Here is a 60455-nt window from a genome sequence, read left to right on the forward strand (position 1 = left end):
ATGAAATAAATCAAAGATGACATAAAGAGATGGAGAGATATTCCATGTTCCTGGGTAGGAAGAATCAATATTGTGAAATTGACTATACTACCAAATGTAATCTACAGATTCAATATGATCCCTAACAAATTACCAATGGCATTTGTCACAGAACTAGAACAAAAATTTCACAATTTGTAGGGAAGCACAAAAGACCCAGAATAGCCAAAGCAGTCTTGAGAATGAAGAATGGAGCTGAAGGAATCAACATTCCTGACTTCAGATTATACTACAAAGCTGCAGCCATCAAGACAGTATGGTACTGGCACAAAAACAGAAATATAGACCAAGGGAACAAGATAGAAAGCCCAGAAATAAACCCATGCACCTATGGGTACCTTATTTTTGACAAAGGAGGCAAGAATATACAATGGGGCAAGGACAGCCTCTTCAATAAATGGTTCTGGGAAGACTGGACAGCTACGTGTAAAAGCATGAAATTAGAACACTTCCTAACACAACATACAAAGATAAACTCAAAAAGGATTAAAGATCTAAATGTAAGACCAGAAGCTATTAAACTCTTAGAGGGAAACATATTTCACTGAGAACACTCAGTGAAATAAATTAGAGCAAGATCCTCTAGACCCACCTCCTAGAGTAACAGAAATAAAAACAAATGTAAACAAGTGGGAACTGATTAAACTTAAAAGCTTTTGCACAGCAAAGGAAACTATCAGTTCAGTTCAGTTCAGTCACTCAGTTGTGTCTGACTCTTTGCGACCCCATGAAGCGCAGCATGCCAAGCCTCCCTGTCCATCACCAACTCCCCGAGTTTACCCAAACTCATGTCCATTGAGCCGGTGATGCCATCTAGCATGCTCATCCTCTGTTGTCTTCTTCTCCTCCTGCCTTCAATCTTTCCCAACATCAGGGTCTTTTCAAATGATTCAGCTCTTTGCATCATTTTCTTATAGGAAAGTATAAGCAAGGTGAAAAGACAACCCTAAGAATGGGAGAAAATAATAGCAAATGAAACAACTGACAAAGGATTAATTTCCAAAATATACAAGCACCTTATACAACTCAATGCAAACAACCCAATCAAAAAGTGGGAAAAATATCTAAAGAGACGTTTCTCCAAAGAAGACATATAGATAGATAACAAACACATGAAAAGATGCTCAACATTGCTCATTATTAGAAAAATGCAAATCAAAACTGCAATGAGATATCACTTGACACTGGTCAGAATGATCATCATCAAAAAGTCTACAAACAATAAATGCTGGAGAGGGTGGAGAAAAGGGAACGCTCTTGCACTGTTGGTGGTAATGTAAATCGATACAGCCACTATGCAAGATAATATGGAGATTACTTTAAAACACTGGGAATAAAACCACATGATCCATCAACCCCACTCCTAAGCATATAACCTGAGGAAACCAAAATTGAAAAAGACACATATGTCCCGCTGTTCATTGCAGCACTATTTACAATAGCTAGAACATGGAAGCAACCTAGATGTCTATTAACAGATGAATGGATAAAGTTGTGGTACATATACACAATGGAATATTACTCAGGCACAAAAAGGAACACATTTGAGTCAGTTCTAATGAGGTGGATGAACCTAGAACCTATTATACACAGTGATATGAGTCAGAAAGAGAAAGATAAATATCATATTCTAACATATGTATGGTTTCAGTGTGTCTGCCCTCTGATGCCCTCTTGCAACACCTACCATCTTACTTGGGTTTCTCTTATCTTAGGTGTGAGGTATCTCTTCACGGCTGCTACAGCAAAGTGCAGCTGCTGTTCCTTACCTTGGACGAGGGGTATTTCCTCACCACCACCCTTCCTGATCTTCAACGTGGGATAGCTCCTCTAGGCCCTCCTGTGCCGGTGCAGCCATGGCTCCTTGGATGTGGGGTTGGTCCTCCAGGCCATCGCCCCTGACCTCGGACTTGGGTAGCTCTTCTCGGCCATTCCTGCGCTGTCACAGCCTGGCACTCTCGGCCGCTGCCCCTGACTTCGGATATGGGGTAACTCCTCTTGGCTGCCGCCATTTGGGCACGGGGTCCTCCCTGCTGCTGTCCCTGACCTCGGACGTGGGGTAGCTCCTCCCGGCCGCCACCACTGACCTCAGACTTGGGTAGCTCTTCTCGGCCGTTCCTGTGCCGTCGCAGCCTGGCACTCTCGGCCGCTGCCCCTGACTTCGGACATGGGGTAACTCCTCTTGGCTGCCGCCCTTCAGGCATGGGGTCCTCCCTGCTGCTGACCCTGACCTCGGACGTGGGGTAGCTCCTCTCAGCTGGGCTTAGTGCACTGGTCGCAACCACCGCCATGCTTAGTGTGCTGGTCGTAGCCGCTGCCACGCTTAGTATGCCAGTCACAGCCACCGCCGCGCTTAGTGCGCCAGACGCAGGCGCCGCCACGCTTAGACCCAAGACGGGCGAGTCATGGTGGAGAGATCTGACAGAATATGGTCTACTGGAGAAGAGAATGGCAAACCACTTCAGTATTCTTGCCTTGAGAACCCCATGAACAGTATAAAAGGCAAAATGATAGGATACTGAAAGAGGAATGCCCCAGGTCAGTAGGGGCCCAATATACTACCGGAGATCAGTGGAGAAATAACTCCAGAAAGAATGAAGGGATGGAGCCAAAGCAAAAAGAATACCCACCTGTGGATATGACTCGTGATAGAAGCAAGGTCCAATGCTGTAAAGAGCAATATTGCATAGGATCCTGGAATGTCAGGTCCACGAATCAAGGCAAATTGGAAGTGGTCAAACAAGAGATGGCAAGAGTGAATGTCAACATTCGAGGAATCAGCGAACTCAAATGGACTGGAATGGGTGAATTTAACTCAGATGTCCATTATGTCTACTACTGTGGGCAGGAATCCCTCAAAAGAAATGGAGTAGCCATTATGGTCAACAAAAGAATCCGAAATGCGGTACTTGGATGCACTCTCAAAAACGACAGAATGATCTCTGTTTGTTTCCAAGGCAAACCATTCAATATCACAGTAATCCAAGTCTATGGCCCAACCAGTAAAGCTGAAGAAGCTGAAGTTGAACGGTTCTATGAAGGCCTACAAGACCTTTTAGAACTAACACCCAAAAAAGATGTCCTTTTCATTATAGGGGACTGGAATGCCGAAGTAGGAAGTCAAGAAACACCTGGAGTAACAGGCAAATTTGGCCTTGGAATACGGAATGAAGCAGGCAAAGGAGGAGCTAAGATGGCGGAGGAATAGGATGGGGAGTCCACTTTTTCTCCCACAAATTCATCAAAAGAACATTTAAACGCCAAGTAAATTCCACAAAACAACTTCTGAATGTCAGCAGAGGACATCAGGCACCCAGAAAAGCAACCCATTGTCTTCGAAAGGAGGTAGGAAAAAATATAAAAGACAAAAAAAAGAGACAAAAGAGGGAGGGACAGAGCTCCATCCTGGGAAGGGAGTCTTAAAAAGAGAGAAGTTTCTAAACACCAGGAAACACTCTCACTGCCGAGTCTGTGCCGAGCCTTGGAAGCACAGAAGGCAACATAACAGGGAGGAAAAATAAATAAACAATTAAAACCCACAGATTACGAGCCCAATGGTAACTCCCCCAGCAGAGAAGCAGCGCAGACGCCTGCACCTGCCACTAGCAAGTGGGGGCTGGGCAAGGAGGAGTGGGCTGCATCACTTAGAGTAAGGATCTGGCCTGACTCCCCCGAGTGCTATCTGAGCGAAGTAATTAGGGCTAGCAAGCCAGACTGTGGGATAGCTACCACGTGGAAAGCCAGCCCTAACCTAAGACACAGCCAGGCCTGCGAACAGAACAAAGGACTGAACAGAGATAGCCGGCGGCAGACCATCCCCCTCCAGTGACAAGCAGCCAGAGCCAGAAGAGGGCAATCGCAGCCCCAGAGAGACATTATCTACAAAACCGTAAGCAGGCTTCTTTGCTAACTAAGACTTCTTGGGGTTCTAGACGGTCAACATCCGCCTGAGGAAGTGCACCGGTTGTACACCCAGAAAACCGAGCGGCAGGGAGGCAATAAGTTGCAGCGACCTCACTCGCCAAACACCTCATCACCTGAGCTGCTCAGACCTGGGAAGGGCACAAAACGCAGGCCCAACAGAGTCTGCGCCTCTGAGGACGACCCAAGTGCCTGAACCTGAGCGGCTTAGACCTGGGAGGTGCAAGCAGCCCAGGGCCAGCCTCGGATGGTTCCCTGTGGAGCAACCTAGAACCTGAGCAGTGTGGGCAGGGAGACTACACGTGCCGTGAGTGGGGGCAGGCCCAGTGTGGCTAAGGCACTGCGAGCACACGCCAGTGTTATTTGTTTGCAGCGTCCCTCCCTCCCCACAGCACGACTGAACAAGTGAGCCTAAAAAAAAAAAAAAAAAAGTGTCCACCACCGCCCCCTTTGTATCAGGGCGGAAATCAGACACTGAAGAGACCAGCAGACAGAAGAAGCTATAACAGAGGGAACTGCCTTGGAAGCGACAGGCAATAGATTAAAACCCTGTCATTAGTACCGACTAAATAGGAAGGGGCCTATAGATCTTGAGAAATATAAGCCGGACCAAGGAACTAGCCGAAAATGAACTGACCCCACAATACCCACACCACCACCAGAGAAAGTCCTAGATATATTTTTACTATTTTTACAATCAGTCTTTCTTTCTTTTTTATTTTTTTTAACATTTTTAAGTCCTCTATTACTCCTTTAATTTTCACTTTTATAGCCTATTATTTTGCAAAAAAAAGGACCCTAATTTTTTTAAAAGCAAACTTAATATATATATTATTTATAATTTTTGTGACCTTGTTTTTTTTTTTCTTTCTGTCTTTCTTTTTTTTTTCTCCTTTTTTCTTCTTTTCTTTAACATTGTATTTTTGAAATTCCAAACTCTACTCTAGCTTTTTAATTTTAGCTTTTTGGTATTTGTTATCAATTTTGTACCTATATATATATTTTTTAATATAATTTTTGTGACTTCTTTTTTCTCTCTTTCTTTCTCTTCTTTTCTTTAACATTGTATTTCTGAAATTCCAAACTCCACTCTAGATTTTTAATTTATGCTTTTTGGTATTTGTTATCAATTTTGTACCTATATTTTCTTTATAATTTTTGTGACTTTGTTTCTCTCTCTCTCTCTTTCTTTTCCTTTGTCTTTTCTTTAACATTGTATTTTTCAAATTCCAAACTATACTCTAGATTTTTAATTTTTGCTTTTAGGTATTTGTTACCAATTTTGTACCTTTAAGAACCCAAACTTCAGTACCCATTTTTTACTTGGGAGCGAGATTACTGGCTTGACTGTTCTCTCCCCATTTGGACTCTCCTTTTTCTCCACCAGGTCGCCTGTGTCTCCATCCTAACCCCTTTCTACTCTACCAAACTCTGTGAATTTCTGTGTGTTCCAGACGGTGGAGAACACTTAGGGAACTGATTACTGGCTGAATCTGTCTCTCTCCTTTTCATTCCCCCCTTTTATCCTCCTGGCCACCTCTGTCTCCTTCCTCCCTTTTCTCTTCTGTGTATAACTCCGTGAACATCTCTGAGCGGTCCAGTTGTGGAGTGCACATAAGGAAGTGATTACTGGCTAGCCTGCTCTCTCCTCCATTGATTCCACCTCATCTCATTCAGGTCACCTCTAACTCCATCCTCCCTCTTCTCTTCTCCATGTAACTCTGTGAAACTCTCTGGGTGACCCTCACGGTGGAGAAACTTTTCATCATTAACCAAGATGTTTATCAATGGTTCTGTATAGAAGGAGAAGTTTTGAGACTACTGTAAAAATAAGACTGAAAAACAGAAGCAGGAGGCTTAAGTCTAAACCCTGAGAACACCAGAGAACTCCTGACTCCAGGGAACATTAATTGACAGGAGCTCATCAAACACCTCCATACCTACACTGAAACCAAGCACCACCCAAGGGCCAACAAGTTCCAGGGCAAGACATACCACACAAATTCTCCAGCAACATAGGAACACAGCCCTGAGCTCCAATATACAGGCTGCCCAAAGTTACTCCAAAACCATTGACATCTCATAACTCATTACTGGACACTTCATTGCACTCCAGAGAGAAGAAATCCAGCTACACCTACCAGAACACCGACGCAAGCTTCCCTAACCAAGAAACCTTGACAAGCCACCTGTACAAACCCAAACAGAGCGAGGAAACTCCACAATAAAGAGAACTCCACAAACTGCCAGAATACAGAAAGGACACCCCAAACTCAGCAATATAAACAAGATGAAGAGACAGAGGAATACCCAGCAGGTAAAGGAACAGGATAAATGCCCACCAAACCAAACAAAAGAGGAAGAGATAGGGAATCTACCTGATAAAGAATTCCAAATAATGATAGTGAAATTGATCCAAGATCTTGAAATCAAAATGGAATCACAGATAAATAGCCTGGAGACAAGGATTGAGAAGATGCAAGAAAGGTTTAACAAGGACCTAGAATAAATAAAAAAGAATCAATATATAATGAATAATGCAATAAATGAGATCAAAAACACTGTGGAGGAAACAAATAGTAGAATAACAGAGGCAGAAGATAGGATTAGTGAATTAGAAGATAGAATGGTAGAAATAAATGAATCAGAGAGGATAAAAGAAAAACGAATTGAAAGAAATGAGGAAAATCTCAGAGACCTCCAGGACAATATTAAATGCTACAACATTTGAATCATAGGAGACCCAGAAGAAGAAGACAAAAAGAAAGACCATGGGAGAAAACTTGAGGAGATAATAGTTGAAAACTTCCCTAAAATGGGGAAGGAAATAATCACCCAAGTCCAAGAAACCCAAAGAGTCCCAAACAGGATAAACCCAAGGCGAAACACCCCAAGACACATATTAATCAAATTAACAAAGATCAAACACAAAGAACAAATATTAAAAGCAGTAAGGGGAAAACAACAAATAACACACAAGAGAATCCCCATGAGGATAACAGCTGATCTTTCAATAGAAACTCTTCAGGCCAGGAGGGAATGGCAAGACATACTTAAAGTGATGAAAGAAAATAACCTTCAGCCCAGATTATTGTACCCAGCAAGGATCTCATTCAAATATGAAGGAGAAATCAAAAGCTTTACAGACAAGCAAAAGCTGAGAGAATTCAGCACCACCAAACCAGCTCTCCAACAAATACTAAAGGATATTCTCTAGACAGGAAACACAAAAAGGGTGTATAAATTCAAACCCAAAACAATAAAGTAAATGGCAAAAGGATCATACTTATCAATAATTACTTTAAATGTAAATGGGTTGAATGCCCCAAACAAAAGACAAAGACTGGCTGAATGGATACAAAAACAAGACCCAAATATATGTTGTCTACAAGAGACCCACCTCAAAACAAAGGACACATACAGACTGAAAGTGAAGGGCTGGAAAAAGATTTTCCATGCAAATAGAGACCAAAAGAAAGCAGGAGTAGCAATACTCATATCAGATAAAATAGACTTTAAAACAAAGGCTGTGAAAAGAGACAAAGAAGGTCACTACATAATGATCAAAGGATCAGTCCAAGAAGAAGATATAACAATTATAAATATATATGCAACCAACGTAGGAGCACTGCAATATGTAAGACAAATGCTAGCAAGTATGAAAGGAGAAATTAACAATAACACAATAATAGTGGGAGACTTTAATACCCCACTCACACCTATGGATAGATCAACTAAACAGAAAATTAACAAGGAAACACAAACTTTAAACAAAACAATAGACCAGTAAGACCTAATTGATATCTATAGGACATTTCATCCCAAAACAATGAATTTCACCTTTTTCTGAAGCCCACACGGAACCTTCTCCAGGATGGATCACATCCTGGGCCATAAATCTAGCCTTGGTAAATTCAAAAAAATTGAAATCATTCCAAGCATCTTTTCTGACCACAATGCAGTAAGATTAGATCTCAATTACAGGAGAAAAACTATTAAAAGTCCCAACATACAGAGGCTGAACAATGCACTGCTGAATAACCAACAAATCACAGATGAAATTAAAAAAAAAATCAAAATATGCATAAAAACGAATGAAAATGAAAACACTACAACCCAAAACCTGTGGGACACTGTAAAAGCAGTGCTAAGGGGAAAGCTCATAGCAATACAGGCATACCTCAAGAAACAAGAAAAAAATTAAATAAATAACCTAACTCTACATCTAAAGCAACTAGAAAAGGAAGAAATGAAGAACCTCAGGGTTAGTAGAAGGAAAGAAATCTTAAAAATTAGGGCAGAAATAAATGCAAAACAAACAAAAGAGACCATAGCAAAAAGCAACAAGCCAAAAGCTGGTTCATTGAAAGGATAAATAAAATTGAAAAACCATTAGCCAGACTCATCAAGAAACAAAGGGAGAAAAATCAAATCAATAAAATTAGAAATGAAAATGGAGATCACAACAGGCAACACAGAAATACAAAGGATCATAATCAGCAATTATATGCCAATAAAATGGACAACCTGGAAGAAATGGACAAATTCTTAGAAAAGTACAACTTTCCAAAACTGGACCAGGAACAAATAGAAAATCTTAACAGACCCATCACAAGCACGGAAATTGAAACCGTAATCAGAAATCGTCCAGCAAACAAAAGCCCAGGTCCAGACGGCTTCACAGCTGAATTCTACCAAAAATTTAGAGAAGAGCTAACACCTATCCTACTCAAACACTTCCAGAAAATTGCAGAAGATGGTAAACTTCCAAACTCATTCTATGAGGCCACCGTCACCCTAATACCAAAACCTGACAAAGATGACACAAAAAAAGAAAACTATAGGCCAATATCACTGATGAACATAGATGCAAGAATCCTTAACAAAATTATAGCAATCAGAATCCAACAACACATTAAAAAGATCATACACCATGATCAAGTGGGCTTTATCCCAGGGATGCAAGGATTCTTCAATATCCACAAATCAATCAGTGTAATACGCCATATTAACAAATTGAAAAATAAAAGCCATATGATTATCTCAATAGATGCAGAGAAAGCCTTTGACAAAATTCAACATCCATTTATGATAAAAACTCTCCAGAAAGCAGGAATAGAAGGAACATACCTCAACATAATAAAAACTATATATGACAAACCTACAGCAAACATTATCCTCAATGGTGAAAAATTGAAAGCATTTCCTCTAAAGTCAGGAACAAGACAAGGGTGCCCACTTTGACCATTACTATTCCACATAGTTGTGGAAGTTTTGGGCACCGCAATCAGAGTAGAAAAAGAAATAAAAGGAATCCAAATTGGAAAAGAAGAAGTAAAACTCTCACTGTTTGCAGATGACCTGATCCTCTACATAGAAAACCCTAAAGACTCCACCAGAAAATTACTAGAGCTATTCAATGAATATAGTAAAGTTGGAGGATATAAAATCAACACACAGAAATCCCTTGCATTCCTATACACAAATAATGAGAAAATAGAAAAAGAAATTAAGGAAACAATTCCATTCATCATTGCAACGAAAAGAATAAAATACTTAGGAATATATCTACCTAAAGAAACTAAAGACCTATATATAGAAAACTATAAAACACTGGTGAAAGAAATCAAAGAGGACACTAATAGATGGAGAAATATACCATGTTCATGGATGGGAAGAATCAATACAGTGAAAATGAGTATACTACTCAAAGCAATCTACAGATTCAATGCAATCCCTATCAAGCTACCAACAGTATTCACAGAACTAGAACAAATAATTTCACAGTTTATATGGAAATACAAAAAATCTCAAATAGCCAAAGCAATCTTGAGAAAGAAGAATGGAACTGGAGGAATCAACCTTCCTGACTTCAGGCTCTACTACAAAGCCACAGTCATCAAGACAGTATGGTACTGGCACAAAGACAGAAATATAGATCAATGTGACAAAATAGAAAGCCCAGAGATAAATGCATGCACCTATGGACACCTTATCTTTGACAAAGGAAGCAAGAGTATACAATGTGTTAAAGACAACCTCTTTAACAAGTGGTGCTGGGAAAACTGGTCAACCACTTGTAAAAGAATGAAACTAGAACACTTTCTAACACAATACACAAAAAGAAACTCAAAATGGATTAAAGATATAAACATAAGACCAGAAATTATAAAACTCCTAGAGGAGAATATAGGCAAAACACTCTCTGACATACATCACAGCAGGATCCTCTATGACTCACCTCCCAGAATATTGGAAATAAAAGCAAAAATAAACAAATGGGACCTAATTAAACTTAAAAGCTTCTGGACAACAAAGGAAACTATAAACAAGGTGAAAAGACAGCCTTCAGAATGGAAGAAAATAATAGCAAATGAAGTAACTGACAAACAACTAATCTCAAAAATATACAAGCAACTCCTATAGCTCAATTCCAGATAAATAAAAGACCCAATCAAAAAATGGGCCGAAGAACTAAATAGAAATTTCTCCAAAGAAGACATACAGATGGCTAACAAACACATGAAAAGATGTTCAACATCACTCATTATCAGAGAAATGCAAATCAAAACCACTATGAGGTACCATTTCACACCAGTCAGAATGGCTGCGATGCAAAAGTCTACAAGCAGTAAATGCTGGAGAGGGTGTGGAGAAAAGGGAACCCTCTTACACTGTTGGTGGGAATGCAAACTAGTACAGCCACTATGGAAAACAGTGTGGAGATTCCTTAAAAAACTGGAAGTAGAACTGCCTTATGATCCAGCAACCCCACTGCTGGGCATACACACTGAGGAAACCAAAATTGAAAGAGACACATGTACCCCAATGTTCATCGCAGCACTGTTTATAATAGCTGGGACATGGAAGCAACCTAGATGTCCATCAGCAGATGAATGGATAAGAAAATCATACACCATGGAGTATTACTCAGCCATTAAAAAGAATACATTTGAATCAGTTCTAACGAGGTGGATGAAACTGGAGCCTATTATACAGAGTGAAGTAAGCCAGAAAGAAAAACACCAATACAGGATACTAACGCTTATATATGGAATTTAGAAAGATGGTAACAATAACCCTGTATACGAGACAGCAAAAGAGACACAGATGTATAGAACAGTCTTTTAAACTCTGTGGGAGAGGGAGAGAGTGGGATGATTTGGGAGAACGACATCGAAACATGTATAATATCATATATGAAACGAGTCTCCAGTCCAGGTTTGATGCACAATACTGGATACTTGGGGCTGGTGCACTGGGACGACCCAGAGGAATGGTATGGGGAGGGAGGAGGGAGGAGGGTTCAGGATGGGAAACACATGGTATACCTGTGGTGGATTCATTTTTATATATGGCAAAACCAATACAATAAAGGAAAAAAAAAAGTGAAAGAGGAGAGTGAAAAAGTTGGTTTAAAGCTCAACATTCAGAAAACTAAGATCATGGCATCCGGTCCCATCACTTTAGGGAAATAGATTGGGAAACAGTGGAAACAGTGTGAGACTTTAATTTTTTGGGCTCCAGAATCACTGCAGATGGTGACTGCAGCCATGAAATTAAAAGACGCTTACTCCTTGGAAGGAAAGTTATGACCAACCTAGATAGCATATTCAAAATCAGAGACATTACTTTGCCTTCAAAGGTCCGTCTAGTCAAGGCTATCGTTTTTCCTCTGGTCATGTGTGGATGTGAGATTTGGCCTGTGAAGAAGGCTGAGCACTGAAGAACTGATACTTTTGAACTGCGGTGTTGGAGAAGACTCTTGAGAGTCCCTTGGACTACAAGGAGATCTAACCAGTCCATTCTGAAGGAGATCAGCCCTGGGATTTCTTTGGAAGCAATGATGCTGAAGCTGAAACTCCAGTACTTTGGCCACCTCACGCGAAGAGTTTACTCATTGGAAAAGATTCTGATGATGGGAGGGATTGGGGGCAGGAGGAGAAGGGACGACAGAGGATGAGATGGCTGGATGGCATCACTGATGGACGTGAGTCTGAGTAAACTCCGGGAGTTGGTGATGGACAGGGAGGCCTGGTGTGCTGTGGTTCATGGGTCCAAGAGTCAGACACGACTGAGTGACTGAACTGAACTGAACATATATATATGGAATCTAGGAAAATGGTACTAAGAACTTATTTACAGGGCCACAATGGAGAAACAGACATAGCGAATAGATTTATGGACATGGGGGGAGGTGAGAAGAGGGTGAGATGTATGGAAAGAGTAACATGGAAACTTATATTACCATATATAAAATAGATAGCCAACAGGAATTTGCTGTATGTCTCTAGGAAACTCAAACAGGGGCTCTGTATCAACCTAAAGGAATGGGATGGAGAGGGAGACGTGAGGGTGGTTCAAAAGGGAGGGGATATATGTTCACCCATGTCTGATTCATGTTCAGGTTTGACAGAAAATAACAAAATTCTGTAAAGCAATTAACCTTCAATTAAAAAAAAATTAAAAGTTTGCAAAAATAGCAAGAAATTGTGAAAATTTTCATATATAAAGCTATTTTTAGTTTTTTCATGTGTATCATCTCCTGGATAATTCCAGACATTTATATGTGCTATAAGCTTAAAAATAGTTTAGGAGTGACAAATGCACACAAGAGAAAAATAGCTCCTTCATATGAGATAATGACAGGGTCCCTGAACAATGCATGGCTAGCTTCATGAAGCAGAGGGAGATGGATCCTTCTCTTTGCAAGGAAGTCTATGTGGTGCTTCCAAATTCAGCTTTTGAGTCATCTGAATCTATAGAAGCTTCAAACTAATTCTCTCTCCCCAACATTTCCTAGTCAACACATTAATATTCACATGAGGCAGGAGGAAATGTTTTGAATTAAATCATTTATATAATTAAGGAGACTATAGGATCAGGATTTACTATTGGTAATGCCATCTCCTTGGTTATGAGATGACTGAAATATTAAAGTTATATGTATCTTTTTCTTTTAGCTCTCAGATGCATTTTGAACATGCCAGCACAGTGCACAGGCCTCCTATTCATTATGCAAGCTTCATCAATCTTGTTTTATTAGGCACTTAATTCTAAGCGACTTCTGCCTTGCTAGTATCATGTAGAGTACCAAGGTTTTATTGTCTAATGAAGTCATTATTGACTTCAGAACAAACATTTTAACTAATGGGTTAGATCCTTATTGTTTCGAGTATCTGTTATTTGTATACACTGTCTATTTATCAAGGGCATATTCGATTAAAAGTTCTGTTTTTGTAAGATTTCCCATTTATTTCTATTACTCATGAAATATTAAATAATTGTGGTTAATGGAAGTCGTTATTTTATAAAAGTCAACATTGAGGTCTTCTATGGGATACAAAGATGAACATAGCCATTCTCAAGAGAGATTCACTATATAGGAGAATTAGGAGGCTACTGAGAATGCCAAGTATGGCTTCCAGAAATGCTATACCTTAGCAGAGATTTGGCCTTGACTTTGCTTAATTCCCAGGAGATCAATGTATGACTTTCTTTATAGGTCAAAACAACTGGACGTGAAAATTTTGAGCTATTTGTGCAGCCAGAGAAATACCAGATCCTAGTTTAAATATCTATGCTCATAATACCCAATATTGTCATATTCCTTGCACTTCTCTCTTTAAATTTTGCTCCTTTAAACTTCTAGACCAACTTTATTGAAAAGGAGGATAGTGTATTTCCACATCTTCTATAGGTTTCTGACATTGTTTTTATTTCCTGAACTATTTCCCTTGAGTCACCATAAAATAGAGAAAATTTAGTGAAATTTGATTAATGTGATATTTGCTAGTGTCTGGCAGGGAAGCAATGATTTTGCATTTTATTACTCACAGCAGAAATGTGAATATCAGAAATAAGGAGAAGGGATCTGTCATGATTTTAGCAAAACAAATAAACAGAATGATATATCTAGCAGAGATGGAAATTAATAGGTTTGTATGCATAGGAGAGGTTTCCCTACACATTTCTGGAATATCCCTTTGGATCAGTTGCCTCATGCAAAAGATAAACGTGGGGCAGAACTTCAAGGGAATAAAATGTTTTTTATAAAGCTTAATAGCTGAGAAATAAGGATGTTTAAACGGAAAATGCACTGGAGTACAATCTGGATGACAGAGCTGCTATGATCTGAGGCAAGTGGTTACTTTTCAGTTTGTGCTTCAATACAAAAAGAAAAGTAGATAAATGCTGCATATCCTGTGGATTCATGTTGATGTATGGCAAAACCAATACGATATTGTAAAGTAATTAGCCTCCAATTAAAATAAATAAATTTATATTAAAATAAAAATTAAAAAAAAACAAAAAGATAAAAAAATAGAAATGTTTCTGTATGTATATTCTTAGCAAATCACAGAAGATGCCAAAGATTAATGACTTCAATGGAATTATAGACAAATCTTTAAGTGAATATATTTCCTATTAAATAACATAATTAAGCTATTTATTCTATTTTATTATATATATATATATATAAGTATAGAGCATTCTCATGTTATGTTAATTACTTCATAAATATTAATATTAAAATAAAATTAATAATTTAATCATTAAACATTTTAAAGTTTATTTTATTTGCTAAGAAGATCTTTAAGTGGTTTATATCATATAAAGTAATGAGTTATGAACAAAGAAAAATGGATTGCTACTTTAGTCTTTTAAATTTCATTTTTGATCTTTTGAAGGAAATGAGATCATCCATTTCTGTTTTTTAAGTGGTGGTCTTCTAATAAATACATAATAGAAAAAAAGAAAAATGAATATTTTATAGGATTATTCCAACAAAATTGCAAGGGATTACATTAAATGTACAAGTGCCACATCCAGAGAGCAGTTTTACTCTGGGATGGGCTTGCTTCTGAGTTGCTGAGAAGTAGCCAAATACATTGAGTTGTGATGTCAGGCTTGCACTGGTGATGAAGATCTACCGAAATCAACCAGTAACTGGGGAAATTTCTCTAGTGCCAACAGGTAGAGCAGTTTATCTTTCTGTGGATCTTGTCCTTTTTATATTAAAAAAAAATCCAATTTGTGTTTCTTCATATAAAAAGTAAACAATCAGGCTATACTTCAGGTTAGGAGCTTCTTTTTTTCTGTTAGTAAATAAAATTAACTAATTTCTTCATTTAAAAACTGAAATACATACTGTTTACTATTTATTTTTCAGTACATTGAAATTGATATCATAGTTTCCTGAAGCAGAGCTTCTTTTTTTCTGTTAGTAAATAAAATTAACAATTTCTTCATTTAAAAACTGAAATACATACTGTTTACTATTTATTTTTCAGTACATTGAAATTGATATCATAGTTTCCTGAAGCATTTAGTTATAACCTGAGTGAATAAAATTACTTCATTTGTGGAAATGCCAAAAAAATAAAATAAAGTAAAATAAATTACAAAATAAAGAGTATAAATTTCATTTATCATCTCTCAGTAGTGTGATTTATTGTATGAAGATTTTCTAATTAAAATGAGAAGTATTATATAAAGCACAAATCACATATATGTTTTAATATATAATGAAAGTAAGTTAAAAAAATGACATCAGCATGAATTAGAGATAATGTTTTAGAATTGTATTAATGATGATGACATTGATCATAATAAATTATATCTTTCATCTCTTCCCTTTTAATACACTTTTCACCTGCTGCTGCTGCTAAGTCGCTTCAGCCCACCAGGCTCCCCGGTCCCTGGGATTGTCTAGGCAATAACACTGGAGTTGGTTGCCATTTCCTTCTCCAATGCATGAAAGTGAAAAATGAAAGTGAAGTCGCTCAGTTGTGTCTGACTCCTAGCGACCCCATGGACTGCAGCCTGCCAGGCTCTGCCACCCATGGGATTTTCCAGGCAAGAGTACTGAAGTGGGCTGTCATTATCTTCTCCAATTTTTCACCTAAATATATTTAAAAGAAGAAGAGAGAGAGAAATGAACCACACCATGATCACAGAGTTTGTCCTTTTAGGCCTTTCTGATGATCCTGAGCTTCCGATTGTGATTTTCCTCTTTTTATTAATCACATATGTATTAAGTGTCACTGTAAACCTGACTATTATCACCCTAACCTGGGTGGACTTCCATCTCCAGACACCAATGTACTTCTTCCTCTGAAATTTCTCTTTCTTAGAAATCTCCTTTACTACTGTGTGCATCCCTAGATTTCTGGGGGCAATTATCACCAGGGACAAGACTATTTCTTACAACAATTGTGCAGCCCAACTATTTTTCTCTATTTTCATGGGGGTGACTGAATTTTACGTTCTGACTGCCATGTCCTATGACCGCTATGTTGCCATCTGCAAGCCCCTGCATTACACAACCATCATGAGCAGGAAACTCTGAAGCCTGCCTGTGCTCTGTGCTTGGCTCGGTGGGTTTCTGACCATTTTCCCACCCCTTATGCTTCTCCTCCAGCTGGATTACTGTGCTTCCAATGTCATTGATCACTCTGCATGTGACTATTTCCCCCTTTTAGAATTGTCTTGTTCAGATACATGGCTCCTAGAAGTAATGGGTTTTTACTTTGCTTTGGTTAGTTTGCTGTTCACTTTGGCATTGGTGATTTTGTCTTATATGTACATTGTCAGGACTATTTTGAGAATCCCATCTGCCAGTCAGAGAAAAAAGGCCTTCTCCACTTGTTCCTCTCACATGATTGTCATTTCCATCTCCTATGGAAGCTGTATATTCATGTATGCTAATCCCTCAGCCAAAGAAAAGGCATCATTGACAAAAGGGGTAGCTATTCTCAATACCTCTGTGGCCCCCATGCTGAACCCCTTCATCTACACCTTGAGAAACCAGCAAGTGAAACAAGCCTTCAAAGACATGGTCTATAAAGCAGTGTTTTTTGCTAATAAATGATTTTTGGGGGGGGGGGGTCAAAAACACTTTAAAGAACAATTAGGTTAAATTTTTAAATTCCTAAATATCTGTATAACTCTGCTTGCAGTTTATATCCTTTTACCAGGCCACATGACTGCTAATATATACTTTTTCAGTCTATTTCTTCCATTTCTCCAGTCATTGTTTATTGATATTTAAAGTATAGTAAAAGTTAAATATCCTATAGCATATTCTAGAATACAATTGTATTTCTTTAAGACATACTTTAGAGCATGAAGTTAAAAACAGTTTTAATCCTATAAAAATCAGTCCCTAAAATGATCATATGATATCACATTGTACTTTAAATGCAAAGTTTCAAAATTAGTGTGTAATATCTTATTTATTTTCACGATGAGCACTGATAATTTCTTAACATTAAAGAATCTACCTGTTATATATTATAATACAGTAAATTCATTCCAAAAATATCATATAGAGTAGTACATTGCACTTTAAATGTAGTTCTTTATACTTTGTGAAATTAAGTGCATATTTTCAAGATAAATATTTATCAAGATATTATGTATTAATTATAGAATTTCCTTGTTCTGTATCATTTTAAAAAATGCTGATATTTAAAAATTCAAAAAATCAAGTAAAACTAAAACACTTCCACTTTCTTGAGCTCATTGATTGCATTTATGACAGTTATTCTAAACTTTTTGTCAGATATTTACTTACCTCCTTTTTTTTAGGGTCTATGTTTTGAGATTTATTTTGTCTGGTTGATCAGGGTACTTTTCTGTTTGTTATACGTTCCTTTTAACTGTGTTGTTATCTACACATTTGACAAAACAACCACCTTTACAGGGGAATCCATCACCATTCAGTCCACCTAGAGATTCTGAGGGGTCTTTTAAATATTTTCTGAGGCTGTGTTTTTTCAGATTTGTGTGTGAAGATTCCTAACTAGAAGATTTTATCTATTTTTTTTTTTTTGCATGGAGCCCATAGTCTCTTGCTCCCTCTGTTTCTTTTTGCTGTATTCAGCTCCTTGAAGCAACAGCACATCACCCAGCCCTTTTTGGACTTCAGTAGCCCTTAGGCATTTATAGTATGTCAGGTCCTGTAGACGCTCCAATAAAAACTACACAGACACTAGTGCTTCCCCAGTCCCTGAAAAGCTCAGATGCCAGATACATGCTCCACACTATTCTTTTTCCCCTCAGTGAGGGAGAGTCACTGAGTTGCACTGGCCTCAGTCTGCTACAGGTGGGTTTTCTGGATTTAAGATTTTCCAAAGAATCTCTTATATTGTCATAAAACATGTATTAATTAAGTTACATCTTTCTAAATTATTTGAATCTCAATTTATAGCCTAGTATATGATCAGAGTTTTTTGTAAACATTTCTCATACACCTGAGAATTATATGTAATGGTAGTTGAATGCATTGTTCTATTTGAGTCAGCTAGTATATACAAATTCATTAATCACATGATTTAAATCTGTACTCTTACTCTTTGCACCATTACTGAGTTACTTAAAATTTCCAAAACAACTGTGGAGCAGTTTCTTTCTGTTCATAGTCATGCCATGTTTTTATTTATTTTTTTATTTTTAATATAAATTTATTTTAATTGGAGGCTAATTACTTTACAATATTGTATTGGTTTTGCTATACATCAACATGCTTTTATTTTTTTAAATATTAAGACTGTGTATTTATGAGGACCCAAATTTGGGATCGTTATATCTTCTGGGACATAATTGTTTATCATTATGAGAAACCACAAATTCCTCTCTATCTGAAGCACACTTTTCTTCTTTAATGTCAGCATTATCAGCATTTAAAATATATATATTAAATATATATATTTAAACATTACTTTTATGGCATATTTTGTGCCTATCAATCATTTACTTTTGAGAGGATATTAGCATATTGTGTAAAACATCCAAAACTAGGTACATATTTTTATGTATTTGTTAGCTAGTTATTAGGTTTTCCCAATAAGGGCATAAATATGGGTAGAGGAAGAGGATGTAATCCACCAGAAATTTATTTTAAAGAAGTCTAAGTCATCTCTTCATAAATTTTACTTTTGCCTTCTGGACCTGTTCAAGTGTGATCTCCCAAGTACTCTCTCCCTTTAATGATAGACTGTTGTAAATGACCTGGTTTATCAATCAGAAGGTCCAGTAATACTCAGTTCATTATGGAAAGCTCAAATCTAATGGTGAACTGAGGTCCTGTGTTTGGGCCTTTAGTCTCTACTAGGACCCAGTAGAAAGCCAGGGAGTATTGTCCCAAAGGAGCATGATTATCTGTAAAAGGTTGTTTCATAATCACAGTTTGTGTTATGAATGTTTACTTGTGACGAAGACTTAAAGGATTCCATTTGTCATTGATTGTTAAGTAACATTGGAATTTCTTGATCATTTGGCCCATGCAAAAAGGGCATAATACTAAATTTCACATGGAAAAGCAAACATGATAATTAGGAAATCTTGAGAAACAAGAGTGATAGGAGAGGACTAACCACACAAATATTAAGATATGACCTCAGGCTTCTATAACAAAAACATGTACTCAGGTAAGAAAATAGAGATAAATGGAGAAAAAAAAATGACAGACACATTTCTGAGTATACCTAATTGCATAAACTTTTGAAATATTCGTATTGTTCACATAATCCAAAGATAAAATTAAGCAGGGAAAACACTAAAATTAAACACACACCACTGAGCATAATGTTAAAACACATTGCTAACCATGTAGGGAGAAGAGCAAAAATCTAATAAAAGTAATTTTTCAATTTTACCTTTCAAATTCAAAGATAATTTTTTCAAATATTTTGACAATTCACCATCAGTAGGATGGGAACTGCAGAGAAAAATTGAACTTTATTTAGTATATTTGTTTTTATAATAGTGTAACAATTCAGAAACTATTCAGTTTTAAACTGAATAATTGATAGGCTAACAGATTTACATTGGAGCCTAGTTTCTCATGGCAGAGAAAGATCCAATGTTGTATAAGAGAAGTTGAAAAATTCTGTTATTGGATTAGAATAAAATTGTCAGTGTGATGCTATTATTTTTTATATATTTCCTTTCTCCATTTCATGAAAGTTCCAAGGAGTAATGATAGCTCAATAGCAAAACCCCACAAAGCATCCTGATGCATGGTTCTAAGCATCATTTCTTGCTAAAAATAGTTTCTGAGAACTGGAGAAATGGTTGATTACAGGACTAAATATTTGAAGGATATGATGAGCTAGAGTATCTTATTGTTACAGAAAGTGTAGCAGCATGTCAACAAAGGACTCACTTAGAAGGAGTACTCTATATCAGCACATTTGAGCACTGCAATAAATAATTATATAAATAGATAATAACACATTAAGTGAAAACACTTCAAAATAAATTAATAAACTGTTAATAGGATTAGAGAAAAGAGTGTTGTTCTTTATGGTAAAATCCCAACTAATAGATGTAAAAGAACTGATAGATTTAAAAAAATAAATATTGTGTTAATATTAATGGTAGTCTATTATGTATTTCCACTATCTAGATTAGAGAACAACCAATACTGAATTATTATAATAGATAAAAGTTTGTTAAGGAATATGCTATTTATACAATCTCAAAATATTCCTGCATTGCACAGAATATCACTGCCTAGCCGTTGTTAATTACAGAGGGGAAAGTACCTTTACAGTGGAGAACTTTATAGTAGAGAAACTAGCTAACCAGTAAGAAATACTAACATCATTTATAATATAAGCTAAGTCGCTTCAGTCGTGTCCAACTCTGTGCGACCCCATAAACGGCAGCCCACCAGGCTTCTCTGTCCCTGGGATTCTCCAGGCAAGAATACTGGAGTGGGTTGCCATTTCCTTATCAAGCTGACATTAAATATCTCTTAACATGATGTATTGAGATGTTTAAGTCCTACTGACTATTTGCCTATCCCTGTACAACTGATTGGAGAAGGCAATGGCACCCTACTCCAGTACTCTTGCCTGGAAAATCCTATGAACGGAGGAGCCTGGTGGGCTGCAGTCCATGGGGTCGCGAAGAGTCGGACACGACTGAGCGACTTCACTTTCACTTTTCACTTACATGCGCTGGAGAAGGAAATGGCAACCCACTCCAGTGTTCTTGCCTGGAGAATCCCAGGGACGGGGGAACCAGGTGGGCTGCCGTCTCTGGGGTCGCACAGAGTCGGACACGACTGAAGCGACTTAGCAGCAGCAGCAGTACAACTGATACAGTCTTAGTTATGGTGGCTTTATCTGGTAGAATAATTATCCTGGTTTCCTCGCCTTCTTTTTAGGATTGCCTCAGCAGTATTGTCTTTCAGTTTTTATTGAATTTGTGTGCCATGAAGAAAGGTACACATAAAATACATGTGTAACACACCTAATTATGAAAAAAAATGTGCACACATGTAACCAACAGGAAGAGTGAAAATTGATTCTTATCAGACACCCAGAAACTCTAATCAGGCTACCTGTAGTCATTTGGAATATTTTCTTTGAAAGCCTTATAACTTGGGACCGATTCTGGTTTTTCAATAAACACTTCTGTGGTCAGAATGTTTTCAATTATTTGACATTTTTTTTTAATTGAAGTATAATTACTTTACAATGTTGTGGTGGTTTATGTCATACAGCAATGTGGATCAGTCAGAATTATATATACATCTCCTTCCTCTTGAGCGTCTTTTTTCCTGCTCCACCCCACCCCGTTAGGTTGTCACAGAGTGCCAGGCTGGGCTATCTGTGTTATATAGCAATTCCCCACTAGTTATATATTATATATATATATATATATATATATATATATATATATACACACACACACACATACTACTTTCTCAATTTTTCCTAGCCTCTACTTCCCTTGCTTTGTCACAATTCCATTCTCTATGTCTTCATCTCCATTTCTTCTCTGTAAAAAGATTAATCAGTACTGTTTTTCTAGATTTCATATGTATGCATTAATATAGGATATTTGGTTTTCTCTTTCTGACTTACTTCACTCTATTATAGACTCTAGATTCATCCACCTCACAACTGACTGGAACTTGTTCCTTTTTATGAATTCTTGGCTTGTTATGAACCAGTTTATAATCCAGCATATGGCTGTGCATGTATGCTCAGATGTGGCTGACTCTTTGTGACCCTGTGGACTATAGCCTGACGGGCTCCTCTGTCCATGTGCTTAGTCACTTCAGTCATATCCTACTGTTTTTGACTCCATGGACTGTAGCCCATCATGGGGATTCTCCAGGCAAGAATACTGGAGTGGGTTGCCATGCTCTACTCTAGAGTCCGCTGTCCATGGGAGTGTCCAAACAAAAAATTTTAAAGTATTTTTAGCCTAGTTCCTATAAGTAAAATGGAGATTTTAAAAGAATTCTATGGAAAACACACACAGGGGCATATAGTTAGAAATTATTTTATTTTTTAAATAAATTTATTTATTTTAATTGGAGGTAAATTACTTTACAATGTTATATTGGGATGGTTGTACCCCCAGAGGGATGGTACGGGGAGGGAGGTGGGGGGGTTCAGGAATGGGAACACGTGTATACCCGTTGCGGATTCATGTTGATGTAAGAAATTCTTTTAAAGAGAGTTATCTATTTTATTGTTGTTTCAAAGATCTCCCAAGTTAGATCAGAATGGCATAACACTCTCAGAAATAAATTCCAGTGTAGTCCATGAATAATTCTCTTTTCTTCCAGCTCTTTTGTTTCTGTTTTCTCCAGAAAGTTACTCAGAAGAAGAAAAAAGTGAGAAACTACATGGAAATAAGAGAGTTTATCCTCCTGGGACTGTCCGATGACCCACAAGTTCAGGTTGTGATCTTTGTCTTTCTGCTCATCACCTACATGCTCAGCATCACTGGGAACCTGACCTAAATTATCATCCTGACCCTGCTGGATGTCCACCTCAGACCCCCATGTGTTTCTTCCTCAGAATTTCTCCATATTAGAAGTGTAATTCACAACTGTCACTATATCCAGGTTTCTGGCTACCATTATTATAGGGGATAAAACCATTTCTCTTAATGACTGTATGGCTCAGTTATTTTTCCTTTTTTCATTCTCTTGGGAGTCACTGAGTTTTATCTTCTGGCTACCATGTCCTATTACCATTACATTGCCATCTGAAAACTGCTGCATTACATGACCATCATGAATCATAGAGTCTGCACACTGCTTGTCTTGACTTCTTGGCTGGCTTCATTCTTTATCACATTTCCATTACTCATTTTCTCCCTACAGCTTGATTATTGCAAGTCCAATGCTATTGAACATTATGCATGTAATTTTTTCCCCCTTTTACAACTTTCTTGTCCAGACACCAAATTCCTATAGATAATGGTGTTTTCTTGTGTTGTGTTTACTCTGATATTCACTTTGGCATTAATAATTCTGTCCTACACATATATCATCAGAAAAATTTTGAGGATCCCTTCTACCACTCAGAGGACAAAGGCCTTTTCCACGTGTTTGTTCCACATGATCGCCATCTCCATCTCTTTTGGCAGCTGCATTTTCATGTACATGAATCCATCAGCAAAGGACAGGGTCTCTTTGAGCAAGGGACTAGCTGTGCTAAATACCTCTGTAGCCCCCATGCTAAACCCATTTATCTATACTTTAAGGAATTAGCAAGTTAAGCAAGCCTTCATGGATATGGCAAGGAAGAATGTACTTTTCTCAAGGAAATGAACAAATAAAAGTCCTATTTATTAGAGGCATAAATTAGAGGCATTATGAAATGCAATTAAATAAAACTCAGAGCTTTTCAAATCTATTAATATTCATATTGTCTCCATGGAGTTATTTTTCATTACTCATACTTTCATTGACAGCAGCTTTGCAAGCATACTGTATACATTTTTTGTTTCTATTCATATTCCAATCCTTCTCTCATGTACTTCCCTACTTTTGGGCTCAGCTTTTCATTCTGTGCTTCCCAGTTGTCACCAGGGGTAAAGAATCCACCTTCCAACGCAGGAGACACAAGAGACACATGTTCGATCCTCGGGTGGGAAAGATCCTATGGAGTAAGAAATGGCAGAACACTCCAGTATTCTTGCCTGGAAAATTCTATGAACAGGGGATCCTGATGGGCTATGGTCCATGATGTCACAAAGATCTGGCATGATTGTGCAACTGCGCGCATGTGTTACACACTGTAACTATGAAACTGCCATTTCCTTCTTTGAAACTTTTAAAATTCCATTTCTTCCACAATATTTTTTGGGAAATTAAATTCAGACAGAAAGAGGCAGAGCAAGAATGCACAAGAGAGATTTCTTTCTAGAAATTCAGGAAACAGTAAATCATGCTAAACACTATTTGTAGTTTACTATACAAGACCATGAGCATAATCTGACCATCTTATTAGAGTATTACATATATTATTCTCTCCATACAATGGCCTACTTAGTAATTGCATAAAAAACAGCACAACTAAAATATTAATGGAACTATAGTTTCTTAAGGAATCAAAAAACTTTTCTCATAATCCATCTTAAAATCTTCTTTGCCATATAATTTATCAATTTGAGAACAATTATGAATATATACTTTCAAGAAAACTGTGAAGTTATCCCTCTTTTTGGGAACTCTTTAACACATATGACATAATTTCTAATAAAACTCTGAAGAATTAGATACTATTGGAAACTATATATGACTAGATTTGCTATAGTCAGTTGTATATTTAAATTAATGCTTGATGTCAAGCTGGTTTTTTTAATAATCAATAGCTGACACTTTTTACACCTTTCTCATATTAATGGTTATTTTGAGTTAATACTGTACACATATAATTCATTCAATTACCTAATTAAATGACAATTAATAGGGATAAAGATGCTAACATAGGCAAAATTTTACTGTATATAAATTTTAGCTTTTATTTTGTTAAAAATTTGTATGTTTACTCTGTTTTAAGCATTATAATTTGAAAATGTATTGATTAGAATTTAGAAGATGATTATCCAAGATCTTGGTCTCTGGTACTAAAGTAATTTTTTTTTTTTTTTTTTTGCTTTTCCATGAAGCCAAAATTTCAAATAATATGAATGTTACACAAACTCATCTTATATTTTCTAATGATTTTTCTGGAAAGACTGTAATTGTAATTCATTGAGCCAAATTCTTCCTGATATGCAGATACTGTACTCAGTTGAGAGATTCAGAGCCATACTTTGCTGAAAAAGAAAACAACTTTAAACAATACTAAAGAATTTTCCAGTTTGGAAAGAGTCATGGAGCTACTATTTCCTACCTTCTTGTTGAAAAAATAATTTCTACTGTTAATTGGAAATATTTGAAAATACTGAAGCTTAGAATTGATTGATGATGTGGGTTCTTGACATGTGAATAAAAATATACCATAAATTAGCTAGTTGTATTTCTAAGAATTAAAAGAACTGTAAAATTATTACAAAAGATATGAAGGAGTTTATGCTGATATCAGATAATGTGACTGTTTATATAATTCTACACAAACTCTTTAGTGGTTACTATAAAGATTTCAATCAGTACAAGCATTTTAATTATCAGTATCAGAAGTCAAGAGAATTTGTGTATAAAGGGCACTATATTAATAATTTGGAATTTGCAGACCATAGTGTCCCTGATGAAATTACTCAACTCTTCCCCCTCTGTAATACAAGTGAAACTATAAACAATGTGTGAATGAAAGTGCTCAGGTGTGTCCAATTAAACGTTTAGCACAAAGAGGGGGTGGACCAACTGTTGCCCATGGACCACAGTTTGCACACCTCTGTTTTAGACTTTTCCATAAACATTGGCTAGTATAGTATTTCTTATTTAATATAAGGTAATTTGACTAAAATTTGAAAATTCAATAAAGATATAAGTATTTTAAATTTAATAGCAAAATTATTTATTTTTTAATTTATTGTTAAGAAGGTAAATGAGCACAATCTTATAAAGTACTTTCAGAAAAAAGATGAGGCAAACATTTCATATTCATTTTTGGACATTTATAATGTTCATGATATCAAAAGATTAAGTGAGAAATAAAGTCACCAGGAATTTGACTGATAAATTAAGGAGATAATGCACTAAAATAAATTATCAAATTAGTATTTCATTTTATATGTGGTCTTATCTCAAAGAAAATTTATCTTTAGAAAATTTATTTGTGAAATTTGCCTCATTAAAAGAGTAAAAATGAAAACAAAAATTGAAAAAGAAAATCACATATCCTCTGATAAAATTCAATGTCCATTTATGATTTTTTAAAGTCTCTTAGTAAAATAGAATAGAACATTATTTCAGTAGCATAAGTAACCTGACTAGATCATCACAACTAGATACACTACAAGCTCCTTGTCTGGTTCCAGTTTAAACAAGTCAACAAAAAATGATGTTTTGAGACAACTGGGTATCTAGGAGTATGTTCCCAGTGGCTTAGTGGTAAAGAATCCTCCTGCCAATGCATAAGACTCAGGAGACATGGATTCAGTCTCTGGGTTAGGAAGATCCCCTCAAAGAGGAAACAGCAACCTCCTCCAGTGTTCTTGCCTGGGAAATCCCCTGAACAGAGGAGCCTGGTGGGCTAGAGTCCATGGGGTCTCAAAGAGTCAAATACAACTGAGCAAGTGAGCATGAACAAGCACAAGTGTGTGCAAGGTGATAAATGATACCAAAGACATTTTGCTAAGTTCTGGTTTGAAAGACAACAAAATATTTAAAAGTTTTTCAAAACACAAGTAAAGCAATATAAAATAGCCTTCATATTTATTGGATCTGCTTGATCTGTACTTGAAACTATTTCTCTAGTTCTCTATCCTAGTGTGTACTTGAAAGTATTCAAAATTTAAAGTTTACAGCAAACATCATTTTTAATGTTTTAGATAGTAGCTGTAGTCTTGGTAAAATCAATTATAAGATGTGAAGGACCACTATAACTGTTTTTATTCAATACTCTCCTGGAAATTCTATCCAGGAAACTATTTCAACAAAAATTGAAAAATATCAGAAATGAGAAAACAAAATAAACAACCCAAATCATTATTTTCAAGTAACGTGATTTTCCTTCTAGGACCTTATTGTATTTACACTACATGCTTCTTAAAATGGAAAGTCTCCTCTCCCAGATAATCACATGGTTACCACCCATCCCTCCTTCAGATCTCTGTCCAAATATCACCTCAATAAAATCTACCCCTTTGACACTATTTAAAATTATACTAGCCCCCCACTTCCAAGGCATTTCAGTTTTCTATTTCAAAATAATTATTAGCATATGAAATACTATATAGTTTACTAATTAATTCCATTCATGCTTACTGTCTACATTCTCCCACATCCCTCACCCCATGAAAGCAGTGATCTTTGTCCACTTTGTAGATGAACTGGTTCACTCCCAACAGTGGTGTACTGGAGCCTGTCTGGACCACATCACAGGACCCAGCTGTGCACTGGTAGCTTGAAATCTGCCACAGTGAGAGATTTGCCTTTATATTTGAAGGGCCTGGCAACCCACTCCAGGATTTTTGCCTGGAGAATTCAATGGATAGAAGAGCCAGGTGGGCCACAATCTGTGGGATTGCAAACAGTAGGACACAACTGATTGACTAATATTTTTTTACCCAAATAGTGATTCTTTTCATATTTTGTTTCTCAAATTCTTTAACAATCAGTTTTTAAGATTTTATTGAGTACCAGAGATTTATTATACACCAAAATGATTTCAATGTATTTATTCATTCAGAAATATTCATTGAGTATCCACCACATGACTGACAGATGTTCTAAATGAGAGAATAGTAAATGTTTAACAACTGTCTCTCAGGTGAGGGACTGTTTTGTCATGTTTGCCAATTTCTATATTGCAAAGTCAAAATTCAAGGGAAATAATCACAGTAATTCTCCTGAGGAAAAGTCCAGAATTTCTGGGGAAAAAGTGTGGACTCTTTAAATACAATAATAAAGAGTCAAAACTAAATCAGAATTTTGCAGACTCAATATCATGTGTTGTTTATGAAGTTGCCTCATTTACCTCAGTCATTTTGGTTTTTGACAATTTCTTTTTTAAAATAATTTTACTTATTCATTTATTTTTGGCTGCACCAGCTTTCTCTAGTTGAGACAGGTGGGGGCTACTTCTACTCATGTTGTGTGAGATCCTCATTACTGTGGCTTCTCTTCATGTGGAGCAAAGGCTGTAGGTGTCAGGGGTTTCAGTAGTTGCAGCATATGTACTCAGTAATTGTGGTTTCTAGGCTCTAGACCACAGGCTCAATATTTGTGGCACACTGTCTTAGTTGCTCCATGGCATGTGGGACCTTCCCACATCAGGGATCAAACCCATGTCTCCAGCATTGGCAAGTGGATTCTTTACCACTGAACCACCAGGGAAGCCCAAACATTTTCTTATTCATACTTACAAAACCAATTCACCTGTGTCTTTTAACAATGCGTCATCAGCCCTCTGTTTACTTAACACAATCCTCTGAGAAAACAGGAAAGACAAGATAAATCCAATTCCGTATGTACGACTTACATGGAGAAGAAATTTCTAAATCTCTTTTTCTCAAAGCAGCATTTGTAGGAAAATATAATAGTCTCTGAAGCCTAAGAAAAATATTACTCAAATTGCATGGATATATAATCACAGAATTAGAAAATAATCATTTAAAATCTGTGCATTAATACAAAGAAATGTTTTAATAAGTAGTGTTTTAATTATATGAAAAGGGGCAAATATAAGAAGTGTTTTATTAACCCACCCAGTGCAACTGTTTTACACAAGGATTGTATAAGAGACAAATAACAACTATGCGTTGTGGTATAGTGAAATCTGCCCCAAATTTTGCAGTATCAGGAATGAAGGCTGTTGTGGTCAAATATTACCAGTTGAACCACAATGAGAATATAATCCTTGAGAGCCATTGCAGAGTTAAGTCACCATATTTGTTTTCAGAGTACTATAGAAACCAAATAACTTGCTAACTCACTTCATCAACTCTGAAATTATATAATCATTGAAGTGACAGACCATAAAATTTGAGACTAAATCATCAAGAAAAACCAGGAAGTAAGTAAAATTTGTTATTATTTAGGTTAATGCATATTACTACATCTCAATTATGTGTTTTAAAGTATTATTTGTATATGGGTTTGTGAATTTAGGAAATTTTTGTTATTAAAGATTAAATGGTGGTTACTAAAAAGAAAACTATTCATGGAGTCCTAAAGAAGCAGCATAGCAGTAAGTCTTGAGTTGTTCATTAATTTTTCTTAAGTTGAATGGTTTTCTCTTATAGGAATAAAACTATAAAAATGACATCCCCTATTTAAAGGAATAGCTGCTTCCCAGTAAAGGTTTTGACCATCTACTTACTCTTTTGATAAAGTAAAATTGTAAAACAAAAGAAAACATGTGTGCATTGTATGAACTAAACTGTGTCTAGGCAATTATTTCTTTTGGTAGCAGAAGTTACCCTTTCTTGTGCTTTTAGTCTTTTATAAGGAAAGGAAGAAGGGATTGCATCAACCAAAGCCTTAAAAAGGTAATTTGGGAGAGAGTGCCAACAAAATATTCCCATGGGTAAACACCCGTATTCTAATGTGAGATATTACTATGTTGTGTGGTTGTTGCTCAGGTGGTTAGTCGTGTCTGACTCTTTGTGACCCATGAACTGCAGCATGCCAGTGTTCGCTATTCTTCACTGTCTCCCGGAGTTTGCTCAAACTCATGTCTACTGAGTCGATGATGCTATGAAGGTATCTCATCTTCTGTTTTCGCCTTCTCCTCAGCCCTCAATCTTTCCCTGCATCAGGGTCTTTTAAAGTGAGTCAGCTCTTCCCATCAGGTGGCCAAATTATTAGAGCTTCAGTCTTTCCAGTGAATATTCAGGGTTAATTTCCTTTAGGATTGACTGATTTTATCTCCTTGCTATCCGGGACTAAAGAGTCTTCTCTAGCACCACAGTTCAACGAAATCGATTCTTTGGCTCTAAGCCTTCTTTATGGTCCAACTCTCACATCCGTACATGACTACTGGAAAACCACAGCTTTGACTGCTTAGACCTTTGCCCACAAAGTTATGTTTCTGCTTTTTAATACACTGTCTAGGTTCATAATAGCTTTTCTTCCAAGGAGCAAGCACCTTTTAATCTCATGGCTGCAGTTACCATCTGCAGTGCTTTTAGAACCCAAGAAAAGAAAATCTGCCAGTTTCCATTTTTCCCCCTTCTACTTGCCATGAGGTGATGGGACCAGATGTCATGGTCTTAGTTTTTTGAATGTTGAGTTTTAAGCCAGGTTTTTCACTGACCTCTTTCACCTTCATCAAGAGACTATTTATTCCTCTTCACTTTCTGCCATTAATGTGGTATTATCTGCATAACGGAGGAAATTGATATTTCTCCCAGCAATCTTTATTTAGGAAGCTAAATACTTTTAAAAATACCTTGAACAAATTAAAAATTATTAGAAAAAATAACCCTATTTGTGTTATCATAAGAATTTTATTTTATCCATAGTATATGATAATGTATTTTTGAAGAAGAAATAATGATTTTGAACTTCAGATAATATTCCTCACTAGAATGAAAAGTTGAATAGAAATTGGAGAGAGTGCTGTAGGTGAATTTTAAATTTCATTCATTATCGTCATGAAGGATACTTTAAAAGCTTTGTATTCTATCCTCAAATGTATTTTGATTTTTTATTTCTTATAGGAGACACATCCATTTTCTTTTTGAATGGGGGGAAAGGATCAACAATGAAAAACCACACAAGACCCACAGAATTCATTCTTCTGGGGCTATCAGATGACCCAGAGCTTCAGATTGTGATTTTTCTCTTTTTAATCATCACATATATATTAAGTGTCACTGGGAATTTGACCATCATCATTCTCACCTTGGTGGACTCCCATCTACAGACACCTATGTATTTTTTCCTCAGGAACTTCTCTATATTAGAAATCTCCTTTACAACTGTCTGTATTCCTAGATTTCTGGGCACAATTATCACCAGGAACAAAATGATTTCATATAATGATTGTACAGCTCAGCTGTTTTTCTTCATTTTCTTGGGTATCACTGAGTTTTATCTTCTAACTGCCATGTCCTATGATCGCTATGTAGCTATCTGCAAACCCCTGCATTACACAACCATCATGAACAACAGAGTCTGTGTACTGCTTGTCTTTTGTGCTTGGCTGGCAGGGTTCTTAAACATCTTCCCACCTGTTATTCTTTTTCTCCAGTTAGATTACTGTGGTTCTAATATCATTGATCACTTTACTTGTGACTATTTCCCTCTCTTGCAACTATCCTGCTCAGACACATGGCTCCTTGAAGTGATTGGTTTTTACTCTGCAATAGTGATTCTGCTTTTTACTTTGGCATTAATAATTCTATCCTACATGTTCATCATCAAGACAATTCTAAGACTGCCTTCTGCCAGTCAGAGAAAAAAAGGCATTTTCTACATGCTCCTCTCACATCATTGTCATTTCCATCTCTTATGGAAGCTGTATATTCATGTATGCCAACCCTTCAGCAAAAGAAAAGGCATCCTTTAACAAAGGAGTTGCTATTATAAATACTTCTATTCCTCCTATGATGAATCCATATATATATTCATTGAGGAACCAGCAAGTGAAGCAAGCCTTCAAGGAGACCATCCAAAAGGTTATCTTTTTCTCCAGTAAATGCAAGTGATTGTACCATTAGAAGAATAAAGTTCTCATTAATACTTTCTATTACTCATAATCTGTCAAAAACTCTTTCATTACAGTTGTATGATTCCTTTTCATTTATTTCCACATTCAAATTTCCCCACACCCAAACCGATAAACTGGTTAAAGCTGACTATTGTTTCAGAATATTCTGTAATTTTTTTTATTCAAATATACTTGAATGAAGTAAAAAAAAAAAACACAGGTAAATGTTAAAATTTTGAGTAGAAACTTTATTTTTGAAGATGCACAGGCATTTAGTTTGATTAAAAGAGTGTGAGGGTTGATGTGGACTTCTGAAATTTTCATTTTACCAGGTAATAGAAATGACATTATTAGGAAATTTTATTCTATTTGGAATTTTCAGGAAATCAAACAATGGCAATCAATAGAGTTCTGGAAATACAATATAAATATCTATTCAAATATTCTTAAAAGATTAGAAATTCAAGTATATTGAAATATTTTTACTATTAATAATACTTTTATGATAATAAGGAGAAAGAGAAGAGGAAAGTTGAGATTAATTTTTGTCAGCATTTACTATATTACAGACCTATTCTAATTATTCTCTTTATATTGGCTCATTGAATCTTTCCAACAACTTTATGTCATTGTTCGGTCACTCATTCATGTCTGACTCTGTATTCCCATGGACTGCAGCACACTAGGCTTCCCTGTCCTTCACTATCTTCCTGAGTTTGCTCAAACTGATGTCAATGATCTAGCGATGCCATCCAACCATCTCATCCTCTGTTGCCCCCTTCTCCTCCTGCCCTCAATTTTTCCCAGCACTATGGTCTTTTCCAGTGAGTTGGCTCTCTGAATCAGGTGGCCAAAGTTTTGGAGCTTGAACTTCAGCATCAGTCCTTCCAATGAATATTCAGAGTTGATTTCCTGTAGGATTGACTGGTTTGATCTTGCAGTCCAAAGGACACTCCAGAGTCTTCTCTAGCAGCACAGTCTAAAAGCATCAGTTCTTGGGTGCTCAACCTTCTTTATGGTCCAACTCTCACACTCATACATAACTACTAGAAAAAAATAGCTTTCACTATATGGATCTTTGTTTGCAAAGTTATATCTCTGCTTTTTAATATACTATCTAGGTTCATCATAGCTTTTCTTAAACAACTTTCTGAAGTAACTGTAAATGTTTTTCTCTTGAAGAAATGTTTACCTTGTTTTTCATTTGGAAATGTTTTATATGATTATTCTTATTTCACAGCCATGATGAAAAGGTAAAATCTGAAATTAAATTTAATTGGTAATAGAGAAGGATAAGAAAGAAAAGGGATCCAGATTGGAAAAGAAGAAGTAAAACTTTCATTGGAGACAGCATGATATTGTACAAAGAAAACCCTAAAAATACTATCAGAAAATGACTAGAGTTAATCAATGAGTTTAGTAAGGTTGCAGAATACAAAATCAATACACAGAAATCCCTTGAATTCCTATACACTAGCAATAAAAATCCAAAAGAGAAATTAAGGAATCAACCACATTCACCAAGGCAACAAAAAGAACAAAATATCTAGGAATAAATGCACAAAAGAGCTGTATAGAGGAAACAATAAGACACTGATGAAAGAAATCAAAGATGACGTAAACACATGGAGAGATATACCAATTCTTGAATTGGAAGAATCAATGTATCAAAATCACAGTTCTAAAAAACACATGTATCCTAATGTTCATTGCAGCACAATTCACAATAACCAGGACATGGAAGCAACCTTGATGTCCCCTGACAGACGAATGGATAAAGAAGTTGTGTTAAGCACATGCACAGAGAAGGTTGTCAAAGGGTCACAAAGACTTGGCCTCTACAGAGCACACATGCACAACCATATGCTGGGTTATAAACTGGTTCATAAACCAAGCATCCACATAAAGGAACAAATTCAAGTCAGTTGTAGTGAGGTACATGAATCTAGAGCCTGTTATACAGAGTGAAGTAAGTCAGAAACAGAACAACAAATGTTGTATATTAATGCATACATATACGTTCAGTTCAAACACTCAGTCATATCTAACACTTTGAGACCCCATGGACTGCACTACACCAGGCCTCCCTGCCCATCACCATCTCAATGAACATTAAGTCGGTGATGCCATCCAACCATCGCATTCTCAGTCATCTGCTTCTCCTCCTGCCTTCAATCTTTCCCAGCATGAGGGTCTTTTCATATGAGTCAGTTCTTTGTATCAGATGATCAAAGTATTGCAGTTTCAGCCTCAGCATCAGTTCTTCCAATGAATATTCAAGATTGATTTCCTTTAGGATGGACTGGTTGGGTCTCCTTGTAGTCCAAGGGACTCTCAAGAGTCTTCTTCAACACCACAGTTCAAAGGCATCAATTTTTTGGCACTCAGTTTTCTTTATACTCCAACTCTCACATCCATACATGACTACTGGAAAAACCATAGATTTGACTAAATAGACATTTGTTGACAAAGTAATGTCTCTGCTTTTTAATATGCTGTGTAGTTTGGTCATAACTTTTCTTCCAAGGAATAAGTGTCTTTTAATTTCATGGTTGTGGTCACCATCTGCAGTAATTTTGGAGCCCCCCAAAATGATATCCATCACTGTTTCCATTGTTTCCCCATCTATTTGCCATGAAGTGATGGGACCAGATGCCATGATCTTATTTTTCTAAATGTGGAGATTTAAGCCAACATTTTCACTCTCCTCTTTCACTTTCATCAAGAGTCCTCTTTGTTTTCTGCCATACGGGTGGTGTCATCTGCATATCTGAGGTTATTGATATATCTCCTGGCAATCTTGATTCCAGCTTGTGCTTTATCCAGCCCAGAGTTTCTCATGATGTACTCTACATATAAGTTAAATAAGCAGGGTGACAATATACATCCTTGACATACTCCTTTCCCTATTTAGAACCAGTCTGCTGCTCCATGTCTGGTTCTAACTGTTGCTTCCTGACCTGCATACAAATTTCTCAAGAGGCAGATCAGGTGGTCTTGTATTCCCATTTCTTTAAGAATTTTCCACAGTTTGTTGTGATCTACACAGTCAAAAGCTTTGGCATAGTCAATAAAGCAGAAGTAGATGCTTTTCTGGGACTATCTTACTTTTTCCATGATCCAGTGGATGTTGGCAATTTGATCTCTGGTTCCTCTGCCTTCTCTAAATCCACCTTGAACATCTGGAAGTTCATGGTTCATGTACCGTTGAAGCTTGGCTAGGAGGATTTTGAGCATGTGAGATGAGCACAGCTGTGTGGTAGTTTGAGCATTCTTTGGCATTGCCCTTCTTTGGGATTGGAATGAAAACTGACCATTTCCATTCCTGTGGCCACTGCTGAGTTTTCCAAATTTGCTGGCATATTGAGTGGAGCACTTTCACAGTATCATCTTTTAGGATTTGGAAGAGCTCAACTGGAATTCCATCACCTCCACTAGTTTTGTTCATAGTGATGCTTCCTAGGGCCCACTTGATTTTGCATTCCAGGATGTCTGGCTCCAGGTGAGTGATCACACCATCGTGATTATCTGGGTCATAAAGATCTTTTGTATACAGTTCTTTTGTGTATTCTTGCCACCTCTTCTTATTATCTTCTGTTTCTTTTAGATCCATACCATTTCTGTATTTTATTGTCCCCATCTTTGCAGGAAATGTTCCCTTGGTATCTTTAATTTTCTTGAAGAGATTTTCAGTCTTTCCCATTCTAGTGTTTTCCTCTACCTCTTTGCATTGATCACTGAGGGAGGTTTTCTTTTTGTTCTTTACTATTCTTTGTAACTCTGCATTCAAATGGGTATATCTTTCCTTTTTTCCTTCGCATTTTGTGTCTGTACTTTTCTCAGTTGTTTGTAAGGCCTCCTCAGACAACCATTTTGCCTTTTTGCATTTCTTTTTCTTGGAGATTGTCTCGATCACTGCCTGCTGTAGAATGTCATAAGTCTCTGTCCATAGTTCTTCAGTCATTCTGTCTATTAGATCTAATCCTTTGAATCTATTTGTCACTTTCACTGTATAATTGCAAGGGATTTGATTTAGGTCATATCTGAATGGTCTAGTGATTTTCCCTAATTTCTTTAATTTAAGTCTGAATTTGTCAATAAGGAGTTCATGATCTGAGTTACAGTTAGCTCCTGATCTTGTTTTTGCTGACTGTATAGAACGTCTTCATTTTTGGCTGCATAGAATATTATCAATCTGATTTCGGTATTGACCATCTGCTAACATCTATGTGTAGAGTCTTCTGTTGTGTTGTTGGAATAGGGTGTTTCTTATGACCAGTGTGTTTTCTTTGCAACTCTATTAGCCTTTGTCCTGCACTATTCTGTACTCTAAGGCCAAATTTGCCTATTACTCCAGGTATTTCGTGGAGTCCTCTATGATGAAAAGGACATCTTTTTGGATGTTAGTTCTAGAAGTTATGGAACTGTTCAACTTCAGCTTTTTCAGCATTACTGGTCAGGGCATAGACGTGAATTACTCTGATATTGAATGGCTTGCCTTGGAAATGAACAGAGATCATTCTGTCATTTTTGAGATTGCATCCAAGTACTGAATTTTGGACTCTTTTGCTGACTATCAGGGCTACTTCATTTCTTTTAAGGGATTCTTGTCCACAGTAGTAGATACAATGGTCATCTGAGTTAAATTCACCCATTCCAGTCCATTTTAGTTTGCTGATGCTAAAATGTTGATGTTCAATATGGAATCTAGAAAAATGGTACTGGTGAACCTATTTCCAGGGCAGCAATAGGGACATGACATAGAAAACAGACTTGTGAGCATAGTGGCAGTGTGGGTTGGGAGAAGGCAGGATGAATTGAGAGAATAGCATTGAAACTTATACATTACATATGTAAAATAGGTAGCAATGAGAGGTTGCTGTATAACACAGGGAACTTAACCCAGGGCTCTGTGACAATGTAGAGGGGCAGGCTGGGGTAGGAGGCAGAAGTGAAGTCAAGAAGGAGGAGACATATGGATACTTATGACTGAATCATGTTAATGCATGCAAGAAACCAAGACAACATTGTTAAACAATTATCCTCCAATTAAAAAAAATTGAAAAAATAGTGCCTAAAATAATTTAATATTCCCTAAATTTCTAGAAAGAATATTTCTTGGTGAAATCAAAACACAGTTCTCTCTCATGTGCTGCTTCTCTGCCTCTTTCTGTCTGCTCTTAATTTTATAAGAAATATTGTGAAAACAAGGACTTAAAAAATGTTTCAAAAAGGGAAATTAAGCCAGTCCAAGGCTACAAAGTGGAATGATAAGCCCAAGGGAAGGGAAATACATGAGAGAATGATGGGAATTAGAATGGGAATAATGTATATACTATCTTTGGTAAGATGCTGGCAATAAAAGTATGAGCAGTGAAAAACACTTCTAGGGAAATTATGTGAAAATTAATAGATTTTGAAAAGCCCTGATTTTTATTTGATTGCTCTTTGTTATGCCTCTAATTTATAAAGCAGGACTTTTATTTTTTCATTTCCTTGAGAAAAGTAGAATCTTCCTGGCCATGTCCATGAAGGCTTGCTTGACTTGTAGATTTCTTAGGGTATAAATAAAAGGGTTCAGCATGGGGGCTACTGAGGTGTTTAGCACAGCCACTCCCTTGCTCAAAGACACCCTGTCCTTTGCTGATGGATTCATATACATGAAAATGCAGCTGCCATAAGAGATGGAGATGACAATCATGTGGGAAGAACACGTGGAAAAGGCCTTTGTCCTCTGAGTGGTAGAAGGGATCCTCAAAATTGTTCTGATGATATACGTATAGGAAAGAATTATTAATGTCAAAGTGAACATTAGGGTAAACACAGCAGAGGAAAAGCCCATCATCTCTAGTAATTTAGTGTTTGAACATGAAAGGTGTAATAAGGGGAAATAATCACAAGTAAAATGATCGATAGCATTGGACTTACAGTAATCAAGCTGTATGAACAGCATGAGTGATGGGAATATAATTAAGAATGAAGCCAGCCAAGAAGCCAAGACAAGCAGGGCGCAGACTTTACGATTCATGATGGTCATGTAATGCAGCGGTTTGCAGATGGCAATGTAGCGGTCATACGACATGGCAGCCAGAAGGTAAAACTCAGTGACTCCCAAGAGAATGAAAAAAAATAACTGAGCCATACAATCATTAAAAGGGATAGTTTTATCTCCTGTAATGATGGTGGTCAGGAACTTTGGTATAGTGACAGTTGTGAATGACACCTCTAATATAGAGAAACTCCTGAGGAAGAAATACATGGGGGTCTGGAGGTGGGCATCCAGCAGGGTCAGGATGATAATGGTCAGGTTCCCAGTGATGCTGAGCATGTAGGTGATGAGCAGAAAGACAAAGATCACAACCTGAACTTGTGGGTCATCTGACAGTCCCAGGAGGATAAACTCTCTTATTTCTGTGTAATTTCTCATTATCTTCTTTTCAATAACCTTCAGAGTAAAACACAAAGAAGCTCAAAGAAAAGGGAAGTATCCATGGATAGGACTGGAATTTATTTCTGGAAGGGCTATGCCATATTAATTTAACTTGGGAGAATTTATTTTTTAAGACTTTTTTTTTGTACCATATGCTAGTGTGTGTATTTATCATAGAATATTTCTTTTGAAATCCCTATTTTATTTATCTGTATGAGGTTAAAAATATATAGTTTTCATTTTATCCTATTCACATACTCTAAGTAAGAGGAGTAGGAATTTTAACCTAGGCTTTTCTAAGTGTTTGAAATACTGGAATAGAAATGCTACTTGTTGACTCTATTAAATCCTTCCCTAAATGACTTCTTTCCCGTTGGGAAGCTCCTCATCTTTTCTTCAAACTCAGTAAAACTCTATTATTTCCTAATCTTTTATCTGATTTCTTGTATTAGTATTTGCTAGTTAATATAGAAAATCCAAAAATGTCAGGAGAAAGATTGCTCGAATGGGACTGTCTCCCAAATGAACATCACTGGAGTTAAATCTTCAACAATATGAAAGACTTCTAAGTTCTCACTCTGACTCACATTCACTTTCCTAACTTCCAAGTCCTTATCTGAATCACATCTAATGGACTCATTGTTGTGACCTCCTCAAGCATTGGAGCAGGGGTTTCTGAACTCTGCAATCTAATGCCTGATGATCTGATATGATGAGGATGAAATAATAATAGATATACAGTGCAAAATACACATAATGAGCTTGAGCCATCCTGTAACTACCCCCCACCCAGGTCCATGGAAAAATTGTCATCTACTAAATTGATCCCCTGGTCACAAAAAGTTAGGGAACTTCTGTAGAGTCCAGAGTACAGAGGAGGCAGAGTGGATTTTTCATAGACTGGATCTGTGTCATTGGCTAAGGAGACCAAATTGTATGAATATCTAATACCAAACATAAAGCAATACCTTCCAGAGAACATTTTTTCTTCAAAATTTCTCCCTTCTAAATGTTATTATTATTCTCTATATGTGTGTGTATTCTGCTTTCTAGTCTATGTTGTATTTTTATATTTTCCTTTTTTATACATTCATGTTCACTTAGTTAAAGCTATACTCTGTCAGTATATTGGTATAATTCATTAAATAGCAATGAAAGCCTTCTATTTTGTCTTCCTGTTTAGCAATAATAATAATAACAATCCATTTACTTAAAACAAACAAACAAACAAAGAATTCCCTCAATAAATTGATCCAGTTCTTTTCAATATCACTCATGCTGTGAATTCAAATTGAGTGGTAAAGTTAATTCCAGTATCAGGAGAGATCTTTATGCAATAGAATATTTAATTTAAAGATATAAGTTTATTGATTTGTTGTATGTGCATGCTTAGTCACTCAGTTGTCCAGCTCTTTGCAAACCTATGGACTATATCCCATAGGTCAGGCTCTTATATTCATAGGATTCTCCAGGCAAGAATACTGGAGTTGGTAGCCATTCCCTTCTCCAGGGGATTTTTTGACTAAGGGATCAAACTAGGGTCTCCTGCATTGCATTTGAGCCACCAGGGAAGCCCTTTTTAGTATGTATGGCATCATTACTCAGTTTCATCTCTCAGTCTTGTCTATTTGTGACCCCATGGACTGCAGCAGTCCAGGCCTCCCTGTCCATCACCAACTCCCAGAGTCCATCCAAACCTACATCTATCAAGTCAGTGATGCCATCCAACCATATCATCCTTTGTTGTCCCCTTCTCCTCCTGCCTTCAATCTTTCCCAGCACCAGGGTCTTTTCCAATTTGCCAGTTCTTTGCATCAGGTGTCCAAATTATTGGAGCTTCAGCTTCAGCATCAGTCTTTCCAATTAATATTCAGGACTGATTTCATTTGCAATTGATTGATTTGATCTCCTTGCAGTCCAAGGGACTCTCAGGAGTCTTTTCCAACACCACAGTTCAAAAGCATTAATTCTTCAGGGCTCAACTTTCTTTATGGTCCAACTCTTATATCCACACCTGACTACTGGAAAGACTGTAACTTTGACTAGACTGACCTTTGTCAGCTAAGCAATGTCTCTCTCTTTTTTTTTTTTAATATACTGTCTAGTCTGCATCATAATATTGTGAAAGTTCTCAGTGTTTATCTCTCTTATAAGCCTGAGCCCTCTTTTCACTCACTTTCCTGTATAGGAAAAATATAGCTACTGTCGATTCAGGGAAAATTCCAACTGAGATGAACAGTGGCCAATTCTACTGGGAAATCATGTGATGTTTAGGAGAAAATGAATATATTCTTTTGCTAATCCTCAAGGACCAGAAGAAAACAATGTTAAGAGCACTTACAAAAACAACAGGCTTTACGTTTTTTGTAGACAAATTCATGGCAACTCAAGTATTTTATAGATACTTTCTAAGGCAAATGTAAAAGTCCTTGTTCTCAATTAACAACAATTGTCTGGAATTAACAGCTGTGTATAATTCAGATCAGTAAACCATTTCTGGAATGTGAAGTGTCAGCCATTCCTGGGATGTTTTTGGTAAAGCAATGAAGAATATATCCAAGTCTATAAGACATCATTTTAAACTTTCCTTCCTTAGGACTTTCCCACATTTCCCCTGCTATTCCCTTAGAATTTAGGATAACAAGCTTCATATTCTTTTCTGTCCCTTTCTTTTTAAATTCTAATGTCTTAGATATTTCATTGTTGAATCAGGCTTGTGGTTCATTTAAAGTGAAAATTAACATATTCAATAAACTATTGCTTGCTGGAGGAAGCAGGGATAATTGAGATTGGCCCATATACACTATTGATCATTGCTCACTATTGCTCATCTCAGTTGCATCCAACTCTTTGTGGTCCTTTGGACTGTAGCCTGCCAGGCTCCTCTGTCCATGAAATTTTTCAGGAAAGAAATACAGGAGTGGGTTGCCATTTCCTCCTCCAGGCAATCTTCCTGACCCAGGGATTGAATCTGTGTCTCCTGCATTGCAGGCAGATTCTTTACCCACTGAGCCATTGAGAAAACCGCGTGCTATTGTTGCGTAGAGTTCTTTGTGCTATATAGTATGCTTCATTAGTTATCTAGTTTATGCATAATTGATACTACTTATAACATAATATTGTAAAACAACTATATCCAATAAAAAGGAAAACAAAAAAGGAAAAAGCTTGACATTGCTTCAAGCAAGATAACGGAAATGGTTTTCAGGAGACCTCTGTCATTCTTTAGTAGATTGTAAGGATGACTTCTTGCAAAAAGAGCACTAGCATTCCTCAAATTCTCCAATTTAAAAGAAGCAACAGTATTGATGTATCTATTAAAAACAGATTATTTTCCTTATTTTATGCAAATTGTGAGAAGTGGGTGGGACACTCCCTAAATTCCACAATATAATTGGAAACATAAATTAGCTTCCAGCATTCTCTATGTGTATTGTATTTTCTCTTCTTAACATTAAGATTTCTAGGAAATCACAAGTAATGCTGTGAATACATATATCCTCAAGGCAACTTACAGCTTCAGATTTACTGTGCAGTTTTCCAATTATCTCTCTTGTCCTTTCACTTGTTAATCATTTTTTTTTTTGGTGTTAGGTTTATAAACTAGGCTATTGTGTCATAGAAGAGAATAGATCCTGGTGGCTCAGATGGTAAGAAATCTGCCCGCAATGCGGGAGATCTGGGATCAGCCTTGGGTCTAGAAGATCCCCTGGGGAAGGAAATGGCAATCCACGCCAATATTCTTGCTTGGAGAATTCCATGGACAGAGGAGCCTGGTGGGCTACAATCCATGGGGTCGCAAAGAGTTGGACAGGACTGAGGGACTTTCACTTCACTTCACTTCACTTGATATGTTGGAAAATAGTTTGGTTTTATAACAGCTCTAATTTTTTTTAAATGATTAATTCCTCTCCTGACTGTGTTTACCATGACATCAAATATTGTGGAAGACCTTCATCACAATTGCATGAAGGAAAAAAAAAAAAAAAAAACACCAGAAACTGAGAAGAATAAATTAAGATTATTTTCAGATTATTAATCAGAGCTGTTTTTATTTCTCTCCTGATTGTTTCAGTTTGAAAACTATATATACACTTGAAGATAAAATTTAGCTTAAAAAGCAATATAAATACTTATAATAAAATGGCATCAGGAATTATCCTTACCCTTATCTGTCAGAGAGCAGACCAAATGATAACCACAATCACAGAAAATTAATCAAAGTGATCACATGGACCACAGCCTTGTGTAACTCCAAGAAACTATGAACCATGCTGAGCAGGGCCACCCAAGATGGACTGGTCACGTTGGAGAATCCTGACAAAATGTTGTCCACTGGAGAAGGGAATGGTAAACCACTTCAGAACTCTTGCCTTGAGAACCCCATGAACAGTATGAAAAGGCAAAAAGATAGGCCACTGAAAGGAACTCACCAGGTCGGTAGGGGCCCAATATGCTACTGGAGATCAGTGGAGAAATAACTCCAGAAAGAATGAGAGGAGCCAAAGCGAAAACAACACCCAATTGTGGATGTGACTGGTGATGGAAGTAAAGTCTGATGCTGTAAAGAACAATATTGCATAGGAACCTGGAATATTAGGTCCTTGAATCAAGGTAAATTAGAAGTGTTCAAACAGGAGATGGCAAGAGTGAATATCATTTTAGGAATCAGTGAACTAAAATGTATTGGAATGGTCAAATTTAATTCAGATGACCATTGTATCTACTATAGTGGGAAAGAATCCCTTAGAAAAAATGAAGTAGCCCTTATAGTCAACACAGGATTCTAAAATGGAGTACTTGGATGAAATCTCAAAAACAACAGAATGATCTCTGTTCTTTTCCAGAGAAACTATTCAATATCACAGTAATCCAAGCCTATGCCCCAATCACTAAAGCAGAAGAATCTAAAGTTGAACAGTTCTGTGAAGACCTACAAGACCTTCTAGAACGAAAACCCCCAAAAGATGTCCTTTTCATCATAGGGGATTGGAATGGAAAAGTAGGAAGTCAAGAGATACCTAAACTAACAGGTGAGTTTAGACTTGGAGTACAAAATGAAGCAGGAAAAGGATAACAGAGTTTTGCCAAAAGAACGCAAGGGTCATAGCAAACATCCTCTTTCAACAAGACAAGAGAACTTTCCACACATGGACATCACCAGATGGTCACTACTAAAATCAGATTGATTATATTCTTTGCAGCCAAACATGGAGAAGCTCTATACAGTCCACAAAAATAAGACTGGGAGCTGACTGTGGCTCAGGTCATGAACTCTTTATTGCCAAATTCAGACTTAAATTGAAGAAAGTGGGGGATATCACTAGATCATTCAGTTATGACCTAAATCAACTTCCTTACAATTATACAACAGAAGTGACATATAGATTCAAAGGATTAGATCTGATAGACAAAATGACTGAAGAACTATGGATGGAGGTTCATGATATTCTACAGGAGGCAGTGATCAAGACCATCTCCAAGAAAAAGAAATGCAAAAGGCAAAATGGTTGTCTGAGGAGGCATACAAATAGCTGAGAAAAGAAGAGAAGCAAAAGGCAAAGGAGATAAGGAAAGATATACCCATTTGAAAGCAGAGTTTCAAAGAATGGCAGGGAGAGATAAGAAAGCCTTCCTCAGTGATAAATCCAATAAGTTGAGGAAAACAATAGAATGGGAAAGACTAGAGCTATCTTCAAGAAAATTAGAGATACCAAGGAACATTTCATGCAAAGATGGTCACAATAAAGGACAGAAATGGTATGGATCTAACAGAAGCAGAAGATATTAAGAAGAGCTGGCAAGAATACACAAAAGAACTATACAAAAAAAAGATCTTAATGACCCAGATAACCACGATGGTGTGGTCACTCACCTAGAGCCAGATATCCTGGAGTCTGAAGTCAGGTTAGCCTCAGGAAGCATCACTATGAACAAAGCTAGTGGAGGTGATGGAATTCCAGTTGAACTCTTTCAAATCCTAAAAGATGACACTGTGAAAGTGCTGCACTCAGTATGCCAGCAAATTTGGAAAACTCAGCAGTGGCCACAGGACTGGAAATGGTCAGTTTTCATTAAATCCCAAAGAAAGGCAATGCCAAAGAATGCTCAAACTACCACACAATTGCCCTCATCTCACATGCTAGCAAAGTAACACACAAAATCCTCCAAGTTAGGCTTCAACAGTACATGAACCATGAATTTCCAGATGTTCAAGGTGGATTTAGAGAAGGCAGACGAACCAGAGATCAAATTGCCAACATCCGCTGGATCATTGAAAAAGCAAGAGAGTCCCAGAAAAACATCTACTTCTGCTTTATTGACTATGCCAAAGCTTTTGACTGTGTAGATCACAATAAAGTGTGGAAAATTCTTCAAGAGATGGGAATACCAGACCACCTTACCTGCCCCTTGAGAAATGCATGCAGTTCAAGTAGCAACAGTTAGAACCAGACATGGAACAACAGACTGGTTCCAAACAGGAAAAGGAGTACATCAAGGCTGTACACTATCACTGCTTATTTAATTTATATGCAGATTGCATCATCCAAAATACTGGGCTGGATGAAGCACAAACTGGAATCAGGATTGCCAGGAGAAATATCAATAACCTCAGATATGCAGATGACACCACCCTTATGGCAGAAAACAAAGAAGAACTAACAAGCTTCTTTATGAAAGTGAAAGAGGAGAGTGAAAAAGCTGGCTTAAAACTCAACACTCAAAAGAGCAAAGATCAAGGCATCCAGTCCTATCACTTCATGGCAAATAGATGGGGAAACAATGGAAACAGTGACAGACTTTATTTTGGGGGGCTCAGAAATCACTGCAGATGGTGACTGCCACCATGAAATTAAAAGATGCTTACTCCTTGGAAGAAAAGCTATGACCATCCTAGATGGCATATTAAAAAGCAGAGACATTATTTTCCCAACAATGTCTGTCTAGTCAAAGCTATGGTTTTTCATAGTTATGTACAAATGTGAGAACTGGACTATAAAGAAAGCTGAGCACTGAAGAATCGATGCTTTTGAACCGTGATGTGGGGAAGACTGTTGAGTATCTTGGACTGCAAGGAGATCCAACCAGTCCATCCTAAATGAAATCAGTCCTGAATATTCATTGGAAGGACTGATACTGAAGCTGAAGCTCCAGTACTTTGGCCACCTCATATGAATAACTGACTCATTGGGAAGGATCCTGATGCTTTGAAAGATTGAAGATAGGAAGAGAAGGGGAAAACAGCATGAAATCGTTGGATGACATCACCAACTCAATGGACATTAGGTTGAGCAAGCTCCGTGAGTTGGTGATGGACAGGAAGCGTAGCATGCTGTAGTCCATGGGGTCCCAGAGAATCAGACATGATTGAGCAACTGAACTGATCAGGAGTTAATTTATAATGTGTGAGATTATTGGGGCTTTGCATTCCAAGGAAAATTTGTTAAAAATATAACCCTTCCTGAATTTTTGGTTTGGATTCTGTGCTTACCCCCTTCCCCCACTGTGAAAATTTGGACAATGCTTCATTGAGTTATTGTGAGGGCTTATTTAATTTACAAGTAAAATTAAATTATATACAATTTTAAAGCTTTTACTCACATAAATATTGTTCTCTTCATTATTCCTAAAAATAAAATCAGTTGTCACATTTGAGAAAGATGGTGTCACTATAAAAAAATAGTAACTATTTATGAAGAACCTCATTTAAGGGACAATGCTGCAGTTGATGTACTTACCTCATTTACTTATTATAATAACACTATGTTAAGTTTGGAGAAACTGACACTAAGAGGTTAAATAATATGAACAAAATCATACAGCTAGTTAATGGTCAAATTAGAATTCTAAACTCTTTTTGTCTGAAACAGAAGCTTGTGTTACTTTGCAAACCTTTATTCAGTAAGGAAGACCAAACTCAGAGAATAATTTTCTGAAAACTAATGAAAAAATATATTCCAATGACAATCAGGAAATGTAAACATGTTCATTTTTCATAATCCTTGACATACATCAGAAAGAAATGCAACTCCAATTATTCATCTGAACCTGATAAAAAGCTGAGCTAAAAACTAATAAATCAGTGCTTAGAAAAGATTCATTGCCTTTTACTTCACAATCTTACCTCTCCTTGTCATACAATGCATCACATCAGCCAGTTGAAATTACAAATAATATATTGGAAACTGTTTCAGTTTTCCTTTAAGCAATGCAGCACTTCTAGAGAGTTATTTTTTCTCAATACATTTGAAATTATTTTATTTCTATAGTTACTATAGAAAATATTTGGATGCATTTTCCATTTAACCATGAGAGCAAAAATAGTGAAGGAAAGCATATATGGAGTTAATGTGGTCCTTTATGGACATGATTTCCATGTGGAATTTAACCTGCATGAGACAAGTGTTGCTTTATCCACTACATATGCCCAAGGCTCATTGGAAATACTCCAGTGAATCAAATGTACCAACCAGGGTGAAGAGGAAAATACACTGAGGATTATAAACATGTTATCAACATTTGTACCACTACTGAAACAGAAAACTTGCCAGACAATGTCCATAGGGATAAAAAAACATAAGAAATAGGCCAGAGGCATATGCAATATTTTGCATAGTATCTATGTGAAGATATCTAAATGTGCAAAAGTTATGGAAGTGGTTTCCTGAATTTCCTAAATCAGTATTTCTCTGAAAAGCATTTTTTTGCTAGCTGGCTAAAATACTAAGATGAATGAATCTCATATGTAAACATTACAACTTCCTTTCTTTTTTTTTCAACTTCCTTTCTTATATAATAAAATGTCTCCATAAAGTAGCTCCCAAATCTATTAAGTATAAAATGAATTATTCAAAACATGAAATTGAGAACAATAAAATAAGAATGATCTAGAAGATGGTGCTAAGTGAATTCCCATAAAGTGACATGAAAAACTTTGAAAAAATGTTCATTAAAATTGTCAGTCTTTTCCAAGAATCTTCTTAGATTATTTATTTTATTTTATTGTTTAACTTTACAATGTTGTATTAGTTTTGCCATATATCAACACGAATCCGCCACAGGTATACACGTGTTCTGGGACAGGTTGTTGAGAAAGATCTATTATCCAAGTGTTCCTTTTTATCCAATTGTTAAACTGGGTCCCAGGAATTAAAGAAAGCATAAAATCTAGGAATTTTACAAGATTTTATAATTCAGATTCCTTTTAATCTAATATTAGAAGTGACAAAAATAATCTATTGACTGAATCACTGTTATTCATTCCACAAATATTTTTTGCAGACCTGCTATCTTTAGATACTGTACAAAAACAGGGACACAATGGAATCAAAGTAGAAATGTTTCCCACCTTCACTCAGTTTACCAAGGAATCTCCAAACACAAATCTGAGGAGACACATCCTTAGAAAAGATCTGAGAGGCTCCCAGAAACTCTAGATGGACCGAATGATTACGGTTTCCCCTAAACAAATCCATCCTCAGGGAGAGGTGACTGTTTTGCCAAATGTGTAGATAACAACCAATTTACAAGGGACATGAAGAAAGAGAAAATAACCCAATCAAATAAAATTAATTTAGAAAAGTAGACCCTAAAAATTGGAGGTTTGTGAACACTTCACCAGGAATGAAAAATAATTGTCATAAATATGATCACTAAGTTCAGGAAAGTGGTAGTGATTTAGTTTTATTGCATTTACTCTGAATTATTTGAATATAAACATTTTTCAAAAGTGATAGAGAATATATGAATTCTATGACTAGCACATAATATGGTAAACATTTACCTTGAAAATAGCTACTGAACTTTACAAAATAAAAAGCTCTACATTTAAAGTACATTTTATCTCTTTGGACTTTTATCTCTTTAGTGCCTTATCATTGTTAATATATAAATTCTTAAACCATAGGAAATTGTCAATGTTCAGCCTGAAAATACACTGGAAATTACACACTCATTTTGAAACTCTACATTTGAAGTACGATGCAGCATTATAGGATCCTTTCAGGAACTGATTAACAGAATTAAAACTAGTCACATCGTGCTATGTCTTAAAGAAATAAGTTTCATTTCCAGAAAATTCTGCATAAGAAATAACATTTTCTATAATTTTAAATGCCAATAACAATGCACTGGAGAAACTTGGGCATTGAAGTGAAAGAAACCTTGGGAAATTATTATATTAACTATTATGTGGCCTGTTAAGAGACTATAAACAGCAAGCATAGCTATACAGATATTTAGGAATTTCAGGACTTAATCTAATTTCTATTTAAAGTGGCCTTCATTTTTTACCAAAATCTCACTTATTGGCAGGAAACATTGCTTTATAGACCATGTCTTTGAAGGCTTGTTTCACTTGCTGGTTTCTCAGGGTGTAGATGAAGGGGTTCAGCATGGGGGCCACAGAGGTATTGAGAATAGCTACTCCTTTTGTCAATGATGCCTTTTATTTGGCTGAGGGATTAGCATACATGAATATACAGCTTCCATAGGAGATGGAAATGACAATCACATGAAAGGAACAAGTAGAGAAGGCCTTTTTTCTCTGACTAGCAGATGAAATTCTCTAAAGTCCTAATAATGTGGTAGCATTTATACTTCTACAAGTATCAGAGCTTCAACTTGCACACAGACTTCAGGAGGATATCTTGTGTCTTTATAGACCTGGCGCCTCTTTTTAAAATAGTCCTTTGCCTGGGTGGGCTGTTTATCTGCTTGAGCACCGAAGTTTCTTTTTTCTAGATTTGGTAAAGGAATTATGAACAACAGCATTAATTCTCCTGTAATAAATTGAAAGGAATTGGACCCTAATAGTACTCTTGCCTGGAAAATCCCATGGACGGAGGAGCCTCAGAGGCTGCAGTCCATGGGGTCGCTACGAGTTGGACACAACTGAACAACTTCACTTTTACTTTTCACTTTCATGCATTGGAGAAGGAAATGGCAACCCACTCCAGTGTTCTTGTCTGGAGAATCCCAGGGACGGGGGAGACTGGTGGGCTGCTGTCTCTGGGGTCACACAGAGTTGGACACGACTGAAGTGATGCAGCAGCAGCAGCAGCAGCAGGACAAAATCACTAATGCCAAGGTGAATAGCAAACTAACAAAAACAAAGTAAAAATCCCATTACCTCTAGAAGTCATGTATCTGAACAAGACAATTGCAGAAGGGGGAAACAGTCACACACAAAATGATCAATGTGAACAAGACAATTGTAAAAGGGGAAAACAGTCACACAAAAAGTGATCAAAAAGTTATTACTATGCTTCTATTGGAAGCACAGTAATCCAGATGGAGGAAAAGCATAAGGCATTGGAAGATGGTCAGAAACCTGCCCAGCCAAGCACAGAGCACAAGCCCGCTGCAGAATTTCCTGCTCACAGTGGTTGTGTAATGCATGGACTTGCAGATGGCAACGTAGTGGTCATAGGCATGGAGGTTAGAATGTGAAATTCAGTCACCCCCATGAAAATAGAGAAAAATAGTTAGGCTGCACAATTGTAAGAAATAGTCTTGTCCCTAGTAATGATTGCCCCCATAAATCTGGGGATACACACAGTAGTAAAGGAGATTTCTAAGAAAGAGAAGTTTAGGAGGAAGAAATACACTGGTCTCTGGAGATGGGAGTCCACTCAGGTTAGGGTGATAATAGGTTTCCAGTAACAATACATATGTGATAAATAAAAAAAGGAAAATCACAATCTGAAGGTCAGGATCATCAGAAAGGCATAGGAGGACAAACTCTGTTATCACTGTGTGGTTCATTTATCTGTCTCTTTTTCTCCTTTTTCCTTCTTATAAATATATTTAGGTGCAAAGTGTATTAAAGGGAAAAGATGAAAAATTTAATTCATTGCAATCAATATCATTAACATGAATACAATTCTAAAACATTCTCTATATTCATGCCAATGTTATTTTCTTTTGATTATTTTCTTTGCATTGTACCTTAAAACATTTGAGTCCTGCTTTATTTTCTAGCACTCATTCTAAATCGAGCAGGAGATGTTAGGAAATTTTCACACAATAAGTGGTATTATTCAGTGACTATACATTAAACCAATTCTTGGCTTTGTCCAGTTTATTCAAATAATTGCATTTTTTAAGAAATAATCGTATAAATACATTTTTCTGTGATGTATTTGTTAGAGGATATCATAACTTGAAAGTGTTTCCTAGATGGCTCAGTGGTAAAGAATCCATCTGCCAAGCAGGACACATGGGTTCAATTTCTAGGTTGAGAAGATCCTCTGGAAAAAGAAATGGAAAACCACTCCAGTATTTTTGCCTGGAAAATCATGGACAGAGGAACCTGGCGGGCAACAGTCCATGGTTGCAAAGAGTGGACATAACTGAAGTGACTTAGAACACATAGTGCTTTGTCTCATTTTAATTTGCATTTCACTGATGACTTTATGGGGACTGGAATGCAAAAGTAGGAAGTCAAGAAACACCTGGAGTAACAGGCAAATTTGGCCTTGGAATATGGAATAGGCAGGGCAAAGACTAATAGAGTTTTGCCAAGAAAATTCACTGGTCATAACAAACACCCTCTTCCAACAGCACAAGAGAAGATGCTATACATGGACATCACCAGATGGTCAACACCGAAATCAGATTGATTATATTCTTTGCAGCCAAAGATGGAGAAGCTCTATACAGTCAGCAAAAACAAGACCAGAAGCTGACTGTGGCTCAGGCCATGAACTCCTTATTGCCAAATTCAGACTGAAACTGAAGAAAGTAGGGAAAACCACTAGACCATTCAGGTATGACCTAAACCAAATCCCTTATGATTATACAGTGGAAGTGAGAAATAGATTTAAGGGCCTAGATCTGATAGATAGAGTGCCTGATGAACTATGGAATGAGGTTCGTGACACTGTACAGGAGACAGGGATCAAGACCATCCCCATGGAAAATAAATGCAAAAAAGCAAAATGGCTGTCTGGAGAGGCCTTACAAATAGCTGTGAAAAGAAGAGAAGCGAAAAGCAAAGGAGAAAAGGAAAAATATAAACATCTGAATGCAGAGTTCCAAAGAAAAGCAAGAAGAGATAAGAAAGCCTTCTTCAGCGATCAGTGCAATAAATAAAGGAAAACAACAGAATGGGAAAGACTAGGGATCTCTTCAGGAAAATCAGAGATACCAAAGGAACATTTCATGCAAAGATGGGCTCGATAAAGGATAGAAATGGTATGGATGTAACAGAAACAGAAGATATTAAGAAGAGATGGCAAGAATACACAGAAGAACTGTACAAAAAAGATCTTCACGACCCAGATAATCACGATGGTGTGATCACTGACCTAGAGCCAGACATCCTGGAATGTGAAGTCAAGTGGGCCTTAGAAAGCATCACTACGAATAAAGCTAGTGGAGGTGATGGAATTCCAGTTGAGCTATTCCAAATCCTGAAAGATGATGCTGTGAAAGTGCTACACTCAGTATGCCAGCAAATTTGGAAAACTCAGCAGTGGCCACAGGACTGGAAAAGGTCAGTTTTCATTCCAATCCCAAAGAAAGGCAATGTCAAAGAATGTTCAAACTACAACACAATTGCACTCATCTCACACGCTAGTAAAGTAATGCTCAAAATTCTCCAAGCCAGGCTTCAGCAATATGTGAACCGTGAACTTCCTGATGTTCAAGCTGGTTTTGAAAAGGCAGAGGAACCAGAGATCAAATTGCCAACATCTGCTGGATCATCAAAAAAGCAAGACAGTTCCAGAAAAACATCTATTTCTGCTTGATTGACTATGCCAAAGCCTTTGACTGTGTGGATCACAATAAACTGTGGAAAATTCTGAAAGAGATGGGAATACTGGACCACCTGATCTGCCTCTTGAGAAATTTGTATACAGGTCAGGAAGCAACAGTTAGAACTGGACATGGAACAACAGACTGCTTCCAAATAGGAAAAGGAGTTCGTCAAGGCTGTATATTGTCACCCTGTTTATTTAACTTATATGCAGAGTACATCATGAGAAACGCTGGACTGGAAGAAACACAAGCTGGAATCAAGATTGCCGGTAGAAATATCAATATCCTCAGATATGCAGAGGACATCACCCTTATAGCAGAAAGTGAAGGAGAGTTAATGATCCTCTTGATGAAAGTGAAAGAGGAGAGTGAAAAAGTTGGATTACAGCTCAACACTCAGAAAAGTAACATCATGACATCTGGTCCCATCAGTTCATGGCAAATAGATGGGGAAACAGTGGAAACACTGGCTGACTTTATTTTTCTTGATTCCACTGCAGATGGTGCAGAAAATCACTGCAGATGGTGACTGCAGCCATGACTCCAAAATCACTGCAGTTGGTGATTGCAGCCATGATTCCAAAATCACTGCAAATGGTGAGTGCAGCCATGAAATTAAAATCCATCAGTAAGTTTCCTTCCAGAAAATTACTCCTTGGAAGGAAAGTTATGACCAATCTAGAAAGCATATTATAAAGCAGAGACATTACTTTGCCAACAAAGGACTGTCTAGTCAAGGCTATGATTTTTCCAGTGGTCATGTATGGATGTGAGAGTTGGACTATAAAGAAAGCTGAGCACAGAAGAATTGATGCTTTTCAACTGGTGTTGCAAAAGACTCTTGAGAGTCCCTTGGACTGCAAGGAGATTCAACCAGTCCATCCTAAAGGAGATCAGTCCTAGGTATTCATTGAAAGGACTGATGCTGAGGCTGAAACTCCAATACTTTGGTGACCTGATATGAAGAGCTCACTCATTTGAACAGACCCTGATGCTGGGAAAGATTGAGGGCAGGAGGAAAAGGGGACAACAGAGGATGAGATGGTTGGATGGCATCACCGACTTGATGGACATGGGTTTGGGTGAACTCCGGGAGTTGGTGATGGACAGGGAGGCCTGGAGCGGTTCATGAGGTCGCAAAGAGCCAGACACGACTGAGCAACTGAACTGAACTGAACTGATACATATGTCATTAGAACAATTTTCACGATCCCTTCTACCACTGATAGGTCAAAGGCCTCTCCACATGTTCTTCCCACATGATTGTCATCTCTATCTCTTATGCCAGCTGCATTTTCATGTACATGAATCCATCAGCGAAGGACAGTGGTCTTTGAGCATGGGAGTAGCTACGCAAAATATCTCAATTGCCCCCATGCTAAACCCATTCATCTATATCCTAGGAATCAGCCAGTCAAGAGAGCCTTCATGGACATGGCAAGGAAGAATGTACTTTTCTCAAAGAAATGAAAAAATAAAAGTTATATTTCATAAATTAGAGGCATAATGAAATGCAATTAAATAAAACTCAGAACTTTTCAAAATCTATAATTTTCATATTGTCTCCAGAGTTATTTTTCATTACTCATAATTTCATTGACAGCAGCTTTGCAAGCATATTGTATACATTTTTTTTTCTATTCGAATTCCCATCCTTCTCTCATTCACTTACCTTCCTTTGGACTCAGCTTTTCATTCTGTGCTTCCTGGTTGGTGCCAGGGGTAAAGAGTCCACCTGCCAATGCAGGAGACTCAAGAGAAACAGGTTTGATCCCTGGGTGGGGAAGACACTTTGGAGTAGGAGATGGAAGCACACTCCAGTATTCTTGCCTGGAACATTCTATGAACAGAGGATCCTGATGGGTGACAGCCAATGTTGTCACAAAGACCTGGCATGACTGTGCAGCTGCACACATGTGTTCCACTCTGTAACTATGAAACTGCCATTTCCTTCTTTGAAACTTTTAAAATTCCATTTCTTCCACAATATTTTTTTGGGAAATTGAATTCAGACATAAAGAGGCAGAGCAAGAATGCACAAGAGAGATTTCTTTCTAGAAATTCAGGAAACAGTAAATCATGCTAAACACTATTTTTAATTTACTATACAAGACCATGAACATAATCTGACCATCTTATTAGAGTATTACATATATTATTCTCTCCCTACAATGGCCTACTTTGGAATTACGTGAAAAACAGCAAAATTAATGGAATTATAGTTTCTCGAGAAATCAAAAATCTTTTATTACCCAACTTAAAATCTTCTCTGCCATGTAATTTACCAATTTGAGAACAATTATGAATATATACTTTCAAGAAAACTGTGAAATTGTCCCTCTTTTGGGGAACACTTTAAGTAACACATAACAATTTCTAATAAAAACCTGAAGAATTAAATATTATTGGAAACCATATATGACTACATTTGCTATAATCAGTTTTATATTAATTTAATGCTTGAAATTAAGCTGTTTTTTTAATTAATCAATAGTTGACAGTTTTTACAACTTTCTTATATTAGTGGTTCTTTTGAGTTAATATCATACAAATATAAAGCATTCAATTACCTAATTAAATGACAGTCTTAATGAATAGGGATAAAGATGCTGACATTGGCAAAATTTTACTGTATATAAATTTGAAATTTTCTTTTGTTAAAAATTTGTATGTTCACTCTGCTTTAAGCATTGTAAGGATTAGAATTTAGAAGATGATTATCCAAGATCATGCAACTCTGGCACTGTTTTTTTTTTTTTTTTGCTTTTCCATGAAGACAAAATTTTAAATAATACTGAATGTTACCCAAACTCATCTTACATTTTCCAACCTTTTTTCTAGAAAGACTGTAATTGTAATTCATTGAGCCAAATTATTCATGATATCATACACTGTACTCAGTTGAAAGTTTAGATCCATAATTGCTGAAAAACAAAGAAAACAACTTTAAACATTACTAAAGAGTTTTCCAGTTTGGAAAGGGTCATGAAGCTACTATCTCCTACCTTCTTGTTGAATTAATAATTTCTACAGTTAATTGGAAATATTTGAAAATACTGAAGTTTAGAGTTGATTGATGATGTGGGTTCTTGATACCTGAATAAAAATATACCATAAACTGACAAGTTATAGTTCCAGGAATTAAAAGAACTCTAAATTTTATTATAAAAGATATAAAGGAGTTTATGCTGATATCAAATAATGTGGCTCTCTAACTCTACACAAACTCTTTAGTGGTTATTATAAAGTTTTCAATCAGTGAAAACACTTTAATTATCAGTATCAGAAGTCAACACCATTTGTGCCTAAATGGCACTATATTAATAATGTAATATATTATTGTCCCTCTTTTGGGGAACTGATGAAATTACTCAGTTCTCCCCCTCTGTCATACAAATACAGCTATAAACCATATGTGAATGAAAGGGCTCAGGTGTGCCCAATTAAACTTTTAACACAAATAAGTGGTGGGCCAACTGTGACACATGAACAACAGTTTTTCCATAAACATTGGCTAGTATATTATTTCTTATTTAATATAAGTTAATTTGGCTAAAATTTGAAAATTCAATAAAAGATATAAGATTTTCAAATTTAACAGCAAATGTCTTTTATTTATTTATTTATTGTTAAGGTGAATGAGTATATCTTATAAAATATTTATAGAAGAAAAGATGAGACAAACATTTCTAACTCATTTTTGGACATTTATATTGTTTTTGATATAAAAAGATTAAGTGAGAAAGTCACCAGCATTTGACTCATAAATAAGGAGATAATGTACTAAAAGAAATGATCAAAACTAGTATTTCATGTTACATTTGGCCTTATCCCAAAGATAATTATCTTTAGAGAATTTACTTGTGGAATTTGCCTCATCAAAAGAATAAAAATGAAAAACAAAAGTTGAAATTAAAATCATATATGTGATGATAAAATGAAGTGAGCATTCATGATTTTTTAAAGTCTCTTAGTAAAATAGAATAGAACATTATTTCAATAGCATAAGTAACCTGACTAGATCATCACAACTAGATATGCTACATGCTCCTTGTTTGGCTCCAATTTGAACAAGTCAACAAAAAATGATGTTTTGAGACAATTGGGTATCTAGGAGAATGTTCTCAGTGGCTCAGTGGCAAAGAATCCTCCTGCCAATGCAGAAGACTCAGGAGATATGGGTTTAGTCCCTGGGTCAAGAAGATCTCCTAGAGGAGGAAATAGCAACCTCCTCCTGTGTTTTTGCCTGGGACATCCCATAAACAGAGGAGCCTGGTGGGCTAGAGTCCGTGGGGTCACAAAGAATCAGACACAACTGAGCAAGTGAGCATGAACATGTGCAAGTGTGTGCAAGGTGATAAATGATACCAAAGACATTTTGCTAATTTAGCTAGCTTGGAAACTGCATCAGGATTAAGATACACATATTAGGAATTCATACTGAAAATATACAGGTAAGAAAAGTTTGCTATATAAGTTCTAGTTTAAAATACAACAAACTATTTCAAAGCTTTTCAAAAAACAGATAAAGCAATATAAAATAGCCTTCATATTTATTGAATCTGCTTGATCTGTACTTGAAACTATTTCTCCAGTTCTCTATCCTAGTGTATACTTGAAAATATTCATAATTTAAAGTTTATAGCAAATGTCATTTTTAATGTTTTAAATAGTAGCTGTAGTCTTGGTAAACTCGGTTAAAAGATGTGAAGGACCACTGTAACTGATTCATTCAATACTCTGCTGGAGATTCTATCCAGGAAATTAGTTCAACGAAAATTGAAAAATATCAGAAATGAGAAAACAAAATAAACAACCCAAATCATTTTTTGCAATTAACATGATTTTCCTTCTAGGACCTTATAGTATTTACCCTAAATGTTTCTTAAACTGGAAAGTCTCACTCTCTCAGATAATCACATGGTTAGCACCCATCCCTCCTTCAGATCTCTGACCAAATATCACCTCAATAAAATCTACCCCACTGACACTATTTAAATTATACTAGCTCCCCACTTTCAAGGAATTTCAGTTTTCTCTTCCTTTTCAAAACACTTACTATTATTACATTCATGCATATTGTCTCCATTCTCTCCCATCCCTCACCCCCATGAAAGTAGGGATCTTTGTCCACTTTGTAGATGAACTGGTTCACTCCCAGCAGTGGTGTGCTGGAGCCTGTCTGGACCACATCATGGGACCCAATTGTGCACAGGTTCTTGAAATCTGCCCCGGTAAGAGACTTTGCCTTTGTATCTGAAGGGACTGGCAACCCACTCCAGGATTCTTGCCTGGAGAATTCCATGGACAGAGGAGCCTGGTGGGTTAGAGTCCATGGGGTTTCAAAGAGTCAGACACGACTGAGCAACTAACATTTTTTTTATCGAATAGTGATTCTTTTCATATTTTGTTTCTTAAATTCTTTAACAGTTTTTAAGATTTTATTGAGTACTGGAGATTGATTGTACACTAAAATTATTTCAAATATTTATTCACTCATAAATATTTATTGAGTATCCACCACATGACAGACAGATGTTCTGAATCAGAGAATAGTAAATGTTTAACAACTGCCTCTCAGAGGTGAAGTTGAGGGGCTGATTTGTTGAGTTTGTCAGTTTCTAAATCTAAATCAAATTTTTGCACACTCAATATGATATGTTGTTTATGAAGTTACCTCATTTAGCTCAGTCATTTTGGTTTTTGACACTTTCTTTTTTAAAATAATTTTACTTATTTATTTTTGGCTGCACTGGCTTTCTCTAGTTGAGACAGTTGGGGGCTACTCTCTACTTATGGTGTATGAGCTTCTCATTGCGGTGGCTTCTCTTCATGTGGAGCACAGGCTGTAGGTGGTAAGGGCTTCAATAGTTGCAGCATGTTGACTCGGTAATTGTGGTTCCTGAGCTCTAGGGCATAGGCTCAGATTTTGTGGCAAACTGTCTTAGTTGCTCCGTGGCTTGAGGAATCTTCCCACTTCAGGGATCACAGCCGCGTCTCTAGCATTGGCAAGTGGATGCTTTACCACTGAGCTACTAGGAAGCATAAGCACTTTCTTAATAATCCTCATAAAACTGATTCACCTGTGTCTTTTAATAATGCCTCATCAGCCCTCTGTTTACTTAACAAATTACCCTGAGAAAACAGGAAAGACAAGGTAAATCCAATTCCCTGTGTATGACATACATGGAGAAGAAATTTCTAAATCTCTTTTTCTAAAAGCAGCATTTATAGGAAAATATAACAATCTCTGAAGCCTAAGGAAAATATTACTTAAATTGCATGGATAAATAATCAGAGAATTACAAAATAGTCATTTAAAGTCTGTGCATTAATATAAAGAAAATGTTTTAATAAGTAGTGCTTTTATTATGTGAAAAGGTGTAAGAAATATTTAACTAGTCCACCCAAGTGCAACTTAGTTTGTACACAGAGCTTGGATAAGAGACAAGAATCAATTATGAGTCACAGTATAATGAAATGCGCCCCAATTTTGCAATATCAGGAATGAAGGATACTGTGGGTCAAATATTACCAGTAAAACCACTGTGAGAATATAATCCTTGAGAGCAATAACACAGTGAAGTCACCATTTTTGTTTTGAGAGTACAATTGAAACCAAATAAATTGCTAACTCAGCTCACCAACTCTGAAATTATATAATTATTGAAGTGATCAGACCATAAAATTTGAGACTAAATCATCAAGAAAAACCAGGAAGCAAGTACAATTTGTTATTATTCAGGTTAATGCATATTATTACATCTCATTCATGTGTTTTAGAGTAGTATTTGCATATGAGTTTGTGAATTTAGGAAATTTTTTTTTATTGAAGAGTAAATGGTGGTTTACTAACAAGAATGCTATTCATGGAGTCCTAAAGAAGCAGCATAGTGAGTTGTTCATTAATTTATCCTAAGTTAAATAGTTTTCGTTTATAGAAATAAAACTATAAAAATGACATTCCTTATTTAAAGGAATATCTGCTTCCCAGTAAAGGTTTTGTCTATCTACTTATTCATTTGCTAATGCAAACTTGTAAAACAAAAGAAAATAAGTGTGCATTGTATGAACTAAACTGAGTATGAGCAATTATTTAATTTGGTAACAGAAGTTACACTTTCTTGTGCTTTGGATTTTTATCAGAAAAGGAAAAAAATAAGGCATTGCATCAACCAAACCTTTATGAAAGTAAATTAGGAGAGAGTGCCACCAAAATACTCCCATGGGTAAATACCTATATTCTAAAGTGAGATATTACTATGCTGTGTTATTGTTGCTCAGATGGTTAGTTGTGTCTGACTCTTTCCAACCCCATGAACTGCAGCATGCAGTCTTCCCTGTCCCTCACTATTTCCTGGAGTTTGCTCAAACTCACGTCCACTGAATCTATGATGCCGTGAAGGTGTCTCATCTTCTTTTGTCCCCTTCACCTCAGCCCTCAATCTTTCCCAGCATCAGGGTTTTTTTTCCAGTGAGTCAGCTCTTCCAATGAATATTCAGAACTGATTTCATTTAGGATTGACTGGTTTGATCTTCTTGTAGCCCAAGGGGCTCTCAGGAGTATTCTTCAACACCACAGTTCAAAAGCATTAATTTTTCGGCACTCAGCTTTCTTTATAGTCCAACTCTCACATCCACACATGATTACTAGAAAAACCAAAGCTTTGACTAGATGGACTTTTGTTGGCAAAATAATGTCTCTGCTTTTTAAAATGCTCTCGAGATTGGTCATAGCTTTTCTTCCAAGAAGCAAGCGTCTTTTAATTTCATGACTACAGTCACCATCTGCAGTGATTTTAGAGCCCCCCCCCCCCCCAAATACAGTCTGTCACTGTTTCCACTGTTTCCCCATCTATTTGCCATGGAGTGAAGGGACTGGTAGCCATGATCTTAGTTTTCTGAATCGTGTGCTTTCAGCCAACTTTTTCACTCTCCTCCTCTTTCACTTTCGTCAAGAAGCTCTTTAGTTCTTCTTCGCTTTCTGCCATAAGCGTGGTGTCATCTGCATATCTGAGGTTATTGGTATTTCTACCCACAATCTTGATTCCAGCTTTTGCTTCATCCAGCCCAGCATTTTGCATGATGTACTCTGCATATAAGTTAAATAAGCAGGGTGACAATAGGCAGCCTTGTGGTACTCCTTCCCCGATTTAGAACCATTCTTTTGTTCCATGTACAGTTCTAATTGTTGCTTCTTGACCTGCATACAGATTTCTCAGGAAGCAGGTCAGGTGGTCTGGTATTCCCATCTCTTTAAGAATTTTCCATAGTTCGTTGTGATCCAAATGGACTGTGGGTACAGTCCATGGGGTTGTAAAAAGTCAGAAACGACTGAGCAACTAACACACACACGCAAACATGCAAGGTGATAATATACAGCCTTGAAGTACTCCTTTCCGAGTTTTGAAACAGTCCATTGTTCTGTTTGACCAGTCCCAACTGCTGTTTCTTGACCTGCATATAGGTTTCTCAGGAGGCAGGTTAGATTGTCTGGTATTCACATCTCTAATAATAATAATAAAGAAATGATAAATGGTCAAAAAAATAAAATGAATTATAAAAAATAAATAAATGAATAAAAATTAAAAAAAAAAGGAATTTCCTATAGTTTCCTACGTTCACTAGTCATTTAAACTAGTGAAACTCACCTAAACAAAGTGGGCCTCAGTTATACAAAATATAAAATGTGGAAGTAGGCATACATAAAGTCTGTA

At 36.7% G+C, this 60455-nt stretch overlaps 2 protein-coding genes and 2 pseudogenes across 2 annotated transcripts; 3 read left to right on the plus strand and 1 right to left on the minus strand.

Annotated features, from left to right (window-relative positions):
• Positions 15899–16834, plus strand: OR6C3KP (olfactory receptor family 6 subfamily C member 3K, pseudogene; annotated as a pseudogene).
• OR6C1VP (olfactory receptor family 6 subfamily C member 1V, pseudogene) lies at positions 22616–23545 on the plus strand (annotated as a pseudogene).
• LOC787833 (olfactory receptor 6C3) lies at positions 30597–31542 on the plus strand. Its single transcript, XM_059886957.1, is given in 2 exon segments — positions 30597–31292; positions 31294–31542. Coding segments are annotated over 2 exon segments (945 nt in total).
• Positions 31543–37032: 5490 nt separating this feature from the next.
• On the minus strand, positions 37033–37971 carry OR6C1Q (olfactory receptor family 6 subfamily C member 1Q). The gene has a single exon (NM_001390642.1). The coding sequence runs from the start codon at positions 37969–37971 to the stop codon at positions 37033–37035; it is 939 nt and encodes a 312-aa protein (NP_001377571.1).
• Positions 37972–60455: the final 22484 nt, after the last annotated feature.

This window comes from Bos taurus, chromosome 5, assembly GCF_002263795.3.
Source record: "Bos taurus isolate L1 Dominette 01449 registration number 42190680 breed Hereford chromosome 5, ARS-UCD2.0, whole genome shotgun sequence".
Taxonomy (NCBI): domain Eukaryota; kingdom Metazoa; phylum Chordata; class Mammalia; order Artiodactyla; family Bovidae; genus Bos; species Bos taurus.

Excerpts from the sequence above, each read along its gene's own strand:
- OR6C1Q (NM_001390642.1), bottom strand. The coding sequence starts at position 37,971 with ATGAGAAATTACACAGAAATAAGAGAGTTTATCCTCCTGGGACTGTCA.